Genomic DNA, 72,089 nt, shown 5'->3' with positions numbered 1-72,089 from the left:
TTAAGCTGTCATCTGTGAGGCGTGAGCGGTGTTTGTTTTAACATAGTTCATGGTGGAGCTGCTGACATAATGTGGATCCGAAGATCCATAGCTGGCCTACCTGGGGTCAAAAGTCTCGATAAATGCATGGCGTTTCGGCGGGTATACCGGCTTCCGCGAGTGTGACGCTTATTTTGAGCGGTGAAAAAATAATAAGATGTAATTTTATTTTTATATTTCAAAATCACAATAATCTTCCAATTTAGAACTACAAGTTATAAAAAGAACTAAACACAAATAAAATACACTTCAGCTAAATACTTCTAATTTATTTTCCCAAACCACCAGGAGCCGCAGTATAAGGACAAAAGAGCCGCATGCAGCTCCAGAGCCGCAGGTTGCCGACCCCTGCCATAGACTATAACTGTAGCTGCTGTGTAAAACTCTTCAGATCAACTTTAGAATAGGACTGCACAGGATGTAGTGTTGATCTCCAAATGCGCATTTGTATTGGGATTGGGAAATAAAGTGATACTTGGAAACATCTCAGCGTGATCTCTACCAGGACCAAAAGAATCGCAGAGACCGGCGTTGTCTCAACAACCTCCGTATATCATTAAGCATCACTGACAGCAATAGTTTAGTACAGACATCAGAGCAAAATGTTTGTATTAAATAAATTTTTCTTCAGTGGTTTAAATGACATCTATCTGATAAATTCCAATTTGTGTTCTTCATACATAAAATCTGGTCACAGCCAAAAGGCTGAGACCAATTATCTGTCTGCCAGAAGTTATCATTGGCATGCAGATAATAACCAGTTTTATTTATCGATGAAGCCAAATAATACAAATCAACTAGTTAAACTGCAGGCATGTCTTTAAGACCTAAAGTGCTGAATGACCTCTAATTTGACATTTAGAATGCAGGTTATTTTACTTGGTCCCAAAAATCTTAGAAACAGGTATCTAACCAGATATTCTCTTTAGAGAGTATTGGCCCTCCGGTAACATTGTAAAGTATCTTGAATCTTTTGATCAGGGCTATTCCTTCAGTAGTGTAAGGAAGAGGACGAGGACTCCCTTACTAGTATTATTTGTATTAGATCTTGTACAGCACCTTTTCACTTTATTAAAAGCACTTTAATTAGCACTTTATTTACCATTGCACTTTAATCATAGATTTGTACATCAATACCATTTGTACACAATAGATTTATTTATTAAATATTTATTGTGTATTTTAATAATTAACAGGTAGCCTTTTGTTCCATGTCCTGCACAGCCTCATCAAGAAGTGTGGTGGTTGTCTGTGAGGAGGAAAGAATTGTTAATGGGAGCAAATAAGGTCTACTATTAATGAAAATTTAGGCAAATGTGCGTGCAAAGTCTAGAGGTAAAGGTTGGTGCAAAGACGTTGCTGCTGAGATGTGATTACTCACCTGTCTTTTCTGTGTCCTCTCCATGGTGTTTGGGCAAATGACCTGGGAGGTCCAGACACCATTTAAAGATTCTGGGAGAGGCCATGGGTTAAGGGAGTGCGGGGAATCTCTGTGCATGTTTTTATAATAATTGTTTTTATAATAATTGTTAAGGTTTAAGGGTTGATTGTATAATATTTAATCATATGAAAATGGTAAAATGTATGTCTAGACTTATTAAAATGCTGTATTGTACAATGTAGGTGGAAGGTTAGAATTTGATAAACTCATCTGACAGTAAAATAATGGTTTAGTCCTTAACAGCTGAGAGTATTTAAGACTGCCAGTTGTAATTAGACAGGAGAGTGATTGTGCTGTGGGAAGACTTGACATGCGAGTGATTGTCAAGGCCTATATAGGCAAATACACCGCCTGTTGCTTCCATACTGTGTCCTAGTCTTCCTCATTGTAAATCGAGTCCAAAAGGCTACCTTGTTACAAGTGTGAATGTTAAATAAATATGTAGGACTGCCTTTGTGCCTCCCTGTCTGTTTGTGCAATATTGCTAAAAAAAGTTCTGTCTCAGAGTGATGCTAAAAAGCTAGTTCATGTGTTTATTACTTGTAGTAGCTAAATGTACATCTAAATAGTTTACTTACTTCGGCTTTCTAAATGATAAAATGAACATGTTATGTGTGTGCTTCTTAATCAAGAATACATTTTTATATCTGTATTCATAAATTACATAATAAGGACGAGTAATGCTTTATACATGAGAAATTCCGCACTTACTAATATCTTATTAATGCTTAATACAATGTCATTATTAAAGTATATTTTATGTCTTCTTTCTTCTAAAAACATGACATTACTTGGAATGACTTAAACAGTAATTAACATTACTTACAGAAAAAAACCTGAAGTGATGCAATAATTAAATACTAAATTACTCATGCACTGTTTGAAATTATTATCACATTCGTCCACAGTACAGTGGACAAAAAACGTGACTTGTTACCCCTTTAATCTGGTTTAACCACTTTGAAGTATTTTTAGGTAAATATAATTAGATTGTATAACGTCAAGTACAATGCATTGAAATTTAATGTAATTAGAGGGGAATTATGCCCTTAGTGGCAGGTGGTATATAAAGTGTTGGGAAATTAATACCTGAACTTCTACGTAATGTGCCTGAAATGGGGTTTTGCCATCATAATCCACTGCTTCCAAATGTTTTTTCAAGGGGTTCTTGCCTGGGCTTGCTTGTGTAATCCTGTGCAGATTAAAGATATGATCTCTTGATGATGGATTTAAAGGATAAGACTTTCTGGTTTCTGTGTGTTTGTGTATCGGCTTGGTATAAGTCAACTCAGTCTGACTCATTGACTGACTCACACAGAAACCTGATTTTAAAAATATGTTTTTTAGCCTCAGGTAGTGAAAGTGAAGGAGACTTCCTGGTTCAACATGTGCTCTGTCGCACTACAACTCTACAGCAAACAAAAGGGAAATGAGTGTGTTAACCCTAACGGCATGAAAGGCAAGGCTAAGAGAGATGAGCAAATACTACATTCAACTAAAATCTCCTACATATGATGTAAATTACTCTGGGACGCTTCAGATATTGCATGGATGTGTTGGAATAGAACATGTGTCGCTAAAAAAAAAATTAAAAAAAATGAGAATCCAAAGATCTCAAAGTGAGTTGAATTAAAAATCTGATGTTATTAAACCTTACAACATTCCCATTACATAAATCTGTCTTACCGGTGCATGGTGCTATACATTTCAATAGTTCTTAGGATTTGCAGCACCCATTTTTAACACTTTTTTTCTGTCAATTTCATTAAAGCCTATTTATAATTTAATTTTAAGAAATTTAAACAAACAAAGCAGTCCCTGGCTTTACTGTGTTAAATGTTCAGAAAATACAGACTGGCTCTTATGCTTCCATGTATCAGTTTAAAATACCAAGACCAAATAAAATACTAAAAATAAAGATCTTATTAGTCTCCTGTGCAAACCTTTAAGTGTTTTATTCTTAGGCTTTAACCTTACTGTGGAATACAGACCTCTTGCGTTTAAAAGGTGCACCTGAATGCATCATGAAATTCCTTGTTTTGACTGTTTATACTCTGAACTTTACACTGCACAATGGAGAGTGAGAGAGAGTGCTGAAAGAGTGGGTGCAAAGTTTGCACCGGCACTTTAAAGGGACACTACATTTTTAAGTGTTTATCTGTTTAAATAGAGAGAGCATCACCAGGTGTCTGTCGATAGGATGACACGAGTGCAGTGAAAAGAAAAGCAAAAGAAGGGAAGAAATTTTCCTTTTCTTCCCTTCTTTTGTGTTTTGAGAGAGGGCGTGTATGTCTCTACAGGTGGTCAAGTTGGTCAAGTTACTTGAAAATAGTAATTAGTTACTAAATACTGAATACTGACTAAATACTTCTCCAAGAAAGTAATCCTGTTGCCTTTACTATTTTGAAAACTAACTAGTCACTTTATTACTTAGTTACTTTTTAAAAACACGATATACAACCTGAATACGTTATAAAGCAAATCACCTTTAAGCCCAATTCTATTCATTCTGCATAATACATTATATAAAACCTTTCTAAAACTTGTTTTATTAGGTTTAATCTTTTAACTTTATGCACATTGCATCAAGCAAAAATGTAATTATATGCAACATTCTTTGATTTGAAGAAGTTTGTTTAAACCTATTTTCTACATATTCCAGCATATAAAAGTTATTTTTTTGTGTGTGTTTACACTCACTCTTTTACTCACTGACAATGCAGGTGTACCCTTGTCCCCCACTGGAAGCGCTGAGGCATGGCGCATGGTTCCAGGCTGATGCAATCATTTACATTAAAAGCCTACTCATCAGCACATCTTTATGCATCAGTTGAGGTGCTTGGCAATGAACATTAATAGTTGAATGAGAGTGCGTGGAGAGTGTGATTTAAGGCCAATCCACCCCCACATATTATCTGAATTACAAAGCGAACACTGTCTGCAAATGTGTACAAATTAGCTTTTGTGTGCATATACCAGGGGTCTGCAACCTTTAACACCCAAAGAGCCACTTGGACCCGGTTTCCATGCAAAAGAAAACACTGGGAGCCGCAAATACTTTTTGAAATCTAAAATGAAGATAACACTGCATATATTGTTTTTTTACCTTTATGCTTTGTGTGAACAACTAAAGTAAGTAAGTAAAGTTTATTTATTAAGCGTTTTTCACAGAGAGGGAGTCACAAAGCGCTGTACACAAAGATTAAAATAAACAATACAATCAATAGACATTATACACAATGTAAAAGATCAAATGTAAATAATGTAAAGAATCTAAAATACGTAGACCAACAAAAGGCTTGTTTGAACAGAAAAGTTTTTAACTGGTTTTTAAAAGAATCCACAGAGCAACTAAAGTGTGTTGATTATGAAATCCATGAAGTGCTACAGAGAAAATTACATTTTATTTATGTAATTAACACATTTTGAACTCTTAAAGAAATATAACAAAAGGAAAGACACCCAGCTGAACTAAAATGATCCAGCAAACAAAAACTGTTGTGAGCTACCACCCTTATATCGCCTTTGGGCTTTTGGAGCCTTGACCTGACTTTTAAAAAGTAATTGGAAAAAAAGCACTATGTTGCTAAAAAAGGAAAAATAGATATTTGCAAAATTCCGCCTAAATATGTATTTTACCTGTGTGTGTGGCGGGGCGTGGTCTGCAGCGCCGCTGGGAGGCGGACGCACCTAAGCTGCACCCGCAATCACGCCTCGCTGCCTTAAAGTCTGTGCTCTCTTTGCTGTTGTGCTGGTATGTGTCGGGCTGTGAGCTGAAAAGCTACAGCTGGCTGTATGCGTACAGCAACCGTGTGTGAAAAGTGGTCAGTAAAGAGATGCTGAAAAGCATGTTCATGGAAACATCGTCGGGTCGGCCGTGATATGTTTAGACTATGGTCCTGACCGCTGCGCACAGTATCTGCAAATCGGGGCTTTCATCTTTACGCAGGACTTTAAGCTGTCATCTGTGAGGCGTGAGCGGTGTTTGTTTTAACATAGTTCATGGTGGAGCTGCTGACATAATGTGGATCCGAAGATCCATAGCTGGCCTACCTGGGGTCAAAAGTCTCGATAAATGCATGGCGTTTCGGCGGGTATACCGGCTTCCGCGAGTGTGACGCTTATTTTGAGCGGTGAAAAAATAATAAGATGTAATTTTATTTTTATATTTCAAAATCACAATAATCTTCCAATTTAGAACTACAAGTTATAAAAAGAACTAAACACAAATAAAATACACTTCAGCTAAATACTTCTAATTTATTTTCCCAAACCACCAGGAGCCGCAGTATAAGGACAAAAGAGCCGCATGCGGCTCCAGAGCCGCAGGTTGCCGACCCCTGGCATATACATTTTTAGTGTTGCACCTAAATGCTGTTTTATAGAGTAAATTGCACTCCTTTAAATGTTTTATGACAAAGTTCAAGTGAGCTGCCATGTTTCTTTTACTCAGAGTGGTTTCTATTCTGCTCTGCTGAAACGACACTCTTTCTAGCAGGGTCTCCCATCTCTACTAAAACTTTTTTATCTTTACCGACCATTAGGCTCTTAGTCACTTGAGTGACAAAGCTCTAATGGAACAATTGAAGCTTTAATGGAGCTTTCTGAACATCAGTCATATTTTTCAGCTCAACACAGATGAGATACGGGGTTGAACAGTGTCACAGAAAATGGGTTACTGTTCATCAGGCATCTCTACAGGAATGTAAATTACACTGTTGATGTTTAATTTTTTTAAATCCTGAAAATAAGGTGAAGACAAAGTGAATGTCAAATACTAAATGCTACAGTTTAGAGGTAAAGCATATGAAACTACATGGCACAGTTTCCTCACAGGTTTGAACAACTAATTATTATTGCATCTATGCAATAATTGAATAGTTCAGTGCTATTAAATTTTTAATATTACACCTACACTGAATGAAGAGGCAAACAGAAAGGCAGACTTTGCAGTGTTTGGATACAATGTGATTGAGATTTCGTAAAACTCTGTAGACGGACATGTCATCTTCTTCCTTATGAAATAACTAAATCTGTTCTTATGAAAGATGCTTTCTAGTCTTTGTCAGCGTCCACTCTGCTTTTTAATAAATTGAGTTATCATTCTGCAGTTTGTCTTGTGTTTCTTTAGACAAGCAGGCCCATCAGAATGCTTTATTATTTTGGATCCCTGCATCCCTGGATCTGCCCTGATTAGGGCGTTTTCTACTTCATATTTTGTGAAAAAGCTTTCTTTGCCACAGTCTGTGTGCTTTATATGTCAGGCATGAAAATGTGTAAACATAGAAAATCTGAAGAATTTGTTAGGAGGAAACATGTCAAGAGGGCAAGCCTTTAAAAAAGTGCTTTTAATCAATTACTGATTTCAATCAGCCCTCCTTCCAGTATCAACATGTTGCACTATTGTACTGTGGAATTTTTTTTTTTATTATTTTCACTTCATTTTTTCATTTTTCATGTTCACAGCAGTAAGAACACAAGTAGTATTGCTGGTATTAAAAGGGTAGTTTCCCAGCATTTGTTTTTTGTCATGAATCCAGCTTTTCTCTGCAATTAAGTTAAAGTGTATTAAGTGTATGTTTTAAGATTGGACATGGATGACTGGCAGTGCTAGAAGCTGATCATTACTTGTAATGCATATGTTACAATAAATCCATAGCTTTGATATTATGTAAAAGCAGCAATGCCTGAAAGCTCCAGAAATTGCTCTGATCGCTGATGTGTGAAACAAATGTGCAATCAACAATGAATCTTTAAAGACACCTGCAATTTCTTTTTGAATTCCAGACTTTTCCCTTCACAAATTCTCATTAACTCCACACCTTGCTGAGCATTTTTGCTAAGGGTTGTGCAAAAACTTGTAAAAGCTGCAGATGCAAATACTAAAACATATACTGGACAAACAGAAGAGCACCAATCAGAGTGATGGAATACAATTAAATGTTTATATTATGCCCTATAACTTAAATACATTTTGGCATCAGTTCATTAGGGACCTGGCAACATAGAGCGGGTACTCATGTTTTGCCAGGATCCCACCAGCTTGTTTGAACTCTTTTATGCGGAATGCAGTGATGGATTCGCTCCAGTTTCCCGTTTTTGATTAATCTTTCCATAGAGCATTGTTCCAAAGCTCCAGAGAATCATCATGTGCTTTTTGGCCAACATTAGATAAGCACTGACATATTTTTATTTGGGAGCAGAAATTCCAGCCTTGATACTCTGGTATGAATACCAGTTTTCCCAGAAGTCCCTTTCTGATTGTAGAAAATCATTAGCACTTAAACACTTGAAAGCCTGCAAATCACAGGATAATGCTTTATGTAGATTTCTGTGCCCGCATGTCTTTCTCTGTCTGTGTTACACAGACCAAAAATAACAGAAATATATATAAACGAAGACCATGACTAGGGATTCTGGCCAATATATAAATCAATTTCTATTAATTTTTAAAGGTAGAGATTAAAAGTAGAGATGTGCAAACAATATTCCAGAAAAACAGGGGCAAAAATATTTCCACAGAATGATGGAGCAACTTTGAAATGTCATTTTTATTAATACTAAGTGACTCTGCACCTCGGGAATAAAACAATATGGTGCCTTTATGCAATAAACAGAAGATGAGAATGCAGACGATGTGTTGGTGTTGGACATGTACCATGCCTTCTTTTATGTGGTAAGGTTGGTTCCCATCACAGGGTTGCAGTTTTTCTTTTTCCTGATGCAATTGCTGCCTAATGATATTTCATGGTTTCACTTACCATGACCTTGCCAAAATTGCCCATTTTAGAATTACTGCCATTGGATAAAAAAAGAAAACAAAAAACAACGCCCACCCCCCAGTTTCGGTGTTCTTGTTTGCCTTTAGTGCTGAGTTAACCACAACAAGAGACCAAGAGGAATAACAGTCCTGCAGCTTCTGGGTTTGCTGGAGATTTCTTCTTGTAAACGAGGGTATTTTAATAGGATGATAGGCTGTTTTTCCACTAACATTTCACCAGAGGAATTTTATTGTTTAGTGTGCCCTTGGTTTAAGAACTTAACAAGTGGAGATTCATTCTTAAACAAGCGTGAGCATACATACTATTAGATTAAAACTGTATCTGAGGGAAACTTCTTGTTGAGTGGGATTTTTTTCCCAATGCCATCTGTGTTCTGGGACAAGATTTCAAGCACTTCAATAAAAATAATTATTGGAAAAAATAAACAATGGAGTAGGTAAGACATCAAGCAGCATTTTATGTCTTCTTATATTAAGAATAAGAGCTTTGAACTTTAACTGCATCCTGCATTTACACAAGATTAACTAACAAATTCTGCGGCCACAGTGCGACTTTAGAAAGCATCTCTACATGTGCACAGCAAACAATTCAGTTTTGAAGATCTCAAGAAATAGTTGTCACAGAACTGAAAGAAGGCTTTGTCAAACTCATTAATTGATAAACTCAAAAGTTGCCATTCAATAGCCTTATTGTACACAAACTTGTACCATTGGTGTTGGTGTTTTGTTTCCATCTGTACCACAAAACACATTTTGCGTGGGGGAAAAAAATGAACCTTTAGTTCAGGAAATGCCTGCAAAAAAATCTATTGCTAATTTACAACTTCAAAACAAATTAAAGCATAATTCGCAGCATATTTACCAAGAGGCTGTGACATGAGCTAAACTGATAAAGGGAACAAACAAGACATGAGGTCTGTGAACAGGGGCTTATATTTAACTGACTTTAGAATTATTTATTAGAGTGAGAACACTAATAATCAAATAGCTCGGATAGAAAAGCATATAGAATTTTTTTCTCATTTCTCTACATTTTTATCTGCTTGTCTTCTCTGTTCTTGTTATATTGTTAGAGAATAAATGTAGGACTCAGAGAGCAGTTTAACAGTTTATTTACAGTCTGATTCTCTGGTATCAGGTCCATCAGGTCAAAGACAAACAGACTCAAGAGAAGCTTCTACCCACAGGCTGTCAAACATGCCTCCACCCTGATTGAAGGTTAACTGTGCTGCTAACACTCATGGACACTTGCACTGTACTTATCTATAAACGGTATTCATTACAGTATTTATTTGTAAACAGTACTCATTACAGTATAATACAACCAACATTCCTACCTCTATTTATATAACTGTACAGTAGCAACCAGCATCCCTACCCCTTACATAATGTGCAGTACCAATCACATTGCACCTTATACTGCACTGCATCCTACTCCTTACACTGTACCTGTAGATATATTTATATATTTTGTTTCTGTATATAACAAGTGCATCACCATCTTAAACGTATTTTTATCTTTATTTATCTTATTCTCCTGTCCAAAGAATGTTGAATGTAAAAACCTACAGCTGCAAATGAAGAGATGCCAAACTGTGTTTCATTGTTCTAACAGTGACAATTGTCAGGATCTGGAGACTTGACTGGAAAATTCCATCAGGCACCTGAGTTCCTTGGTCTCCACCCCTGGGCGGAGCCATCAGCCCTGCTGCAGTCCTGCACACCTGAGACTGATTCAGGGCAATCAGGTTGAGGATTTAAGGCCCCCTCAGACTCTGCTTCACCGCCAGTTCGTCAACGACCTCACGTTGGTATTGACTCTATGGCTTTTTACGCTCTTGCCACTTTTTCCTTGTTAACTTTGGTTTCATGTGCTTCAGATTCCCTGGACCTTCTTTGCTATCACCCTCAACCTCAGCTCTCCGTGGATCATCTTCATATTCAGGAAAAATACAAGGACCCTCACCTGCCTGCCCTCCAGCCTCACTCACCACCTTGGACACAGCAGAACTCAGGTCTGCCAGCCTTTCCACTACTCCCCTGGACTATCGCTGCATCTCCCTCAAAGCGAGGTTCATGCCGGTCACCAGTAAGCGCTATCAGTCAGTTTCACCTCTGCTTGGATACCCTGCACCTGCCGCCTTCTTAACCCTGTTCTCTTTTCTTCCCAGACGCAACCGCTCCGTTCCCGTCGCAACCTGCTAGAGCCCCGTTCACCCCCACTGTCACACGGTTACATCATTAGCGACAACCTCCCACATATTCACTTGTTGACTAAATAATAAACACTGCAAAATGTTGAGCCGTCTCTGTTGTGGTTATCTGCAATCGAGTCCAATCTAGCTATCGGCCCGTGGCCATTTTGACAACAATAAAGAGCAATCTTATCTTATCTTATCTTATCTTCTACACTGAAAAGAAAACTGAAACAGGCAGGGTGGCAGGATAAGTGGGACTATTTGATAAGGTGGGCGATATGTAAAAATTTTCCAATCGTCAATCAAAACATATAAACTCTAAATGCGCAAATCTGCCCAAGCAGGATTACATTGCTCCGCCCATAAAAAATCCTGCACCTGCATGAATATATCACCTATTGTCAGCCATAGGTGACATTTGCGCAGGTGCACTCTGAGGAGGCTGCATTTGTTAACAGCTGGAAAAGGGGTGCAATTAAAATAGCACTATTATTATTCATTTGACTGCTTCGACCAACATTATTAGCAAATGTCTCATGGGCAAATAAATAAATGCATAAATAAATCACTCTTGTAAAAACAATCAGTGTAAGGCTCAGCCTATCATTGATAGTCGATATATTCATCCAACCGCCCAACCTTACTATTTGAGATCGTTTTGAGTGTTTGTTTGGTTCCTTACCCGTTTACTTTGTTTTATCAGGCTGTAGGGAGGAAGGCACACAAGCTGGAGAAATCAAGAGTGGAAGTTCAAGTAAAGAGTGGTTGGGTAGGTGAGCATTGGTGTTTCTTTACTTAAGCAGAAGTAGATTGGCTCAAGGGTATAGATGAGTTGGACTTAAGGAGTCAAACTGAGCCTTTTTCCACGAAAGCATTTGCAGCGAGGGAACACTCAAGAAATCAGAGTTAGAAGAGTTGAAAGATGAGTAGTAGCCTAATTATCACCACTGAGCAGGCCAAAATCTAGTGGAGTGTTGTGAGTCTCAAGCTGGTCTTTAACCCTTTAAGACATACCATAGAACCAAGTCCGCCAAAGCTTATCTTTATATTTCTACATGCTGTAGTGCCACTTTTGTGATATGTTCAAGTTGCTATACATCAATACAACCGTTATAGCCCAACTTTTAATAATATGTATGCATTAAGTCCATAGAAACTACATAAATTGCAAAAAAGTGCAATAAACTACAAAAAAATTGAAAATAGTTTTTTTGGGTTTTTTTTTTTTTTTTTTTTTTACATATATTTGTAGTTAGGGATTTAAGACCTTTATTCCTCAAAATTGTAAATATAAAAAAGTTGCACAAAATAGTTTCCAACCACCGGAAATTTATTTTGAGTGTCTTCATAGTTTCATTTTTGAGATACACCAATTTTTATATACTGCACGAAAAACAAAAATAAATATTATAATGCAAATTTGCCAAAAAACCCAGCATGTGCATCAAAATAAACTATTTCCAGCAGTGTAATTTGAGTTCTAAGCATCCTAGAAACAATACAGAAAAGCATAAAGCCAAATATGACTTTTAAAAACACCAGTATAGGCTTATAAGGCAAAAAAGGTTAAAAAAAACTACATTTTCTACATTTCCGCAAAAATGACATCAGTTCTGGTTCCGCCAGGTAATGGCGGACATACAATAGTTTGTGCTGACACTATTCCAATGTAGGAAGTGTTGCGAACTGATCGGATCGGCAAATTGTGTTTCTGGACTATAATGTTTTTGTTGCTGTAAGCGCTTTTTATGCAATTTTTGCAAAGCTTTATGTGGAAGGAAACCGTGACCTAGGACAAGCTAATGGCATAACATGTAAGTATAACTCCTCCGGTTTCATACGCAAAAAAAATTATTGCGCTATCTTACGTGGTTCCAGTTCTACAGAGATTTAAAAATAGTTACGCAAAACAGAGTGTACCCGCTCCGACCGGGTGGATATTTTGGTATCCCCTCGGCTTGCTGCTGGTATGTTGGGCTTTCTCTCAATGGACAAGAGGTTTGTTCCCTTCACCTCTGACTCGGGGAATGGGTCCTGACTGTCGTCTGTGCTAATGTGCCGAGCGGCAGTTCAGAGTACCCAGCCTTCTTGGAGTCCCTGGGTGGGGTACTGGAGGGTGCTCCTCCTGGGGACTCTGTTGTCCTACTCGGAGACTTCAATGCTCATGTGGGCAATGACAGCGAGACCTGGAGGGGCGTGATTGGGAGGAACGGCCTCCTGGATCTGAACTCAAGTGGTGTTTTGTTATTGGACTTCTGTGTGTAACGGAGTTAAAAATACATCTGAAAAACATGCACTTACCTAGTCTTAATTAATATTTTAAGTGTGAATTTTATCATTTTTGTTGTATTTTATTTTGAAAACCCAGAAACCGGATCTCACTCTAGCGTTTAGAAGCTGCTAAGGCTTCCACTCCTCACAAGGCGCGCTTGCACTGTGGGATAAGTTCTGTAATGAAAGGCTCTGGAATTTTTATGGTTTCTGGTGTGAATGTTGTTACATAAGTTGTACATGTCGATGTATATAGGTTTGTATTGATGTTAGAATGTTACTGTGTAACCGAAACAAAGGCTGGTTGCTGTTAAACAGTGTTTCTGCCATACTTATGCTCTTTGACAGTAAGCTTTTGTCGCCACCCTAGTGGTTGCTGCGCATAGCAGGAAATGTGTTTGGACTTACTGTTTTTCTGTGCTTTTTGTGACGTTGTTTTACATTGTAGGAGCTACAATTGCGGGTACCCCCAGAAGACACCTGTTGAGTGTGTTTTATGTCTTCTGCAGGTACGTGAGCTTGTTAACAGTCATTTTGTCTGTAAAGCACAAGCAAGTGAAAATGTAGTGCGTTTCAAAGGAGCATGCAAAGAAAAGCATCTGGACTTCTTTAAGTTATTTGAAGACGTTTCACCTCTCATCCAAGAAGCTTCTTCAGTTCTAAGGTCAAATGGTGGAGAGTCCCAGATATAAACCTAGTGGTAGTATCCCCCCACAGAGGGACAAAAGGACCCCCTGATGATCCTCTAATCACCTGAGCCAAGGTGTGAAACTGGGTGTGGGTCCCAATCAGCCAGAGTTTCGGGTGAGTTCATTGTGAAACCTGGCCCCACCTGCCACTTCACAAGCGCATGGCACAACACAGAAGAGCCACCTCCACAGGACAAGACTCAGCAGTCCATCTGCACCTTAAGGATAAAGGACACTCTTTCGAGGATGCCAATGTTCACATTTTGGACAGAGAGGACAGATGGTTTGAGAGAGGAGTGAAAGAAGCCATCTATGTCCACTGTGAGCGACCGTCTTTGAACAGAGGCTGTGGTTTACGACACCAACTCTCTGCCATCTATAATCCAGTTTTGAGTTCCCTTCCCAGACGCCTTAATGCCCACTCACATCCTGGTCCATCTGACCTCAGGAATTCGCATGATAAGGTGGGGCCAGGTTTCACAATGAACTCACCCGAAACTCTGGCTGTTTGGGACCCACACCCATTTTCACACCTTGGCTCAGGCGATTAGAGGATCATCAGGGGGTCCTTTTGTCCCTCTGTGGGGGGACACTCCCACTAGGTTTATATCTGGGACTCTCCACCATTTGACCTTAGAACTGAAGAAGCTTCTCGGATGAGAGGTGAAACGTCTTCAAGTAACTTAAAGAAGTCCAGACGCTTTTCTTTGCAAGCTCCTTTGACTACGATGACCTGGATGACTGAGAACCCTCACAGACATGTAGTGCGTTTCCGTTAATTTGTCCACTAGAGGGCAATGTTTAGCCGGTGATACTGTTTACTGAGACTTCTGTACCCTGTTATTTTGTTTTATACGGTTGTGAAATGTATTTTTATAAGTCATAAGATTTCTCTTTGTATACAAGTTCAGTATGACAGACTGTAAAATTGAACTAATGATTATTTTCCATCATTTCTTTATTAAGAAGTAGATTGTAAGTCTGTCAAGACAAGGCGCGCTTGCAATTTGAGAGAGCTACAATTGCGGGTACCACCAGAAAACACCTTCTGAAGAGTGTATTTTATGTCTTCTGCGGAATAAACCGTGAAAAGCCAACCTTTCTGAGCGTCTGTGATTTATGAAGAGCTGGAAGCGTTACATGTGCAAACCACAGTTTGGCCATAATGAACACCACGTTTGAACATAAGAGTGTCCATAAATGCACGTGGCACCAGGACACTCTAGGCCACAGGTCGATGATCGATTTTGTAATCATATCACCAGACCGAAGGCCATATGTTTTGGCCACTCGGGTAAAGAAAGGGGCTGAGCTGTCAATTGATCACCACCTGGGAGGACGCTGGACAGACCTGACCCACCTAAACATACAGTGAGGGTATGCTGGGGACGTCTAGCCGAGCCCCCGGTCCATGAGATCTTCAACTCACTCCTCTGGCAGAGCTTTCCCGAGGGAGACTGGGGACACTGAGTCTAAATGGACCATGTTCAGCATCTCCATTGCCAAAGCCGCTGCTCTGAGCTGTGGCCGCAAGGTAGTTGGTGCCTGTCGTGGTGGTGATCCCGAACCAAATGGTGGACACCAGAGGTGAGGGGAGCCACCAAGCTGAAGAAGGAGTCCTACCGGGCTTGGTTATCCTATGGGACTCCGGAGGCAGCTGATAGCTACCGACAGGCCAAGCGGAAGGCAGCGCGGCCGGTGGCTTAAGCAAAAACTCGGGTGTGGGAGGTGTTCGGAGGGGCCACGGTCACCGAGGCAGTAAACAGCTCCTTGGTGGCAGAGCCCCTGGGGTGGATGAGGTCCGCCCTGAGTTCCTGAAGGCTCTGGATGTTGTAGAGCTGTCTTGGTTGACACGCCTCTACAATGTTGCGTGGAGATCAGGGGCAGTACCCCTGGATTGGCAGACCGGGGGGGTGGTTCCCATCTTTAAGAAAGGGGACTGGAGGGTGTGTTCCAGGTACAGGGGAATCACACTCCTCAGCCTCCCTGGGAAAGTCTATGCCAGGGTGCTGGAGAGGAGAGTCCGTCCGTTAGTCGAAATTCGAATACAGGAGGAACAATTTGGTTTTCGTCCTGGTTGTGGAACACTGGATCAGCTCTTCATCCTCTCAAGGATACTCAAAGGTGCATGGGAGTTTGCCCAACCAGTCTACATGTGTTTTGTGGACTTGGAAAAGGCATTCGACTGTGTCCCTCAGGGGGTCCTGTCAGGGGTGCTCTTGGAGTATGAGGTGTCTGGCCCATTGCTACTGGTCATTCAGTCCCTATACAACCGTTGCAAGAGCTTGATCCGGATAGCCGGCAATAAGTTGGACTAGTTCCCGGTGGGTGATGGGAACAGGGCTGCCCTTTGTCACCGATTCTGTTCATAATTTTTATGGACAGAATTTCTAGGCCTAGCCAAGTGGTGGAAGGCTTTCACTTGGGGTCTTAGGATCTCATCTCTGCTTTTTGTGGATGATGTGGTTCTGTTGGCTTCATCGGGTGATGGCCTCCAGCTAACCTTGGAACAGTTTACAGCCGAGTGTGAAGCGGTGGGAATGAGAATCATCACCTCCTTCACCTCCATGGTCCTTAGCCGGAAAAGGGTGGAGTGCCCACTCTGGGTCAGGGACGAGTTCCTGCCCCAAGTGGAGGAGTTTAAGTCTCTGGAGGAGTGGAGGAATTTAAGTAAGGGTGGCTGGCCTCTCCCTTAGAGATAGGGTGAGAAGTACTGCCATTCGGGAGGGGCTCAGAGTAGAGCTGCTGCTCCTCCACATTGAAAGGAGCCAGTTGAGGTGGTTCGGGCATGTCCCACCGGGAGGAGGCCCTGGGACTGACCCAGGACACGCTGGAGAGATTATATGTCCCGGCTGGCCTGGGAACGCCTGGGTGTTACCCCGGACAAGCTGGAGGAGGTGGCTGGGGAAAGGGAGGTCTGGGCCTCTCTGCTTGGGCTGCTGCCCCCGCGACCCGGTACCGGGTAAGCGGAAGACTATAGATGGATGGAGGTTTGATGAGCTGATAAAAAACAGGTATGATGACTAGAGCCCACAGACTTGAACTGTCAAGCAGGATTTCATTCTAGGTAGCTTTAGGCTTAACCTGGGTTTTCCTGTACTAAAAAGGCGGTTGACCTCTTACCCTTGTAAAATTGTTAATGTAACTGGTAACTAAACCTGCGTCGGAGCAGATTAGATTTGAGATCTGCAAGTGTATAATCACCACTTATTGACCAATCAGTTCTCTGGAAAATCTCTCAGGCTACTAAACACCATGGAAGCTCAATCCATTATATTGTCCAGTGTCTTAATGACAGTGCTAAGTCACATTTACACAATCAGCAACTTTTTTGCAGCTTTTCTTCCTGCTCTTAAATAGGTTACACTTGATGTATATAGCTATTTTCATGTCTTACTGACCAAAATATTTACAGCGTACACATGTTCATATGGCACTTTTTAACATTAAACTACTATACAGAGCGTTTCCTGTTATATTACTAATTTACTTCCATTCTGTAGTATGTTGCTAAAATTTGCTAAAATTTGTTGCTCAGCTGCTGGTACACCCAGATGTTGCCAGTTTTAATGCAGTGGCTTATCCTGATTGTCAGTATTGGGGTAAGCGAATGCAGATAATGAAAAGATACCCCAGGTATGTTGAACCTGCTTTGTAGTACAGGGTTCAGGAAACTGGAGGGCCCATATGCAGGCAAGCATGCCTCAAGAACAAGTTCACTGCTCCACCTCAGAGGATAGAGCGAGAGACAGAAAAGAGAGAGGAAGAAAAACAAACCCACGCTGTGAGGACCATGTACTCCTGCCTCTGACCTAGAAATGTGCTCAGCATACTGTGCAGAAAGGATTTCTCAGTTCCGAAAATGCATAGAGGACAGACATGAGAAGAGACCTCAAGGAGTTGTAATCAAGTGCTCCTTTGCAGAAATGTTTTTACCTTAAATTTATAAAAGAGAATGTGACACAGCTGGAATATATGAATCGTGGCAAGTGGAGAACTCTTGAAATAACATTCTTTGCATTCATGTGTTGATCCACTTATTTAAGGTGTGCTGTAGGTCATTTAACTGACATTGCTTTAAAATGATGCTCCAATATGGAATTAAAAGTATGCAGCTTGGGACATGAGAAACAGACGAGGACCCACTCTTTATGTGGGTTAGAAAGGTTAAGTTGAATTGGTTGATAACAAATGTTGTATCGCCTTGGATCCTATAGAGGCTGAACGTTCTGTATTGTAGATGTTAACATGTCTACGTCCATCTGCCAGGAAACGTACCTATCTGGAGTATTCATTACATATTTTCTGTGCCACATCAGAGAAAGAACAGGTGTATTTCATGTCATAATACTAAAAGTGGGAGACAGCTTTTGTTTGCATTTAATGTCAGCTAGCTTTCAAAATTATCATGTTTCCCCTTTGAAATCAGTCAAAAGGAAGACTCAATAGGGAAGCGGTGCGTTATTCAGGTGTAGACAATAAGGCAACACCCATTCAACTTCTTTTGTTGATGCATTTGCAAATAAACAGCCTCAAGGGAGACTTGCCAGTATTAATTAATTACTCTTAGATATAGATAAATAGAGTTGTGCGTGTTTGTTTTTTTAAATAGACTGACATAACATACCAAAGATGCTTTTATAAGGGGAAACAGGAAAAAGCCAGCTCACAGCATATTGTAGCACAGCGTGGTTCATTTATCTGACTCTGATTAAAATAACTGCTCTCCAGATGGTCTGATGAAACCTACAGCAGCTCTCGTGTGGGGGTGAGATGCTGACCAATGTTCTCTGTGGAGTGGAAACATGGGTGCCTAGTAACGGGATCCTCTCCAGAAATAAAAGGCTGAAGTTAAGTGATTCATCATCAAGTGAGAGCTGGCCCTGAAAGCAGGCCTGAAAGAAGCATTCAGGAGCCACTGAGTCACAGTGTGTGGAGAGGTAATCTTAGATCAGATGACAGGGGTTTGAGTTGTTGCACACCCTCACTCTGCACTAAGGTGACACTGAACAAGTGCTCTCAAGGTCTCCGATTCATCTGCATGCACGCCCCCGTCTCTCCTCTGATGCTTCGTCCCACAGAGGTGATCCAGCTCCCTTCAGCACTGTCTGGCTCACCTTTTGCTCTTGCTCTCTCTGTCCTGTCATTAGATTCATTCAGCTTACATTTAACTGACATTTTTCTGGTATCACTGTACTCTTAGACATACAATGTGTTGCAAATCGCTCTCCACTGTTATGCAGTCTTCATACAACAATAACAAATAACTGAACAAATAATTCTGTCAGTTTTCAGACACATCCAGCTTAAATAAATCGTCAGGTCATAAAGAGTTGGGACAATCCAAACTACAGAAGACCTAGACTATGAATATACAATAACACCACAAAAACATCAACTGTTGGGGAACACTGGAACAACACAAAGAGGATGGCGTCAAATGTTTCTGACGCAAAACCAATAGACAGCCACAGATAGAAAGAACATCATGATCAGGCACTGCAGGCTAATTTTTGGACTTCTTGTTATCATGTGGTCAATATTAAAAACAAAAAAAAACTTTTTTGTACCCTTACCTACGGCTTTAAGACTAAAACTGCACGCTTATTCCATTAAATTTCAACATAAAGCTGTTTTTTTTTTTTTCTAAATTTAAGTTTTAAATTTCCATGTGAAATTGTGGCCCGCACTTTGTTTACCAGCCTCTCTTTCTGAATCAAATCTTAGGATTGAATGGCAGGTACCCCTATTTACAATAGAAACTTATATAAGAAACTTTATAACTTCCTTTATACCTTAATGAATAACACAGACACAGACAAAAACATTAAAGTCACATTTAATTAAAATTACCTTCCGCCAGTTCAGTTACGTCAAAGGGGTTTTCCAACAGAAGCTTACTTGGTCCGGTATAACCAATTTTGACGAAACTATATTTTAGCTTGTCAAATATAAATCTAACACAAGGGGATCACACACCAGTGTACTATGTGATGTCCGCAGAGGACATTGTGATCTGTTTATATGCTAGTCTGAATGTAGCAGGAATGAAAGGGAATGTTCACAAGATGGTGTGACTAACAAAAAGACAGGAGGCAGAGCTGGAGGTGGTAGAGGTCAAGATGTTAAGATTTTCATTGTAATTGACCTGGATGGACAAGAATAGAAATGAATATATCAAAGGGACAGTCATTTTTGGAGAAGTCAGAGAGGCACAGTTTAGAGGGTTTGGACATGCGAAGAGGATATACTGGGCAAGAGATGCTGAATATGGAGCTGCCTGACAGGAGGAAAGGGGAAGGAGAAGAAACTAGGATTAGATTCATGGTTGCACTGAAGGAGGAGATGCAGAGGCTTGGTGTGGCCGCTGTGTCTACCTCTAAAGGAACTAGCCAAAAAGAAGAAGATGACAGATAAATAAGACAAAGTGTGCGTGACCTGACCTACTGGCAAATATGTCGTTTCCTGCTTTTGAATTCATTACACTTACTCGAAACAAGTCACTAATGTTGGTTTGTGGTGTGTAGGCCATAGGGCAGTTAATCTGACTCGTCAATGTCACAGCTCACTGATTTGGGTGGGTTAGTGCTACATAAAAATATACTTTTTTCCTGACTGGTTGCAAAACACACAAAACTTTTTGAAAGAGTGGTTTGCAGCCCTTTTCAAAAAGTCTTTGGTGAAAAAAATCACGTTTTCCCTTTTTTCATTCATATGCAATTTATATATTTTCTATCTATTCATTGTATATATATTTCTATTTTCATATGTTTTTTCCAAATCACATTCCAGCTATAAAGAACTCCGTCTGAGGAAGTGAGGAAACACTTCAGTCTCGTTCATTTATGGGAACAATAAGATCCAGTTTCAGGACACTGAAGTTTAAAACGCAGCGGGTGTTGCCTGAACAAAAAAAAAAGACATAAAAAAATTCAGACCACACGAGTAGTAACTACTCAGTGTTTGTAAATCATGAAACTGATGACACTGTTTTTTAATCTGCCACCTGCAACTAGTCCACTAGTAGAACACAGTCTGTGGTGAAAAGGTTATGTAAGTACTTCCTTTATGTAAACAGATGTGAATGACACATTAGCATAGGAGATGCATGGGTGTGCTGACCCTGCCATTCCTAACCTTCTATCTCTACCTGTCTCCTCTTCCTCCTCCCCAGGTCCAGCGCGACTGAGGGGGGCCTTCTCAGTTTCCCTCCTGCCCAGAAAAAATCAATATTGGGAGGCGGTCTGAAAGACCTTTCACAGGAGTATTACAGCACAGCCCAGCACTCTGATAAGCCTCGTGTTACGTCCTCTCGGGACGGGGCTTGCCAGGCCTGTGCTTCCCACCTGGGGGGAAGGCATTCTGCTCTGGCCACAGGGAAGAGCGCCATAAAGGGCAAGATGTGAATCACAAGTCTATTGGTGTGGGTTATTAGTAACATTAGAGCGTCTGACTTGTGACTAGAGGCCTGTGCTGATTCCCACACACACACTCACAGGGAGAGGACATGCACAGAAAACATGCTTTATTTTGAAAAAATATGCTTTATTTTCACAAATATATGGAGAGCTAGGAGCATAGCATTCACAAAATTACCTTAATGACTACAGGGATTCAGTTGTGTCCTCCCACACATGCTCTTTCCTGTGCCTCCACACACCTGGACTCACACACATACCACCCTCACCAGAATGATTCATGGGGACAAAAATGTACATGTTGGAAAATAGAAAGAAAATGCCAGGAAGCCTACATGCAATCAGAATAAAAGAAAACCTTCCTAGCTCTTCACATATTTACTTTGCATTTTTTTATCGACTGAAGAACACATATGACAAATCACACTGTCTTACATCAAATAACCTTGAATAATCCTGTCAGGCAGATTTTGGTGAGGCTCGGTGGTTGGTATGCCTGATATTTACTCATATCAGATTTGTCTGCTTGGTGACCTTACACAGAAAGATTGATGATAATCGTGTTTGTTCCTAATCAAAAAGAAAACTATATCTCTGTTAGGTAGATAGGCAGTTCTTTTGTGTGACTTGTGAAAATGTGTTCCCAAAAGTGAACATGTTAAACCTGTAACCGCATCACAAGTTCCTTTTAGTGGCATGTCTTAGCCTGTCAAGCTTGTTTAAATATTTTTAACCTTACCTTGTCAAATGAATTTACTTTAGGTGGCAGATATCCAGAAAGATTTATACCAAGCCAGAACTATTTAGTGCTGTTACTTAGTAAGTTCGATTTGTTTTCTTTGGTAGAATTTAATGAACTTTTATACTGTTCAAAAGAAGCATAATAATTTGTAGGATTGTATTGTCACTGCATTGTGGCACATGTCATTGAATCGATGCTACATCAAATATTAAAGTCCTGGGGGAAAAAAATACTTGAAATATATAACTTTGTCCTCACATCATGGCTATTTCATGGCTAAATGGGAATAATTGCTCTTAAACAAAACATTTATTCACACTGAATGAATTCTTTGCTAAAACCATGTGGGTTTGTTTTGTTCAGTTTTGAATAATTACACATCCATCCAATTGTGCTAAACTCTGGATTTAAGTGACAAGTTTTCAAGTCTGAAAAAGACCCATGTGACTTTCATAGCCACTCAATATAAAAATCACACAGACAAATACTGACAGACTGTAACATATTATCCCAGATTTAGTCACTTTGTCATATAAATGTTGACCCAAATCCTTTTACTCAGTAATCACTTTGATATCATGTGAGTATTCCAGGAACACATCTACTGTGTATTTGAGCCGAAGCTGAACAGCATGATGTTTTTATTGTGTTTACTATGCACTGGCTCAGAGTGTTGGCCGTGAAAGGTTTCAAGCTGTTGCTACCACAGTACAGTTGCAAGTATTGTTGATTTTGGATAAGTCCCACAGTTATAGCCCTCTCCAAAGTGCATCCACTTAAACGCTGTTCGTCATAGTCATTTGCGGTCAGTTGTTTTTCAGAACTGTTTTTAAACCAGAACTTGTGGAGAAACACTGACTCACATCTATCTTTTCCTGAGACCAAACACAACCGAAGACAAATTTAAAAAAAAAAATTGAACATGTATCCAAGTCCCATTGAAGGGTGCATAAGGGACTGATCCATCAAGTGTGCTCACACAAAGAGCCAGCACACTGTGGTCCAAGTTCAGCTGGCTTACAGTCACAAAAGAAAAAAAAGAGAAAAGGTCTCATTGCTAAATGCACTTCCATCTTCAATTCGTGCATCTGGGAGTCATCTAAGGGGAAGGATGGGAAAGCGGAAGCTCCTGGCAGTGAGGCAGAAATCAGTGAGGTTATGAAAGCTAGTGTTGAGAAATGGGAAAACTATTTTCACAGGAGTCGTCTGTGGAATTAGTTTATTTTCTTCATGGAAGCAGTGGCCTCAGTCTTTACAAGTCGACCCAGAAATTCCAACAGTGACACAATTTTCATATACTGGGCTCTGTGAGCCACCACAATGGACTTCGGAAGGGAGAAAGTAAAAATGAAAGACTTTATTAGTAGGTGACCTGCTGTATCACCTAAGCTACAGCCACCCAGCCAAGTCCATTGATGGCAAAATAGTGTATGTTCACAGAACCCTTCCCATGTTAGAGAAAATCCTTTCACAATATCTAACCAAGTGCCGAACACTCTGCAGGAGGTAGACACTTCTTCTTTCAGCTGCTCCCTTTAAGTGGCTGCCACAGATCATCTGCCTGCGTCTCAGCCTATTCCTAGGAATCTCACACCAACCATCTGCATGTCCACTGTCACTATATCCAGGAATATTCTCTACTGTCTTCCTATTTTCCTCCTGCCTGGCAGCTCCGTATTCAATATTCGTTGTATAATATGCCCTCTGTACGGCTCAGTCTGCCTTTTTGTCAGACTCACCACTCCATACCATACATCACAGTAGCCGGTCTCACAACTATCTAGCAAACTTTCCCTTTTACTCTTCCATCTTGCTTATTAGTCATTACCTCTTCACCACTATCTCTTCCACGGTGTGTCTTTTGTCCCTGTCTTCCTCCCCTAACCCTATCCAGTCCTGGCAGATGGACACCCTCCCACCTGGCTGAGGGAGGGGTGACTCCTACTGTACACCTACCACTGTCTCGGTGCTCTTGTACATGTCCTGCACAAGCGTCACATACTTCTCTGCCACTCTTTGCTTCGTCATGCAGCATCACAGTTCTTCTCTTGGCACTCTATCGTATGCTTTCTCTCAATCTACAAAGACACAATGCAACTCCTTCTGTCCTTCTCTGTACTTCTCTATCAACACTCTCAAAACAAACATCCTGTAACCAGTCAGACTTGTGCAGGCCAAAGCAGCTTCACTAGTGAGTGTTGCAGAGGAGTCAGTAAATTGGATGATTGTTCAGAGGAAGTATATTCTGTAACAGAAGCCTGTGGTCCAGTTCAATTCAATTTATATAGCACTGATTTACAACAACAGCTGTCACAAGATGCTTTCAATTGTAATGAAAAGAAGCTACATTTTAGAAAGAAACAAATAACATAACCCCCTATGAGCTAGCATTTGATGACTCTGGGAAGGAAAATTTTGCTTTTCACAGTAAAAAACCTCCTAGAAGTAATAAATGCATAAACTCAGCAGCACTCTGAGACAGGATGTTTCTCATTTTAGTGATACTACGCAAATGACTAAAGGCAGTCCCACATATTTGTTTAATGTACTCACTGAATGACATACCCTGATCAAATATGACTTAAATATTCCTCACAGTGTTACTGTGAGGCCAGAGTAATGTAATATAGAGTAACTATCTAGTTAGACATCATGTTTCTACAATTTTAGGAACCTCCTTTTTTACTTAGAACTATGAAATTAGAGTTTATTTAGGCCTTAACATCTTTTCAAAATGCCTGCAGATTTCTGTCAATTGGATGAATAAAACTGGGCATCATCTGCAGAGTAATAAAAATGTATGCATTGCCCAAGGTCCCATAGTGCCACTTTTAAAATTCACATAGCCCACCAGCAAAGATTGCTTAATCTCATTTAAAAGTGAAGGATTCTTAGAATGGGGTTTAAAAGGCACATTGATGGTTTGGCGGAAGATGGTTTGGATGGATTCGATGCTGGCGTGACCACAGTGCACACGTCTAATGTTGCTCACAGTGGTCCAAGGGATTGCTCAGGGAGTCTGTGTGTTCGCTCAGACACATGAAAAATTAGAGGGAACATTGCTTGTCTGTACTTGAAAGTAGTTCAAATCCTGATCAGAATCAGCAATCAGACATGGGAAAAACTTGAAGTTTGCAAACAAAATGCAGTCACAGAAATCAAAGTATTATGTGAACAAGTCATTCGCTATAGTGGTAGACCTTAAACTCACATGGTACGATGGAGAAAACCTGCATAACACCAGGAAAATGTTGATTTGATGACGGCATCTACCTCTGAAGTTGGTAAAACACTCTAAGACTTGAATATTTCCATCATCATGTTTCACTGTGTGACAGATAATGATCACATGGTGTGATACACTGAATAATACCACTTTATATCAGACAGTAGAATCATTCTCTCTGAAGTTCTTTTCCTGATATGCACTCTTTTTATAATTAATTAATTGAGAAGTAATTTTGCAAATCACATGGCTTAAGTAGATTAGAAAAGCATTTTGACATTTGTACTTTTATGAATGGGCAAATAATCTCTCTTTAATAGCAAAAACAGATTATCAAAGGAAAGCTGTTATGTTTGTCTCTGTGGAGTGTGCTACAGTAAATGTTCTCAAGACCATGTTAAATCACGAGATATTGGCACACTGAAGCATATATATAGACAGAAGGCTGAAGGCCAAATACTCCCTCTTGTGTAATTGCGTTAATGAAATAAAATATGGTGAAAAGGAGCAGGAAAAAAATGTGTTTAACTATTTTATGCTTGTACTCTTCTGGGAGAAATGTCTTGCAAGACAAGAGAGGTGATTTACTAGGTTTTAAGTGAGGACATAGTTTGTTTTATCTTATCAGCTGGATTCATAACACATTATTGTAGGCTTTTTCTCAAGTTATCATTGGAATGCAGTTTAAATCAGACAATAACATTTTACAGGCTAATAACACAAATGCTATGGAAATATGGAAGTATAGAACATTGCCATAAAAATCAAATTTTTCTTCAAGAATATTTTAGAAATTTTAGAAAAATCTACTTTCTTCCAAAGTACCTAAAGCTCTTTCACCCAAGTACTCAAAATGTGATGTGTGTATTCACATGACATGTGGATTCCTAATCAAGCAGATTCTAAATTAAAATTCTTGAACAAACAACAGATAACAGCTGGGTACATGTACTTTATTCATATTTCATATATGTTTGTTTACAATTATACAAAAATACAGAATACAGTAGAGTTTTCACCCAGAATACCAACCAGGCATTAATAACATTTGCTTTTTGGCACCCAGACTTATTTCCTGCCTAGAGCCATTTGACTCACTCACTGAAGATAGATGGACTGAATGACTCGCACACTCAAAAGCACTGTTCAGGATGCATCAGAACACATTACGACTCACATAGGAACAGTATTAAATGGCAGTCATTCTCTTGACTAATGCAAGAAATTGCTTACTTTCTGGCTTCCCCGCATTAGACATACTGCTGCTTCTGGCTCTTGCATAGACAGGAAAATGGGAGACCATGTTTTTTTTTTTCCTATTTTTTTGTTCACAGCTTAGACCTCTTGCAGCTCATTATATTCAAAGACCATGTATAAAAGCAACTTTTGACATAGTATACCTTGTTTGCACATTTGTGGCTAGAGAAGCCCGTATCTCTGTCAGAATATTGGAAACTGCGTGTAATAGTCTTCATGTGGAGAAGCACAACCTAAAGGTAACTGTAGAGAAAGTCTCAGGTCTAAACTGCCATAGATATTATACTTCAATACGGTTCAAAAATGCATCCTTGAAAGGAAGCAACTGACTGAAAACTTTCAAATTGCAATACTTTGTCATACCACACGTTTAGATATTTCCTCTAAAAGTACTGTTGGTGTAGACTACACGGACACCAAAGTGTTATACTTTTTCCTAACACAGACTCGGCTCGCCATAAAGAACATGTCACAGGAAATTTGTCATGATCAAAAGTGTTCCTCAAAAATGCATTTTTGAACATTTTCTTGCAGTTCAACACTAAAAATAATACCACACGAAAAAATTCCAGCTATTGATGCTGAAAAGTAAAGTTGATCTGAACTATATGAACACCAATGTGGTATACATAAAAAAACAAAAAAAGCAAAACAAAACATATTTAATTTTGCACAATATACTCTTTACTCCTATATGAAAAAATTCCCAACATATAGTCCCAAATACACAGGAAACAAGCAGTTACCAGATTAAAAGTTTCCTATAAGATATAAAGGATAAAATGTAACGTGGACAGAAAAGTTAAAACCACTGCAGTTTGTTCAGCCATTTTAGTTTTCACATTCTGAAACACTGCTTTACTAGATCCAAATCTTTACTGGGCACAAGTCAAACAAACTTAATTCTCAGTTAAAAATAAAAGAAGAAGAGAGACTGGAACTCCTGTCTGTTATTTTTGTCTGCCCTGTAATGATCTCGCCACTCTGCTAAAACACGGAAACATGGATGGGCTTTTACATTTCCACACGAGTCACTCACACCAACCAAACAAGGCACAAAAACATAAATGGACATGGTACAATGTAAGACCACATATGTAAGAGAAACACTCAAACTAGATATAGATACTGATGTTTGTGTCCTGCCAGTTATGCCATCGTCAGGTATGTGTCTGATGGGAAAGGTCACAGTCAGTGTGTCCTAATCACACTGCTACCTCTTTATTGATTGTCATTAAAAATATTCATAATTACTTGACTACAACCCATCATAATTTATTGGATTCCCTACTTTGTCTTTGGGCAAGGCTGCGAAGATTAGTTTCCTTTTTAAATAGTTTAACCCTGCTGCCCATTTCCTCAATACTGTGATAAGTTGGCGCAACTTTAAGGCAAAAAAAAATTCAATATGTGGAGAACTTTGTGGATTATAAAGGTAAGGGGCATTTTTGTCAATTTTTAAAAACTCATATCATCTGTTGACCTTTATTAGCATTTTAATTTTGATAAATACACTTACTATTTCATCAGATTTTCTACGAGTGCTTTTCCTGTGCAACACTAACTCTGGCAGTATTGAAAGGCAAAGTAAGCAAGAACAGACGAAACCTTATGAGTGAACAGTCTACACTTGATGAGCCTCATTTACGATTACATTTGGTCTTTGAACGAACAGTTTAAAAGAAAGATAGTTTATCATAAAAATCTAAATGCTAAGGTCTTTGTTGAATATTTCTGTTTCTGTCTCAAACAATTTAGTGTTTTTTTCCTTTGAGGAATGGTCATCAAGAAATCTCTTATGTAACAGTTTTTGCCTTGCAAACATAGATGTGTGTAAAGTAAAAAATAAAGGCATTGTCGAACTAAAACATTTGCTAAGGGAGGCCGATTGCTGTCTTATATGTGCCTGTCTTCTATGTTCTGAAAAACTCACCTTTAAATTAAAAAAATAAAATAAAATTAATCCACAGACGTCATCCCTGATACTTGTTAGCAGAATGTCATTGCAGATTTTAACAGTCTAGATCTAAGTTAGTCAAAGCAGCATATTCTGTATACATGTGTTCTCACACATTCTAAATCACCCGAGTTATATATACGCACAACAACAACAACACCAATAAGAAAATGACACTTGTTTAAGAGGAATATGTTTTGGGGTTTGCGATGTGTTAGTATACAGAACCTTTTTTCTTCTTCTTTTTTTTTTTTTTTTAAATGGGTGGCCCTTTAGTAATGGTGCTGTTAAATGACTTAACTTCAGACATTATAGTTGCATGAACAGCAGCCACTGAGTGCTGCCACCAATAAATAAATACATCATATATCCCCATGGGTACATACTGTACTTAAAGCAGATAATGTGACTACATCTTAGAACAACAAAGATTACCATTATTAATCTTAAGGAAACCTTGGAGGCAGAGGAAACTGTGGAGCTGTTGAAGGTGTGGTTAACATGTCGGTCACCGGAGGTAGTAATTCAGGCTTAAGTTCATACAAGACATAACCAGGATAACACTGGTCACCTTGTGGTATGTTCCTTGAAAATGAAGTGGCAGGCCCAAAAACACAGCCAGACCGAATGACACGCTGGTAAAAAGACATAGCTTTCCCCCAAAGATCTGTCGATCCAGCAGATTCTGATGAATGATTAGTCAGAGTCATAGAGCCCATGGATGAGTGTGGAACAGGAGTTTATAACAGCAAATATCTCACTTTTTTTCTCAAAAGCATGCAGTCTTAGAAGAAAGGCAAGCTTATCCACATGATATAAGTGTGTGATTAAACCAGAACAGTCTTGGTGATGTAATATGCCATCGTGAATCTGGAGAGCAGTCATGAACAGGCCTTTCGCCTCTACGGTCTCACAATGGAATTCAGCTTCGTGTTTTCTTTTCACCCTTGGACACCAACAGGAGAAAAGGGTGAAACCCTGTGAGAAAGGAGAGTGAGATGAGGTTTTAGAGCTTTTTGAAATTCATTTGCTCTTATTTACAGCAATGTCAAAAATCTTACCAAATACACCGAAGAACACCAAATGCAGAAGCCTTACACTATTTCAATGACGTTCAGCATGTTCCTGCAGTTGAACAGACAGACATTATCTTTCAGTGAAAGAAAAAGAAGAAGCATAAGAACAAACAAGAAAAGACATCAAGAACAACAAGGATGGCTTTCACATGACAGGAGTCAAGGTTGGTACAGTAGGACAACGTGAGCAATGCAGTCAAGACGCTTGAAAAGTGTAGGAAAACTACTTTTGTGATTTTTTTTATTAGTCCTGGCAGTAAATATATATCTTCAAACCTTTTTCTATGATGTGAATATATACGCCTCCTAGCTACTTTATCAGGCAAAGTTAACTAATGGAAATTAATCAATCACATGGAAGCAAATTAATGCATTTAAGCATTTAGACACAGTCACGGTGACCTGCTGAAATTTAAACCAAGCATAAGAATAAAAGGTGATTTAAATGAGTTTGAAAGTGGAATGTTTGTTGGTGCCATGCTGGCTGGGATTTTCCCCACACAACCACCACTTCTAGGGTTTACAGAAAATGGTCCAAAAATAAGAGAAAAGAAAATATCCAGTGAGTGGCAGTCCTCTTGGTTAAAATGTTTTGTTGAAGTCAGAGGAGATTGGTCTGATTGCTTTCAGTTGCTTGGTGTGTTACAACAAAGAAGCATCATATTTGAAGAAGATGGCTACGGCAACAGAGGCCCGCAAAGATCGTATCTTCTATCAGATAAGAACAACAAACTGCTGCAATTCACACAGGCGGAAACTGGTAAGCGTAAGGAAAATTGTTTCCTTGTCTGATGGTCTGGCAATAAGACAATAAGATGGTAGAGTCAGAAGTTGGGTTCATCACCATGAAAGTGTGCATCCATCCGACTTTGTATGAGCGTTTCAGATGAGTGTCGGTGCAATGGTGTGGAGCAGTGAGCGGTCCCCAAACCCCAGGTCATGGACCCGTACCGGAGTCGTTTGAACCGGGCCACAAGAGTTGAGGCTTGGGTGTGAAATTTATGGTTTTTGGGGGGTTTATTAATTTTTATTGATTTTTTAAAATCATTTTTATCGTTAACTCTGTTTCCCTGGGTCTTTTCCTGTGTATTATGAATAAATCTTTATTTTGGTACCGGTACTGGTTTTATTTTGTTGTATTTATCCCTGATACCTTAAAGGCCGCCAAAATATTATAATAATAATAATAATGGATTGGATTTATATAGCGCTTTTCAAGGCACCCAAAGCGCTTTACAATACCACTATTCATTCACTCTCACATTCACACACTGGTGGAGGCAAGCTGCAGTTGTAGCCACAGCTGCCCTGGGGCAGACTGACAGAAGCCATATCGCGCCATCGGCCCCTCTGGCCAGCACCAGTAGGCGGTAGGGTAAAGTGTCTTGCCCAAGGACACAACGACCAGGACAGAGAGCCCAGGGATCAAATCGGCGACCTTCCGGTTACAAATGTGCTTCCCAACGGGTTCGTAGCGAAAAAAAGGTTGGGGACCGCTGGTGTGGAGCATATTTCCTTGTCACACTTTGCATTGTCAACTAAGCATTGTTTAAACACAACAGCCTAAATGAGTGTTGTTGGCGACCATGTTCAACCCTTTATAACCACAGTGTGTCCATCTTGTGATGCTTGTTTCCAACAGGATAATGCGCCATGTCACAAAGCTCAGATTGTCTCAAGCTGGTTGCATGAACATGAAACTGAGTTCAGTGCACTCAAATGGCCTCCATATCCACCAGATCTCAATCCAATAGAGCACCTTTGAGATGTGGAGATTTTCATCATGGGAATGCAATCAGGACATTTGCAGTAACAGTGCTGTGTCAGTCATGTCAGTGCTGTCATGAGCCAAAATCTCTGTGGAATGTTTAGTACATTGTTGTGATGGACTAGCACAGAGGTGTCTCCTAAACTTTTTAATATGGGTGGCAATATGGGGGCTATATATATGAGCACAAGAGAGAGGAAGACACCCTACAGTTAGGTGAAAAATTACCTTTTTTCTTATTTTTTTTATTTATTTTGTGCATATACTTTTTAATTTAAAATAATGACTTATTATTTTTTGTTTCTTGCATTGTGCAAAAGTTAGGCTATTGACCTTCTTTAAAGAGTCTTGACTGCACAATGATGATATTCTATGAAATATTTCTATGAAATCAGGCGACTTACAAAAGAGAGAATATGAAGGAAATGTAAAAAGTAAAGTTGCAGCAGAATTTGATATGAGTCTAAAGCCTAGGCCTAAAAATAGTGTAATAATAAACACACAAAACATTTTCTACTACTAAATTCACAATTTTAACAAAACCCACACGTCCAATATTTTACTGCAAATTTGCTATTTTAGAGTTTTCATGCCTGAAGTAATACCTTTGATCTCTGTTTATATTTTTTGTGAATACATAGTACATAATTAACAGACTGCTTGCTCAATCAGTTTTAAGCAACCAATCCAGCTGCAGTAAGAAGTCAGAGCATTATTTTACTGCTGCAAATTTGCATTGCCTGTAAATTAAAAACAAACAAACAAAAAAAGCTCACTTTTCTGATATTTCAGTATCTAGTGGAGGTGCAGTCCCTTCTGTTCCTGTGAGTCCTTCTTCTGCAGGATTCTGTTGAACATCGTCCTGGTTCCTCCGTGATCTGACCTGTGCCAGGTTAGAAAATTCCTCTTAATTCCAAAGTTCACCACAAGGATCAACGAGGTGTGTAGAACAATGGCACAAAGTTGAAAGGCTGCCGCCAGCTCTCATAAATTCAATGGAACAAAGCACGACTGTATCTCTCGACATTTTCATGGGCTCATATCTCTTAGGTACTTCAGCTTAGTGTTTGAGGTCAAAGGTTGGCTCACCTTCCATACAAGCAAGAACACGATGGCTAAAAGTGGAATGAAGAGTAAGGAGAGAAGGCTTCTCTCCACCACCTCAGGCAGGAGTCTTTGTTGCTGACCTAGGATTAAAAGGACAAATTCTCTTAAAAATGACTTAAACTATGATTAAAAATTAATAAATAAACTATGACTTTTTCTTCAGTGATTTCTGTTTTTTTAATAATTACATTTTCTTTGTTTTTACTGTGAAAAGTAAAGATCATCACCAAATAAATATTATACTGTACCTTATTTCTTAGTTCTTACTATGTTTAACATAAAGAGCATTTTGCGGCACAAACCACTGATAATGTGCAAAGATTTTCTTGCCATCTATTCAAATAAAATACTATAATTTAGTATCTCTGGAGGTTAATGTGGTTATCAGGAAAGCAACAGTAAACAAAAAGAAACTTATTATATCACCATGTTCTTGATTCCCGCCCCCCCCCCCCCCCCTTCAGTGTTTCTGTTGTGTTACTACAACCACTCTGCAATGCACTTACACTTCACACTGTAATGAATGTTTATGAATCAGTATTTAATGAAATGTACATTCTGTCTGCATTTCCACACGCAGTCAGTCAAAACACTGACAACTTGTGAAGATGCAAAGCCCTGCAGGGGTTTTAACTGAGTAGGCAGGTAAACACTTAAAAGGACAAGATGAGGCACATGATGAGGAATTTGCCCCGAAGAGCACTGCTCATCAGTGACAGCATTCTGTGGGCACTGGCTTACTTGATATCAAAAGTGGAAAAACACTGTTGCCCATTTGGCACACCAGCTGGACTGGTTTTGCAGCCCATTTTTTTTCTTGCAAATATCCACAGACTTACTTGTTTTGCAGTCATTTGGACACAGTGGGCTGGTAGTGGGGGACTCTGAAGGATAAACAGAAAAACACAAAAGAGATGGATTCAGAGTTACCAGAAAACACAACAAGACAAATGAAAAAGTGACATAAAGGGATGGGAATTAAGGGAAGAGAGGAGTGTCAACATTTTATTGTCAGGTGTTAAAAAGGCACCTCAACACCACTTTTTCTACTCTCCCCTCAAACACGCACAATAGAGCTCATCCGACCACTCCGCAAAAGAAAAGCCAAGCGCTTGGGAAGATTGCTCTGTATTCAACGTGTAGACAATCAGGTTTCGGCTCTTTTCTTCCTTTTCACATGTGCTACCTTGGGACATCTTCCCTCGGTCCTGTGACTCAGCCGTGTCTCTATGGGCCATCTGACCGCTGAGAACATTTTTCAGCTCTTATCTTGCAAAGTTCTTGTGAAGAAATAATGGTTTGTGGATTAAAAGCTTCTCCAAACAGCCACAAGAGGTCTGTCCTAAATAAAGCCTTTTCACTATATTCCTAAGAGGGTGGCTGTAGTTTTACAAGCAGGAATGAACTTGTGACGGAAATGTTCAGGGTTGAAATGTATTTTTTGGGAGGGCGTTTTCAAGAGTTAAGGTTAGTTTCTGAATGCTGCCTGCTTTCCCACACCTTTAACTTATGCCTCGGGTTTGTGTGTTTTATTGTTCTCAGTCCTTAGTTTAGATTATTTTGCAAATTTATATTCTTGTTAGTATAGTTATAACATTATTTTTTGGGAGGATTTTACATTTCTCAGAGTTTTAAAGTTTCCTTTCCAACTGTGGTTTTGACAAGGCTTAGTTTTAATTTTGTGTAAACTTCTCTGGGTAATCTGGTATTAGTTCTTCATAGTTTCCTAGTGTCTGTGTAGATTTAAGTGCTTGATTTTTGGTTTATCCCACTTCCCCTGTGTTCCCCATATCTGCCGTTAAGTCTCCTTCTCTGTGTTAGACGTTTCCTTGTTTTGTTACTTTGTATTTTATTTTGGCAGGGTTTTTTTTGTTTTGAATTTAGTTTTCCTTCCTGGCTATCCTTGACTAGACTTACCTGTGTACCAAGCTGTTCCCCATTTTCCTGATCAGCCCTAGTGTGCCATGCAGTATAAATAGCCCCAGTCTCCTCTTGTCCTCTGCTGTGATGTCTGTCATTCTTTCTTGTTTTCTCCTGGGCCCTATACTACAAAGCAACTTCAGCATACCCATGGTCTCTTTCCCTTATCTGGATTCATTTACTGTGACAGTGGTTAAATCATTAAACTGGCTGTGTAAATTTTTTTAAGTACTCTGCAGCTGTCAATTATTTAATTCACAGTTCTCTGCAGTAAAAAAAATTCTAAAAGTTTACTTTGATTATAAGAAATAGTAGACGTTACACAAGTCAGAGTACACGTTTTAAATTGTCTTCTTTGAACAACGTCCAAAGAAAATAACTTTGCAATAACAGCCAGACTATAAAACTTGAAGGGCTCGCTCATTCATTTAAACAGGTTGTCACTCGATTCCTGTCAGAATCGGCAGACTTGAAATTACTGCAGATGACTTTATAACCACTTCGCTGCTGCTCATATCTGTCTTCTTACTTTGACAGCTTTCTAGTAAGAACAAGGATCCACATTATAGAATTATATGTCCAAGAAACAGATTTACAATATAAGTAATTATAAAGTGGAACTGATTCCATCTTCTGACTGATTAATCTGCATATATTTTGAATTATCTGTAACGAATAAATGTCCAAATTTTCATTACTTATACACTGCTCTCTCTATATTAACATAGTACCATATATTACTAGATAATTATTCATTTTAAGTAATATGTATTTAACTAAAGTTTTGGAATAATTTGTATGAAGTACAAAGAATATTTCCAAAAAAATACAGTGACGTATAAGACAAACGGAGAATAACATAGACGTATTTTAATTGTACGCTTCTTTCAGCTGCTCTCTTATTCATAAGGAGTCATCACAGCGTGCAGCTCTGTATATTCGATTTGGCAAAATAAAGTACACTAAAGTAATACATAAGCACTTGATTAAATGTCAATTCCACCACTGGTCCTATTTAGTGGCAGTGCCCCCCCCTCTAGATGCGCTCGTGCTGTGTAGCTCTTTGGTTGCTAAGTATTAAACTGACTTCACAATATATCATGATATACCGTAATATATCACATATGAAAATGTGACTAAACAATATTTCTGCTTGTTACTGATCATCATTAAAAGCAATCCTATTCTGTTATTCTTTATTATTGTTATCTGACTTATGAGTACTAAACAGTGTTATTTACTTTCAAGTGATTATACCTTCTTCAGTTTTTCTCAACATTAATGAATGCAAATTGTTGAAACAGAGAAAGTGGTAACTTCATAAAATGAAAAATGTTGTGCAAATCTTAAATTCATATCTTTAAGGGTACATGTAGAATATCAGGTGCATTACAAAGTGATCTTAACTGTGAAACTAAAATGTGAAAAATATGATTATCCTCTCCTGACATTGTTTTTGGTTTTTGTTTCCTTGCTGACTCTTTTCATGCAGAATGCCAGTCCAAGAAAAGCTGGACTGACTGATAGATATTTCGCCAGTCTTGTCATTTATTGTAGTGTGCTTTGGCTTAAAGCATCACACTCCAGATGGAGTGAACACAAGTGTGCAACATGCAGCTTGTTGTGGAGGCGTTACAACTGAACTTTTGCAGAAACACCTGAGATATATTTGTTCAAATAGTTCGACCCAGTGCTTTTTTTTAAATCTTTTGTTTTATTTTAATCAATAAGAATCTATAAGAGGAAATGCTGACTTTGCATTTGACCACTGGCCTTATAGTAAATTTTCTGCAAAACCCAGTGCACAGTAGCTCCAAACATGCTGCAATCAATACAAACTTTGCACAAGAATCCAGCAATAAAGCAACAAATCTCACACATCTCACACCTCAATTAACCATTTAGTTTTTCTTCATTTAAACTAATGAAATTACACAAACATGTCTAACAACATAAAAGTGTTATATAGAGTACTCACCTTCTGAATACTCGTCTATTAATGGTGGGTATGGTGAGGTGGGACAGGGAGGAACATCACAGTCGTGTGCATCTTCTTTATTCTGTGCAGCTCTGAGTAAATCTTCGATGAAGTCAAAGTATTGGTTGGTGTCAAACCTCTCTTCCCTATAGTGGCACTCAAAATCAAGCATGATGTCATTCTGGAAATACAGAGACACAATTTTCATTAAATACATTTATTTCATTTCTTTTTTCCTTCCAAAAAAATCTCTAATTTTGCTACACACATGCAATCTTGCGCTTTTCTACATATTATCACATGAAAGTGCATGACTGTGCAAATGCTTCATGTATTTCAGACATTCAGTGTTCTTCAGCCTGTCATGTCTCGCTTGCAAAGCTGGTGTGAGAATAACTTGTGAATTAACAGAGTAAGCATCATGACTCCTACTTTCTGAACCTAAACCAGTAGCGACCATGTATTTGAAACAGACTATATGCTGTGTAATACCTGTGAGAATGGGTAACTTTTTCAAAATGTTGAAAACCCATTTCTACTCATATTAAATGAAAATCATGTGACTCAATGCATACCTGAAGCTTGCATGCTTTCGTTCTTTCTTTTTTTTTTTGCAGTCCAGAAAAACTTCATCCAAAATCATTCAGATTTAAATAATTAGGCCACTATATATTTTGATTAGGTGTTTTTCATATACATTATCCAATTATATATAATGCACATTTCAACACTGTTTGTCATGGATGCTGGATCTGTGATAAAAGTGGTAAAAGATAACCAGTAAACAATGAACTTACCAGATCCTGCATATGGACCCTTTGTTCTTGGAGTATCTGAATGAATATGCTAATGTTCTCTTTATTGGATGAAACGTTTCCAAACTTTTCTGATAACCTTACTAAGCTTTCCTCCAAATAGAAGATATTTAATTTCATCCAACACATCCCAGCCTGGAAAAAAAGGAACACATATGCAATTGAAATGCATGAACTGTGTGATACATACATGGTATAACATAGCAGCATAGCTGATGTGTTTACTGATAGTTTGACATGGGGATGTAGCTCAAAAAAGGTAATCATTGTCAGTGAGTTCATCGTCTTATGGCTCAGTCATACTAGAGTAAATGGCAGCCTTGGAACTAGAAAAAAGTGAGCATGCGTCACGTTCAATCTCTGAGTAACCAGTTTCAAAGGCAAGGTAATTACATAGGTAAGAAGCAACCAGTGTCAAAACATTTGTGGTCCAACTGACTCTAATCATTCTCAGACTGTTGAAGGTTTGCCAATAATTGCTGCCTAATTTATAAACACAGATCGTTAACGCACTGCAATTAATCTGAGTCAATGTGTGGCGTTGGGGACTTGACTTTGCACTTTTGTTCACCTACAAAAGTTAATTGCTGTATTATCACAACGGATTCTATGTTATTAACAATTTGAACCAATCCAATTGCAAATTGATAGCAGATTGGTTCCATCTTATTGCTGTTTTATTACCATCCTGACACACCCAAATCAATCCAAATATGCCAAATGACTCAGAGTGGCCATAAACCTGGTTCACCTCTTTGAAGTAACAATGTCAAATGCAAGGACAATTAAAGCATTTTTTTTGTGCTTATCAATTTGCTAGATTTGTCATAAATTTGGTTACTGCCTGTTCATTGAAAGATGTCACAATATCTTACCTCTTCTTTAGGAATGTACTCTAGAGGAATTAGGTAATCTTTAGGAATATTTTGTCTCTGTAAAAAAGAAAGTACATTAACATTAAACTGCAGGCAACATCATAAAAACATGAATTTTCATTCAGTTTGAAAATTTGTGAATTTACTATTATTGAAACCATGAACACAAAGTCTTGGTGAAACAACTACACAGCTTTCTTTTTTGTTCCTGTTAGACCTGTGTTCAGGTGCTAACTTTCTTTTTTCTCCTCTGTTGACGAGTAGTTATTTAAAATATATATTCTAGAAAGATAAACAGGTAGTTTTTACATTACACAGTTAAGTGATGGCAGTGATCAAATATGGCTCTGTGGAAAAATACAGTGTTTGCAGCTGTTTGACCTAAGACTTTCAAGATCTGCCACTGGTTTGAATACAGTTCTAATGCTTGTGCATTGTGCTTTGTGTGTTCATTTGACTATATTTTAATAGCTATAATAGCTTTAGATTGTTCAGTGGTAGCCTGCCATGTATGACATACCAGAATATACATTTAGTTTAGAATTTCTCAAATACAATTTAATTGCAGTGTTTCTCTTACCAAAGTGGAGAGTTTAGCGATGTCATTGGTCACTGGATTGACGTTAAGTCTATCTGAATGCACCCCAAGCGTAATGAACAGCAGGAAATGGACACAGACGTGTATCCAACTCTGCAGGTCAGAAGGGACAAACATGTTTTGGCAATTAGTTACATCTTCAACATAAAAAGCCATTTATGATCAGAATCTCATGCGAGACACTAGATTAGAGATTCACTGCACCTAAAAAGCAAAAGAAAAAAAAGTCACACTAAATCAAATTAAGAACAAAAAGAGTGGATTGTGCAGCTGTTCCTGCAACTTTCCAAGATTTAGAGTTGTTGGTGTTTCCATGCTTAACAACTCGGCCTCCCAAGCTTTCGGCCATTACTTGCACAAAGATGTGTTTTCTCTTATAGAAGTCACCAAGAAATACAATTGGCAATGAAATATGACAATTTTACAGCCATATAATAAATGTGTATTGCCAATGCTGTGTTGAGTACTATTCTTACTGGCTAGTCTTTATGGTGGAGACACATCAAAGCATTTTACAAGGACGTGTAATGTCATACCTGCAATGTTGGATAAATTATCAGTATTGTCTTTGTTCTGGAAAACCAATTCAAGTTATGTCTTAAATCTATGCAAAGGTCTTAAAGAATGCAATAAAGAGTCTGATAAGATGACTAACAGAATTCTTACTCAGAGGACTGCTTTCAATTTTCACTTGCCTTCTGTTTTAACTGGCAGTTGCTTTAGTTGTAAGAGTATTTTAGTGCCTGGCTCTGCTTTAACTTTTAGTGAAGTGAAAAAAGAAATAGATTCTCGGCCATGCTGGAACAGAGTTGGGTAATGACACAGTACTAGATGTTATTTTTATTTTTCAATGACAAGGGATTTTTGTTGTCATTGTCTTAGTACGTGTTTTAATGTTTTTATGGTCTTGTCAGGTCGGGGTAGATCATATGGGTAGCCAGAAAAGAGAGAAAGAGCTACTTTAAAAGTCTTGAAGTATTATTTTGAGGCTGTTTAAGACAAAGTTGTAAAAGATAACAGCTACATAACAAATAACACAATGAATTACTTCTGATTCCATGCAAGAAACAAGTAAATGTAAATATATTACATTTCCTGAATATCATACCCAGTATTGTGTTGTAACATTTGATCTGGTGTTATTAAAAACACACACACACACACGCACACGCACACACACACACACACACACACACACACACACACACACACACACACACACACACACACACACACCAAAAAACCCCATCAAGTATCAGCACTTATATCAGGTCTAACTGTGATTAATTATTTTAAATTTGTGTACTTAAATAGAAGATATCAGATGCCAAACGTTAACCTTTTAAAATTTACATCCTTTGGATAATATCCCAGAGTGCTGCCATTTCAAGGAGATATTTGTTCTTAAAAACATATGTCTGGCAGTAAGAACAATAATATAAACATAGCTTCTTAAAGTTACTCTCAGGCTCGTGAAGAGACAGCTTGCAGTCTTTTGGCTGACCTGCTTCTTATGCAATGGATCCCTAATTCTCCTCTCAGTAAAGATGGGGCCCAAAAGAAGGAGAGCCCAAAAACACATTAGTAACCTTCAATGTGAACTTGCTGTTTGGTGGATAAAATTTTAAGTGTTTCACAAAGGGAACCATGCCACGTCTAATCTGGCAACCTTTATAACAAGATTTTGTTCTATTGTTAATGATGATCATACTATTTTGAAACAACTAACTGGGGAACAGACCTGGACCATCTACATTTCTCTGCCAGCCTGGGGTTGAGATCAGTAATTTTCAAATCTTCAAAGCCACCAGTGTTCCTCCTGTTGCTATATGTAAGTCACAATAAGCCACAACAGGAAGCCAGTGGAACAATGATCCATCTACATCAGGAAATGCTAAAGGAAAAGATGGAATGTAATTCAATTCCTTGTAGCTTGTATCATCCAACTATTGTCTTTAAATGGAAGTCGGGGATGAAAAACAAGCAAGTTTGCTGGACACTTAAATTTCATGAGTTATGCCTCAATCTTTAACCTCTAACCATATTTGTATAACAAATGAGGGATAATAAAAACAGAGTTCCCTATCTACAACTAAAGTACAATGTCGGGATTTTTCAGCAAAGCAAAACCTGATGTTTATCACACAACATCTCAAACCACTCCAATACTCTTGTTTTTTGTCTTTAACATACTGTCTGTACAGAATGTGTGTGCAGTGATGCTCATGAACGAGAAACAAGTGTATCTGTTGTCTCCTTTAGGTTAATGTCCAGTGTCCAGGCTGCCCCTAATTTCTTTAGTATGGATTACATGCAGAAACTTGCTACAGTACCTGAGTGTATGGAGTTACAGGCTTACAGTGAATTCAGCAGGCCAGAATCCTTACAATTCCTCTTCAAGCCACCATATCCGTCTGTTTACATTTCTTACATAGCTTAAGCTTACATAGCTTAATGAACACGCTCACTATATAAAAACATTTTTTTAAAAGATGATTCAGTGTGTCAAGTGTGCAGTTGTTGCTCATGCTGTAATTAAAAAAAAAAACTAAAACTTCACACAGACTAGAAAGCATCCCATCAAATTTAAGTCAGTGAAAAGATTATTAAGAAAAATGTGCTAATTATGTTTGGTCATTAAGGACATTCAGAAGACGTGTTATCATTTCACTATCAACCTAGTAAACAGCTAACTGTTGTGCACATGTGGACCTCCTGTGGCTGGTTTGCTATTATCAACATTATAATTTCTGAATGTTTGCAGATGCAAATATACTAACAAATAAAACTAAATAATAATAAATAAATACAACAACAAAAAAGAAAACAAACAAACAAAACATCAGCAAACACATCAGGTTGGGATGTAGTCACCATTCCAGGATCCTTATGAGACAGATTCATAACCCATAAAATAAATTAGCTAAGCACAACCAATCAACGAATGTCAGACTGGGTATAACATGTTAAAGAACTCGATTAACCTCTTGGTGCTGGTAAGTTAAGTGTCTTTCTGAAACAAATCTTCATAAGATTTATCGTTAGATTGAGCTGATGAGGGGAATAGGACAACTGCTTCAATTTTGATGGTGGTAGAGACCTGACATTTCTGTATAATTAATGCAGATCCTATCACTATCCAAGAGGTTTTTAGTTTTACATCATATTATTCTATGAAAAGGTTTACTTAAAATAGAAATTGAATACTTGAAATAGAATATGATGATGGCCTTTTGAGAGTGGCCAGAAAATACAGAATTTAAGTATTAAAAAAAACAAACATAATTTAACGTTTTCTTTTATTGTCTGAGTCACTAAAATCAGATTATGTAATTGGTTAAAATGAAAAAATAAAAAAAAGAAGAAGAAAAAAATCAAATGGCAGGAGTCCTAGATTTGGATTACTACCAAAGTATAATTAATTGTTTCTTTGCTCCAAGGCTGAGCTATCTTCCTGGATTAGGAAAACCATTCATATGTTACTTCTGTGCTGACAGAAGAAAAAAAGAACCCAAACTGTAGTTTACAATTCCCATTCATATTTATAGTACAACTCTCTATCACTTTGATTTTTATTCAGCAGAGGTTTAAGCAGACCTACCATTAAACATTTCAAACAAAAAATAACAACGGACGCAAACCTGCTTAAATTTCTGCTTTTGGATCAAAACAGCTGTTGACTTACTTTTGTGTGTTGGCAACACAGGAAGGAGGTACAGACTTACGCAAGGACACAATGTTAGAAAAAAAAACACTGTTGAAGAAATGCTGTGCAACAAGAACGACACTGAGATTTAGCTTCACTTTTCAACAATTTTCACTGTTAAAACCTTGTTTTGTAAAACATATAAATAATTTATTTCACCAAGTAGCAACTGTGTGGGACAACATTGCAACAAGTATTGCTACTATGTGGCTACTTTGAAGAAAATAATATAAAGATACTGGGAATTTGTAAAACTGTGTGTAGAAATCAGTTGGTGCACAATACTGCTGCAATAAGTTCTATTTTACTTGAAGACGGTACAGTCATGAAAATCTAAGTCCTCTAAATGTACAATTTGCAAAGAGAATGACTGTAATTTATGCACTCTGACCAAAAGTTATTTTTACAGTGCATGATAGTGGAAACATTCCTAAGACTATCAGTGTAATTTGACATCCATGTAAAATGTAATAGTATCATATTGTCACGTAGTCCATAGCATATACACCATATTTTTACACAACCGTATCTTATCGTGAGCAGTCTAATTTCAACAATAAAAATATATGGGAATTATCTTGTTAAGATAATACACATCGAAAAAACAAACAGATCTTGTTTCTAAAAGTTCCAGAAAGGCTCCGGAATTCCCAACACAGCTCAGGCCAAACATATCAATAAACAACATGGCTTCAGTACCGACAGCACTTTGACTTACTTGAACTCGGTCATCTGAACATTTCCCTGATGCTTTCTGAGTGACTTTCAGACAGAAGACACAGCTGCACTAACACTTTACAACCGCTTTTTGTTTTAACAGTATCAGAGGTAGTAGTAGTAATAGTAGTATTATCAGAACCAAAATCATTGAATATTAATTCACAAGCCTCCAAACTAAAGCCCTGTTCTCCATCATCAGGTGCATCACAGTTCTTGAGGCCTGCTGAAAGCCTGTTTTCTGTTTTCATTATAATGATGCAGATAATGATTATCCCGTCTGATTTTCCATCACCACTTTGAACCCGATGCCTAATTAGCTGAACAGGCTCTCCAGACTGCCGGGCTCGTGGCCCTGTTATCCACATAATCTCATAAAAGCAGAGCACAGTACCTTGCATGACATTAGTCTACCATGGCAACATGCAGCCTGTTGTGTCAGATAGATGGACATTTCTCATAATCTTTTGCCTACATCACTGTTTTGAATTTTGCCATTAGTCATTAGTTCCCATGTTTTGAAATGAGGATTAAAACAGACCAGATGATGAAGGATGGGGAGGGAAAACATCAGGCTGCTGTTTCTGTCTAGATGTTCTTGAGTTGATCCAGGCTCAAGTTAACCGAGGGTTTCCAATGAAGACCCTGGAATTTTTTAAAACCTTTAAATGTGTTTTGTGTTTTTTTCTTTTCTTTTTGTCAAAGAATATGTTAATTACTGCCAGCTTGTTCTCTTCCTGATTCAACTCATCAGGAAGTAGTGTAGTCAAATTTCCATGTTAATAGTTAACATCTTAGTGCACAAAAGAGAGAGTTCATTATTCTGGAGCTCTGTTTTTTTTTTTACCTCAAAAAACAGATAAGACTTTAGAGACTGATTGAGAAATTCTAACTGCTGTACAAATGGAACTAATAATTTTATAAATTTACCTTAAGGTATAAACCGTAAAACCCATTTCCTCAACTATGTCTGACACATTTACAAGCGGCATTTGTCTTGAGATGATAACTGTCAGACATCTGGGTTTCGGGGAATATTTTCCTTCCTGTTCAACTTGACAGCCCAAAGTACTCTACATTTTTGTCTCAGTACCCATTCAGATAAACTCTTTCCCTATAATTAAATATCAGCTACACTGTTGAAATGAGAAGCAGAACAATTTAAAGATTAAATTAAAAAAGATAAAGAGAAAAAGAAAATATATCAAATAAATAAATAAAGTATAGCTATTTTGTCACAAAATGGAACTGTATCCTATACACGAAGAGACATAACTTGTTGAGTAAACAGTGAATTTCATTGAGGTTGATTTAATGTGGATCTATAACAAACCTAATTTGTTATATGGGGCTATTAACCCAGTTGGCTTGAACCGACTGGTGTAGCCCTACAAATAAACAGCTAACAGCTAAATACTTTGAATGGCTTAGAAGATAAAAATTACTCGATCTGTTAACTAGGTCTGATGGCTTACTTTTTAATTAAAAACATACAATAACATTACACAGAAAGGTGGTCTCCAGAGGCCAATTTATTACCAGCAGCTGAGATCAATTAAACTACTATGGCCACAACAAACAAGTAGCGATAGCTAATGACAGCTTTTCAGAGAAATGGCTCATTTAATAAAACATGAAAACAATTTGTTTTGTTGTGTGTGCCATTAAGCATATGTTGTTGAGAAAAACAGGAAACAAACAAACCTACTCAAATGTCTAATGAGATCAGACCTTGCCAACATTTAGGTAGAAATTAGACAACCCCTGCTGCGTTAAACAATAGGTTTCAGAGATGAGAGTGCACCAAATGTTTCAGTCCTTTTAACCAAATAGCATCAACGTATGATTGATCTGGAGCAGATTAAAGGCTTTAATGATGAAAACACAAATAATGATCTTGCTAGGAAATTAAAAGGTAACACAGAGGAAAAGCCAATCTGCAGGTGTCTTTTGGAGACAGTGAAGTGTCTGCTGTTAATGTCATTTTTAGGGCAAAAGTCTATCCAGACTTATTGCGATATGACACAACAGAGCAGTGGTCAAATCAGACTACTGTCCCTAAGACTTGTCCAAACATATGAGCATGTGCATGAAGAATTAAGGCACACTATTTATTTATTGTTTATTTATTTTACAGTCAAAGCTATAATTTTAAATGTCAAAACAGGCTTGTTATTTGACCAAATAGGACATCCCTTGAATGCTACATCCTTAATAGAGGAGATGCTGAACTAAACAATGCATACTTTTAATTGAACTTATAGTGCACCGTTTGTGTCCAGCAGGAAATCGCATCTTGCTACTGTGAAACAAATTTCAAAAAGGGAGGAAAAGGATAAAATGGTGCTGTGTACTCTACAATGTTTTTGTTGGAAAGGAAAAGAGTGGGAAAAAATGTGTTTTATGATACTCTTACAATCCCTTTATATAGCCGCTTATCAACAAACAAGGGGTTAGACAGATCTGGTTAATATGCACTTACTGAAGAAGGGGAATTTTTCCTGGCCAACAAGGAATCTTGAGTTGTGCAACGGTGCATTTTTTCAGATCATCTTACAGAGGTAGGTGATATATTTCGCACCTTCTCACCAAAAGCTTGGCTAAATTTGTACAACATTTTCCTCATAAAAAAAAACAATCATAATATTTTGAACTTGTGATTCATTCTCAAAAATGTGAATTGGTGGTCCATAGTTGTCAGTTTTATGGTAACCGGTTTATAGTAGATCAGTTTATCAGATTCATATACTTTCAGATACTTTCACGCAAGTAGATCAACAGCTTCGTTGAAGGGTGCCCTGTACTTGATGCTGTTAAAAAGCAGTCTAACAGGAACAAGGAAGTATAATTTGATTACTGTGTGAGAATTCAACCTTGACTGAGATAGAGGTACAGACATATTTTCCAGTGACTAAAAGATAACAAATGCTCTCTCCTCAGACATCAAAAATCATTTTCTGTTGCATACTGAACTGCACAGACAAAAATGTTCAGCTGACAGTATGAATTACAGAAAGTATACAATTCTTCAATTAAAAGAAATAGATTTTTAACAAAAGATTTAGGTTTCCAATTGTAGTTTATTCTTACTTTATTGTTTGGGAAAGTATGTTGCCTCCTTTTGTTTTTTAAAAACAATTCCAGTGTAGTTTAGCTTTTGGTTTTGTTGCTAACCACTGAACACAACGTGCCAAAAAATAATCTCCGTGTGGCTGGGCCCTAGTCTGCATTGGGCTGCTCATGCATCTTTCAGTGTTAATGCACTGGCAATCCCGTGGCAAATACCACAAACGCAAATGAGCTGGAGGCAAGGGTCTGTGTTGTACGAACATAGAATTTCCCGATAGTAGAGAAATTGCAGAAATAAATTTCGGCAAAAACTTGAAAAATTATAAACTTTCTTGGAGATTGCACAACTGAACAAAGATTGCACAACAAGTAAACAAGAGGTGAAGCCAGATATTTTTATTTACATGCGTAATGACCAGAAATGCAACTTAAAAGTTAAGATTAAAGTTAAAAATTGGACTTTAAAACAGAATATTTGCCATATCGATATCCTGTTGCTACTGTTATCCTTGGGGGCTGCTGAACCTGGTCCACACTGAATGTATTGGTAAATCACAACCCGTTGAGGGTATATTAAGTTTGGTTAAATTCATTTTATATAACCAAAATCACTACAACAGTTGCCTCAAGGCACCTTATATTGTAAGGAAAAGATCCTACAATAATACAGAGAAAGAACGAACAATCAGATTGCCCTCTATGAGCAAGCAGTCGGTGACAGTGAGAAGGAAAAACTCCTTTTTAACAGGAAAAACAGGCAGAATTAGGCTAAGGGAGGAGAATCCATCTCCCATGGGATGAGGAGAGAAGGACAGGACAAATTAATTCATTAAAGATTTAATGAATATCAGCATTTTTATACTTTATTTGTGTTAGATTACATTCAATAGAGTTGAAGTTGCAGATCTTTAGGGCAGGATCAGTAACAGTTGGTTTTTGACTCCAAAAGATTTCTTTATTCTCCAACTTACAGTATTTTATGGGAGAAGTATAAATGTTAGGTGTCGCTGTATATTTTCAAGGTTGTTAATTTTAGTCCTTAGAATAAAGAAACTGAGCTTTGTTAAGTGGGAATTTTACAAGTAGTTTGGGGTTTAAAAGGGTTCTGGATGTAATATTAAATTCATAAAACTAGTCACATTAAAGCTGACAGCAATTGAAAGTGACATTCCCTGAACCACAATTTAAGTTCACCACAGAACATGTCAGCCTTAAAGTAAAATGGATATGACAAAACCCACACACATTTCAATTATGTTTCTTAAACAGCCCAGATGACTAACACTGACTTTAAATTCTGTGTCAGTTGTCCTAACTGATCATGTGGAAACTTCAACTTGCAAGCTAATGGATTGGAAACACGAGGGAGGAAAAAAGCATCATCATCTTAATACCCCCCAGCAATTGTTCTGAATCAGATGTATACCACAGATGCTCAGTGATGGGATAATTTGCGCTCGTAAAAATATCTGAAGGGCCTGTATTCATAAGGGACACTGAATTATAAGAGTTCAAGGCAAGATGCCATTCTCTAATGAAGAAAGAAGGTCCTTAAAAGAGAATGGACACACATGTGCAACCACAGTATGAATAGTGTGTTAATCATATGAGATATTTCTTCAGAGAAAAGATGAACTAATCCACAAAACAGATGATGTGTTTTCACTTATTCTGCAAAAGCTTTTTCCAAAAAAAAAAACCAAACAACAAAAAACAAACAAAACAGAAAAAAAACAACTCAGAAACCATATTAACTAAAAATCCTGCTTTGACGCAGCAACAACTAAATCCACACACAAACTCTAGTTTAAAGGCAACAGATTATAAGCTTCACAATTGTGAGGTGTTGTGACCTGACAGCAGGAGAAGTTCACTACTTTCAAAAGAAATTGCACAAGAGTTAAATCCAAAGCTCATGGAGGTACTTAAAATGATGTTATAGATACTCTTTGAGAAACCTTAATCCCTAAATGTAAACCTTTAAAGCGCCAGCTCAACCAGATTTTGACTTTGCCTGACTGTAGACTGTAACAAGCAGATTAAAGAAGGTGAAGAAAGGAGAGGTTCCTTTATTAAGAAGCACTGTGGGTCCATAGCTGATTCACACTGTGCACGTATGTCTCTTGGCTAAAGCAGAAACCACTCTGAAACACTTTGCCCTGTGGGAACAGGCATGCATTTCAACAGAATTACAGAGTCAGTGGTGGTGAGAGCAGAAGCATTCATCATTTATTAATATTTCAAAAGAAATCGATTGCTGTTTTAAAAATTTGTGGAATACTTTCAAATTTCAATTGCAATTTCTCTGCTCCAAACACTCCAAAACCAAATCTTTGACATATTTAATGACATAAAGCACAGCAAAAGCCATAAAATCCTCTTTGGGAAGCTGCAACTGTTTACCTTTTGTCTTGCTCTTTATTGGTCGTGTTTATAAATTAGTCATGCAGTCATTAAAATAAGAAAATGAGATGCAGAAATGTCTCTCCAAGCAGTTGTTTAAACTCAACTTCTCGTTGAGAAATAAAGTTCTAAGACTAATAAATCCTGCAAGGCTACACATAGTGCATTGAGTCTACACTTACCAGTCCAGTACATTATACTAAACAGCAATTAAGGGATCATTTGAGACAGATTTTTGGACTTTTAAAGAGGGAAAATGAAAAAGGGCCATGTTAACTGCTACTAATTGCTTCTGACAAATAGATCCCTATGGTTTCTGCTCAAAATATTTTGCCAATCTACAGAACAGACCCATCTGCTTGGCTCTGGTCATGTACCCTCTTCCTTGTGACCCAATAATGTTTGCATTCACATGACATCAAGTCACGGCGCCTTTTGTATAGAGACCAAACCCAGGTTTGATAAATCGTTGAACTGATCCAACCAGTCATTTCAGGCTTGCACATCAGTTAGAAAAAAGCCTGCAGGAATTCCTAACTGACAGACCTCAGCATGAAGTGGTTAATGGATCAGAGTTCTATAAACATTGATTTTAAACTCTCAGGAATTGCTTCAATTGTGTTTTCTTTCTCTTTGCTGGCTTTATGAGCACGTTGTGAAAGGTCTTCTACACTCTTGCATAAAGACAAACATACTTAAGGTCATCTGACACATAAAAGATGACTGGAAGAGGTTCTGTATCCCAAACCTCACTGAAGTCAAGAATGATTTTCAAACAGGTATAGACACAGGCACCTTTCTAGCAAAATATTGCACTCAAAGACATGTACGCTTCATGGGAGCGTTAGGTTAGGCAGGGGATAAAAACAAGGCCTTTGGTGAATCTGGGACAGGACACTGAATGTCTTGTTCCTGCAGAAATAAGACATCAAACGCTCAGACACGAGGCCTGGGCTCTGTGACAGAAGAAAATCCTGTAATTCAATCCAGGTTTGCAGTGTTGCTTTTATGGTGTTGCTTTACAAATCTTTTTCAACAAGGGCAAAGTCACAGTTTAAGACCATAATTACACAGAGCTGTAGAGCAAAATATAGCACTTTGCAAACAAAGAAAAAACACACACACTCACACGCTAATAAAACATAGGTTTGGTAGTCATCTAATAGCTGTATGTTTAGCTCCTGTACATTCCCTTCAATGTTGCTGATGTTCTGAATGGTTTTTATCGGTGGAAAAAATCATTTTGAGAGAACAAGCATTTCTTTTTTGGCTCCAGCAGTTTTTGGTTCTTGAAAAAAGGCTTAAATTCTAGGAAGTACTGAATTCCTAATGTTTGGACCTGGATGGTGCATATGGGGTGAGCATTTTGCAACTGAACATCAGCTCTGTCTGCTTTAATTTTCACAGTTGCTGAACTGTGCAAGCTTTGTCTGCTAAAACATTGCTTTTGGCTATTTCATCTTCTTCACAAAAGACCTTGAAATTGGTCCTTCAGTTCTATGACTGTCCCCTGATTGAGGTTTCACTTCATTGGGCTATGATGAGATTAAACATGTTTCCAATATCAGTCTTTAACCACTAATACTCTGATATGAAGCAATTTCAGTTATACTCAGAGTCAATTATTCAAGCATTTCCCACAGGGCCTAAAAACAAAATAACAACCAAAGCGGATTCATTTTCATTTTCACCAATAACATGTGATCCTTAAGATAAATAAACCTCTCCAATCCCATGCAACCTCGAGTTAGGTGGCTCAATCATCACAAGTTACTGTAGAGACCAGCGTGCTCATAAACTAGTTAATTCTTGCTGTCAAATAAACCACAGCACACAGAACTTTATTCTAAACTTAAAGGCATTCAGATTGTGTTACAGAAGAGCAGGTGGGAAATGATCAACGATAAATCTAATCAATGTAATGGCACAACAGTTAAAAAATAAACCTGACAGGACGCCTATCTGAAAAACTATCCAAGCATTTAGATACGTTCAGTTAAAATGCCAAACAAAAGTTCAGCAGTGATGAGTGTCATTCACAACAAAGCAAATAATGTGTGGATAGATATGCAGTGATGCATGGGCTGTGATTAAAATGTGAGTCATAGGGTCGACTTGATATGCAGCACTGACAAACAGACACTCATCAGTAGCATGAGCTGCTCATGTGTTTAACAAGACATTAGCTAACATAACTGGCAGCCTACCTGGGAATTTCAGTGATTTAATGCTTTATCTTCATTGGTGGCATAAATTCCCTCGGGCTGCTGATGTTAATGAATGTGAAAGAGCCAGTGGAAACTAGTGTTGACTTTAATATAGTCGGGTGCGGTTTCTAAAAAGCCATAAGCATCTCAAAGCACTAAATATGTCATGCAACAGCAGCAACACCTCATTATGCATTGAATGGATTTCACACAGCCCAGCATGCGGGCTCTAATTTAATGCTTTGTGTTTCCTTTCCTGCTGTTAATATAATCTCATTGTTAACTAATTCATTCAGCTATGATTACTGGAGAGTGTAATTCTGACACATTAACACCCACTTTGCTGCAACGCCTACCTGCAACATGCCTTCTGGAACATGACACAGTAAATCTAATTATTCAGAGGCCTGTCATTCGATTTTGTCTTCAAGTCAGAACCTTCAAGTTTATATTTCCTGCACATCAAAAAAAAAAAAAAAGAGAGAGAGAGAAATTTAGTTTACTTGAGGGATTCGATTGCGTGCTGGTCCTCAGCAGGCCAGAGGCCACAACAATAAAGTAGAAGGAAACTGAGCCTGGATTATGTGAGCTGTGGGCCTTTGGATTTACAGCCTGTGCTGGACTTGGCTCCAAAAGCCAAACCATGTGTGCGTCTAAATTATCCTGGTGCTGAAATACTCCAGTGCCTCTTCACCTGCCTTGTGTCACTTTATTTGGATTGAAATGTTTAATCTGGGCAAACAACACAGTCAGTATACAGGAGGAGACTGTAAAACATCGCAGGGATCTTTGGAGGAGCAGGGAACTGACAAGATGACTTGTCAAAATGTTAGCTGTCTGAATGTTTGGCTTGAATCTTTCAATCTTTCTGCTGAATTAACAGTAAAAAGCTAAATTCCTTAGTGTGTCAGGAACGGCACAGGAGACCAGATACACAATGTCTCTCTAAACCTCACACAGCTCAAAGCCCTGCGTGGCTAGCATCAGAAAACTAGCGCTCCCTACTGGTGCCAAATGTTCTGTGGTGTGATGCAACAAGCCAGCACTCATGCTTGTTTCCCCACATTTGTGTGCCATAGCTTGTTTTTATGAATGCTCGAGTTTATTCAAAACTCTCTGACAAATGACACCTTTATTAGAGTGCATTTGAAACATATACTAATCTACTGCTACATGCCCTAACGTTCGTAAAAATTATGAGAGGAATAAACAAGGAGCTCTCCATCGCCAAGGAATACCAGAAATATTTCAGTTTTTTCAACAGATTTGATACATATAAATAAAATAATTAAAATAAATAAAATGTTTATTTTATTTTCTACTTCTGATAACAGAGGAGCACACCTCAAACTGCTGCAATATCAGTACATGAAGAAAAGATGGAAGGTGTCCAACCACACAGCACAACTTACTGTATAACTTCATTAAAAAAAAAAAAGAATAAAGAAAACTGCTCAGAATGAGATTAACTGTGGCAGACATGCCCAGCCTTAGTCTGCGAAACTTCAAAGACTTCCCTTATGCATGGACATACACGTACACACCCTGGTATATCCATATTGACGTGTTTCATGTCCTTTGATTTATTTATTTTTTAATCTGATTTAGTCATTAATATGGGCTTAAGCTGCCAAGCAGAGTGAGGCTGAGATTAGTCAAAAACCTGAAATGCACAGGGTTCAGTTACACAGCCTGGAGATGAGATTTAGTTTAAACCTTCCTATGTTTAGTTTAGCCAACAGGCGCAGCACGCAGATACCCAAACTAAATGCTTTCCATTTCATGCAGCAGACTTCCTAACATCAAGATATAGTCATGGTTTCTAACAATGTAAACGGGCTTCAATTTAGATAAAATGTTAAAATTTTGTCTATAGCAGTTGCTTGTGCTCAGATGAGGACCTGCCTATAGATTTGGAGGCTCAAATCTTTCATGGCGGGAATAAAAATGACAGATTGGTAAAACGCCGAAATTAAATAGAAATTCACTGATTTGCCAAAAGTAATAGTGATGTTAAACTGTGCATTTAGTCTTCTGCTTGTAGCCTACAGTTTTCAATCAGCCAGGTCATAGGTCAGAGATTACAGTGTCAAGGCTCACAGATGGAGCTTGAAGTGGCCCCGCAGCGCACATAAAGCAGGCTGATGAATAACCTGCAGTACATGGAAAAACGGCAGATAAAAGAGCATATCAATTACCAGAAAACAAACAAAGAGCCACTGACATATGCACACATAAAGAAATACAGTGACACGCTGTCCTACACTGCACCTTAATAACCTCGGCTTAATTTACCTACTAGTGATTTGTGTCAGCCTGGCGAGGTGGATAAAATATGGCCTCAACATCAAGCCGTGTAATTCTGCAAGCATTACCATTCTCACTGAGTAAAGTAGTTTTACTCTATAAACTACAACTCAAACGGAAACACCGTCCATTTACGAAGGTGTGCATGCAGCAATCATAAACTCTAACCTACAGGTTGAAAATTACTTAACCACCATGCGCTTCACACATAAGTGCAATCATTTTAACAATTAGCGCTGGATAGTTACGCACGGCGCAAACCGTTCTCAGAAGTGAGGGCTGAAGTGACAGGGCGGCGTGGTTAAACTTACTAATCGGGGTGCAGTGAGGACGCTGCTCCTCCAGCGAAATAAGGAAGACGGAAATGTGCCACAGTCATCATACAGTGTGCACAGGTGGAACATTTTTAGCAAACATAACTTTAAGGAGGAAATCAGGTTTGCCATTTGGCAACCAAATCAAGCCACATCACAGCGTCAAAGGAAGGAAGGAAGCGGGACCCAGACGACTTGATCCCGCTGTCACTTATATCCTGTAATTAGTCGGAAACACGTCCCCTCGGTTTATTCAAATACAACGCAAACTTGTTACAAATAAAAATCGTGCCAGATTTATACGCTTTTTTCCGGTTACTCGAGAGCAGGAGAAACAAGTCCCGCTGCGTAAGCCGCAGATTAAACTATTTATTCCGGAAAACCAACGAACAGACAAACAAAAAACATCTACTTACTTTTGACTTCTTCATATGGAATGACAGGAGCAAATCCAGTGTGTCCGAAAGCCTATTTTATTTTACTTCTACGGGGAGGAAAGGGGTTGTCATCATCCTGTGTGCACATATCCAATGCCTAAGTCAGCAGTATCCAAGTGGAGGAGAAAAGGAAAAGCCCAAAAGGAGAAGATCGGCAAAACAACGTGATATTTAACTTTTAAAATGTGCAGCCTCTAGGCTAATAATGTGTGGCATATAGCCCAGCTATCTACAACATAGATCCAGACACTGAGCGCTTGCAGCACAGGAGCGGGACAACGCGCAGAGGGAGGGAGTTAAGCCTTTATAATGATACGTAAAAAAACAGTCCAAGAGCCGCCCTCTGACGAGTTACAGTGTGAAGAGGTGCTCTCCAAACCACTACTGCCACTTTAAACATATCTGCTATGAAAACAGTCTCGGCGCTTCTGTAAGGTGTTTTCCTAATAGTGCGTTTCTTGAGTGCTAAATGGCAATTATTTTTACGCTTGAAGCCGTGCTTGGCTTGTTCAGTGTTGATAATATAATGGCAATAGTAATTATTATTGTAAAACTTTAATACGTTTTTTTCTATGCGGTTTTATTACTTAAGCCTACCTCCTGCTCTCGACTATGTCATATGCTATGCAGACGTTATATATATATAGACGTTATATATAGCAGACACACGTTTAAGCAATCAGACTGTTAGACTTTAAAGTGAAAGCATGGGCGTTGTAACAAAAAAAATCTCTTTGACATATTAATTCAGTCTTCTCCCTTCTGTGATGAGTGGAGTGAGTCAGTTCAAGAATGAGTCAAAGTGTTTGTCATGGGTTCTCTGGAATATTGTTACTGGACTGTGCCAAAAAAAGTATTTTTTTTTTTCAAGCAATCAACAGAGTGAGCAATTACAGCATGGCAGCTTTCACTTGGTTTTAGTATGACATTTATATGACACTGAGGATGGAATTCTAAATAGTCACTGCTGGTACTTTAAAGCAAAGCTTTGTTAGAGTATGTTTCTTTATCTGCCATGCCTATCAAAATGTCAATAGCCAAATGGCTGTGTAGAGATTTATCAGTGAGTCAAACTGAAAAGTCTACCTTTTGTTACATAGATTTTGTCTGATAAGAAACTTACGTGTAAGATTGGTTGTGTAATTAACAACTTTTGCAAAGTTATTTACATTGTTTTAAGTGGGATTTTAGAATGACCTATTGACATTTAATGCTATTTCCTGTTGGTGTCCTCTGTGATTATTTGAGGGGTTTTTTTTCCTGGTGGTCATTCAGGACGGTTTTAGTGCTGTGATATTTTTATCCATGACTTCCTTAGCAGTAAACATACAAACAATAACTGTGCTGTCCTATTTCAAAAGAGCATTCTTGTCCTGTATTAGGACTGTCTTCTTAAAGTCGGCCATTAATTTTCATTTTAGTTTATTTCAAACTGTTATTTTTTCAGTTGTTTTGACAGACTGACAAAAAAGCTTCATGAATCTTCATGAATGCTTTTCTGTCCTCATCTAACAATAAGTAAAATAAGGCTTTTTTCACGGTGGCTTCAGCGCAAACTGTCTTGGATGTCTACTTACTCCTTGCCAAAAGAAAAGTGCCAAAATCTTATTAAAAAAACACCAGAGTAATTTAAAAAATGGCAGCAAGCCTCGCACACTTTGTTTTTAAACTCCTCAAGACATGACAAAAGTTCAACATAGCACTATTTAATTAGACCTACATGGTGACAGCCAAGAAAGTACATAAAACAATAAGACACGGGTTGTTTTAAAAGTTGAAATCAGTTTCCTAATTAAAAATAAAAGTATTCTAAAAAAAAAAGACTGGACACATGTCTACTGTGGTGCCCTCTAGGACATCTCATTTCAGAGAAATTTACATAAGAAAATATCAGTTAAAAATATGTACTTCTTATTTTAAAATATTTTCCCAAAAGGAAAGGTATTTGGAGAGGTGAGGAAAACTGTGCTCTGGTAAATCAGTTCGAGCCTTCATTCTTAACATTTTGGCTAACACTAACAATCTGTTTAGGTTGCACTGCATTTTCCTTAAATACGTTCATCTAAATGTGTGCCAGAATGTCTATGTGGAGAGATGTTTCACGCATGACAAAGACAGGGAAGACCCTGGGGCAAATGCAGGCACAACGTTTTTCCAAAATAATTGTGATTTAAATGGGATGTAAAAAAGATACCCTGGGGAGATTATGTCTCCTGGTTGGCCTGGAAAATCCTTGCTAGCCCCATGGAAGGGCTCTGTTGAGGAAAGGGAGGCCTAGGCAGCTGTTTTAAGCCAGTGTGGACACTCTTCCTCTAATGGCCACTTAAGATGAGCCCAGAAAATGAATCAAGTCCCACAGACTCCTATGTTTAAAATGCCCTACTTCATACAATAAATGTTTGCAGTCTATAAAAGCTACCGTTGGTTATTCCTGGACCAAAAGAAAACAGAAGAAAACAAATCTAGTTTTAGTTGGAACTAACAAGTATCAGTGTTCATGTACTGCACTCTTACAGTATATAAACACATATACAAGCTCCAAAATTTAGCTTTTACCCTTTCATCCAAATATGGTCACTTCTGACGATAAGCAAAAGTTAAGACAATTTTATCTTTAAAAGAGCTGGTGTGACAAATTATATTTATTGTGCATAGTGAGAAAGGTCTAATTGAAGCACACAGACTTCTGTCAGTCTGTCAGAGGTGTGGTGACTGCCTTCAGGTATAAACAAACTGGTTTGACAGTTCTGGAGAATCTGACAGTTCTTGAGAATTGCATTTAAAGTTTTCAGCCCTTTCACTGCCTGTGTGAGACTTCTGTGCACTGAATGAATGCAGACATATTTCACAGTCAGCTTTCAAAATCTTTTTTAGATGCAGAATGTTAAGTAGCAGAGAGGATTAAAAGGATACGATGGGATCAGTAATCATTGTTGTTTGCTGAATAACCACAAACTCAGCCCGCCTACTTCTCGTGTTGAATGGCTGTCTGAGAGGCATAATTACATAAGGTGCTTATTTTGCTAATCTGTCTGTGAAATACCATGACTTCATGGATATTTGTCAATAAATGTAATCCACAGTTGCAAGAAACAGGATTTCCTGTATTTATGAAATACAGGAAGTCTTCTGTGGAATGGCTGGACAATCTGGAGACGGTACTAATTGATTTTTGGTTAATATTGATGAGGGAAAAAAGCACATAAACACACAGTCCTGCACTGTCATCATGTTGTAGAGTTAATGTACCTGAACCTGAGACTGAATCTTTGCATAAATGTGTCATACAAACCAAATTAATGTGCTAAATGAGGCTCATTTGCTAATTATTCTCTACAAACTTTCTTGAGTTCCATTTCATTTTTTATGATAATATGGTTTTATCTGAGCTAGTCTCATATCTAGTACCAAGTAACTAGTATCTAGTCAAGAGGTATACAGAATATGTCAGAAAGCAAAAGATCAGAAAAGATCCCAATTTTCATATAATCCTGATTTTGCTGCTACAAAAGTAAAATAATCCATTAATTTCCACTTTGAAAGTGAAAATTTAGGAGATTAATTTCACTTTTCACAGTAATCTTTTTAATTTTGATAGCAATACTTGTTTTGTTTTACTCAGGTAATGCCTCTAAATACCACTTACTCACAGTTCATTAGTTTTCAAAATTTGAACTCCATCAAATCAAAGATAAGCACTACCAGTGGCTACATTTTTGCGTTCACGCTGAATGAAGGAATTTACAAGGTGCACACACGCCACAGACAAATTGTTTGCTAGGAGAGCATTTAAAATGTCAGTGTAAATAACAAGCTTGAGTGCACAGCAAACATAAAACTGTTTCAGAAACAAAATGACATCTGTACCTCAGAAGTTTTCAACCATTCAAACTTCAAAACTCTGTATCGTTCATCAATTTTGACGTTGTTGTTGCAGAGGAAAATATGACCTGTAAGACTACCCGTGTTATTTCAAATAAATTTACAATGGGGGAAATAATTATTTGCTGAATAATTTGCACCTGCTGAATTTAAGTGTTCTCACTTACAAAAAAAAGAACAGTCTGGAGAGAAACAGAAAATATGAAAGTTGATTTGCATGTCATTGTATGAATTCAGAATTGCCTTAATTCTTTTTGGCGTTGATTGAACAAGCTACTTTTATATGCCGATACAAATCACCCTTCTTTTACAGCTGGTGATAAATTGCTTACATTTATCTGCTTGATTATGTTTATCATAGTGAACAAAAAGATATCATGTGGAAAGTTTCATACAAGTTTTGGCAGGTAATGTCTCATATCTTTTGCTTGTAAACTAGTTAGGAGGTGCAAAAAAATGCAGATGATAGCTCTGTACATTTTGCCCTTCACACCCTAGGCTGTTGTTTGATATTTCCAACAGACAACTCCTTTTCATGTGAATATAAAAACATAATGTTGTCGAGGTAGAGACAGTTAAGGTTACTGACCTCTTTGGGTCATGGTAAGCCATTAGTAAGTGGACCTTTGGGTTGAGCTTCTCCTTGCCATATTCTTAAATTTCAAGGATAAACATTTGTGCAGAATCACACTCACATTTTAACAATAATCTGAAGCCCATTAAAGAAGCCAAAAGGGAAAATAAGTTAATTCGAGAGACGTTAACCATTCATTATAAAGTTCTACCACACTAATGATTTGAATGAAACACTTCCTCCTTTCAGTCACTGCTCAGTGATGAAAGAAGTGAATAACACAAATCTCTTTGCCATTTGCAGCCAAAGTTTACCTTGCAAGTCTTTTTTTTTTTTAACAATGGCTCAGTAAATTATGTATAAACAGAAATATCAGCAATTCATTGACAAAATGGAAGGGAAAAATATTTTCCTTCATATAGAGAAGTGAGAACATGCAATCCAAAAAACACTTTCATGTAACATACTTCTGTGATAACAGTAACATGATACATTAAAGGCAGGTTTGTGGTTTATTGAAGCTTAATGTTGGATATTCTCTGGGTATTAACTGTGACATTAGCTAGTCATACGTTTCTCAACAGTCCAACGTAACTATATTTTCAGAAATAGTCGAGTAGTTTTCAGAAACCTACACTTTCCTGTCATCTGTTGGGTCGCCACACCTGAATGCATTGCTAAGACATTTTCTAACCCAACCCTGTGTATCCCACCTTCTTTCTTCCTCATACCAGAAGCATGAAATCAAAATATGCTCAAATGACTTCCTCATAGCATAAGCTTCAAATCAAAACATGCTCTACTGATTATTTTGTTACACAGATTACCAGTAGAATGTTTTGTGAGCGAGCACCCACATGAATACTATGTTTTCCTTGATTGCCTTGACTGAAAGTATTTCATAAACATTTGCTCTGCCCACTTCAAAGTTAGCAAAATTGCACATTGCTCAACAGAATAGAGACTTGGATGATTTGATCTCCTTTTACATCAAACATTCTTGTGCCTGGGAATAGCCACTGCTGCCTCTGTTGCCTTTGGTTGTGTATCTTTTAACCCATCTGTAACTTGTGCACATTTACTAGATTTAAGGTCCTCGAGACTGTAATACATCTGAACAAGATCTGCTTTCTCGTTCCTTCTTTTAATATGTAATCATTGGCTGTTAACATAAGCATTTTTAAACTTCTAGACTGAAAGTGCAGAGAGACAGCCGCCTGTTTTACAGACTTTCATTTGTTGAGCTACGTCTAATCATCCCAGACAAATTTTCAGTACTTTTCTCCTCTCCCCAACAAGCCTTTAAGACCTTCTTTGTAGGATGGCTTTCATTATGTCCCCTTAAACTGATCCAGTAATTTGCTGCAAGCTGCCTCCTTTGAATCCAAAGTGGCATTTCACCTACCTCCACTTGAAGAAGAGATCTCCCGAATGTACCTTCGTAGCACCTTTCTACTCTAAGTGAGCAATCAAAGCACTTTTTACTACAAGCCTCACTCACCCAATCACACACATAATCACACATATGCTGTGCAAATCATAAGAGCTAGGGATTGAATATTGTTCAGCTCTGTCAATAAAGATTTGGCTGCTGATTCATACACAAAACACTCATAAGTCAAAATCGACCTGATTAGGGCAACATATACAGTATTTGTCTCACTGAAGCCATATCAGTTCCTCACCCCATAGCTGTTTAACACCTGATAACACTGGTAGATGACTCACACCTTTTTCCTATAGTTTAGACATGATTGCTCCAAGCTACTCTACCGTCAAAGTGCAGTCCAAGAAAAAAAAAAGCTTTCAAGGTTATATCCATGTAGCTTTAGAACCATTCCTTCTCTAACTTTCTTATTCAAAAATGACATTGCCTTTTTTCTATTTAAAATGTAAAATCTCACTTTTCCCCTTCTTAGTTGATTCTGTCTTGCAACTCCTTTCTATATATTCACCACTTTTCCCCAATTTTAATCTGTTCTGTTCTTACACTCAGGAAGCTCTTAATTCCACTGACTTCAGTTTGATGCAGTTTTATCATCAAACCTTCTCTCCTAACCCTGACCCTGTTACTTCCAGTGTGTCTCTGCTCACCAACTCACGATCACTCACAATTCTTGAGACTTTTACTTTTACTATAAATGTAAGCTTTCTTGACGTTTCGACCTGCGTGTCCTTCATATGTCTAAGCATCAGGTCATCCTCCAACATCCAGGGATACTTAGCCTCACCAACTTTGGCTTTGATTTTTTTTTGTTTGGTGTTTTGTGTGTGTGTGAAATTTAGCAGCTCCATTATCTTTATTCCACCATCACCTTCCAACCTCACCACAACATGAAGGGATTCCACTTTAGACTTCATTTCACCTTCACAACTCTCACTGTCTAATCCTTCCAAGTTAGCCTCCTCATCCCACATCCCACTGCTGGCTGACTTCTGGCATGGTAAGTGGTATGTAGAGTTGGATGTCTCAGGACCACTTTTACGTGGTCTTGATCTTGTCGTGGTCTCGACGGACTTTGGTCTTGGTCTTGGATCCCTCGGTCTTGTCTTGGTCTCACTGTCTCGGCCTTGCTGTCTCAGATCAACATAGTGGTAGGGAGATTTGGAGTCAACAGTATCCGTGACACACAACGTAACGTTCGATAATGTGTCGTGTGCAAAAGCATCAGCTCTAAGAGCCGTGCTTAGAGATTGCTTTGTAGTGAATCAGAAGAGTCGACTCCCATTGAGCGAGAGCCGGCTCCTCACTTAATTTCCTTTCGCTGCTCAGCTCTCACATAGTGGCTCAGCTATGCTCCAATCCCTCCATATTATAGCCAATCACATGCGAGGATATAGGATAATATCATTATGTGAAAAACAGAGAGGGTGAGAGACGCGGCAGTCAAGTGGAGCGTGTGTCTGTCCTCTCAGTAAGTGAGTGAGACAGTAGACAGTGATGAGGAGGGCTATGCGATTGCATCTCATAAACACATAAATATGCCTGACACCCGTAAATGAAGCAGCATCTGGCTGCAGTTTAAAGACTTTTTTGTCTCGGTCTCGGTCTCGTCTCAACTTTGTCTTGGTCTTGACTCAGTCTGTCATGGTCTTGGTATTGGTCTGGTCTTGGTATTGTCTTGGTCTTGGTTTAGGCGGTCTTGACTACAAATCTAGTGGTATGTCATCCAGATATGGGTGTAGATGGCACTGTTTATGTGATGGCATGCCACATCTGGCCCGATTGTAGTTTGGTTTATGTGGCCCATGCTCATAGAAAACAGGAAGACCCAAATGCCATGTTGCAATACTATACTGCTATAGTAGCCAACATTTCAAATGCAGGTTTGACAGGTTTGTGAGTGTACACTTTATACAAAACCTAGTGAGGGTTTACTGTTTACCACTGAGTGGCTGTAGCTAAGGAGGTAGAGCAGGTCACCTACTGATCGGAAGATTAGTGGTTGTAACTCTGCATGTCAGGAGTGTGAATGTGTATGAATGCAGTGAGGAAGCATTTAGTTAAGAGAAAGTGTGTGATTGGGTGAGTATGAGATGTTGTATAGAGCTCTTTGAGTAATCCGGGAAAGCAGAAAAGCGCTATATAAGAATCAATCCATTCACTGTCTGAACAGAGTTTTGTCATGTTACTTTTGCACTATTATGTTCTGGCGCATGTTGTTATTACATGGCTTGATTAAGGTACATATTAGGCTGACATCTGGGGCCAGAGCTGCAACCGGCCTTGTGCTGGCCCATGTGTGGCCACCTCTGGCCAACCACATCTGGGCCACCAAAGGGCCGTCATTCTTTGCGGTATGTGGGCCATGTGTAAGCACACTGTGTGGGCCAGATTCGGGCGATACCAGTTTGGCTATGTGGGATGCTTCTTATTCTTCTGACCTCTCTCCGCCTGCTGCCGTTTACTTTCCTCTCTTTCCTTTTCACTACCTCCGTACTTACCTCCATGCTATTGCAGCTATCGGTGTTCCCACTATGGCCTTCATGAAAAAGCAATGAAGAGTATTGTTATTGGATTTATACAGGCACCTTCATTACTTGACCCAACTGTTGCCAAGTTCAAATATGGAAGTTTTTTTCTGTCAATAAAAAAAAGAATATCCCCCAACTATAAATATATAAGTAAATACATTTGCCAACCATAAGTCACAATTTCAGGTCATATAAATTTTGACTTAATTACCTAAAATTTCCTGTCAGTTTTGATTTAATTTCATAGGATTTTGAGTTAGTAAGTCTCAGGAACCCTAAAACCTTAACCCCTAATCTCAACCCTTATTTCAGGTTAGTAAGTCAAAATTGCAAGTCACTTCACTTGAAATTTGGTAAAAACTGAAAATTGAAAGACAATAACCAAAAACTGACTCATGGATGGTGAAAAAAAAAAAAAATCAGTGGCAGACAGAAGCTTCTGTATCCACAGTCTGCAATCCAAAGTCAAAGTCTGTTAATCCATTCAATCCATTTCAGACCAAAATGATCCTAATTACTTGAACCTGTACTTATAAAAGGAGAAAAAACATCTACTTAACAGTAACCAAGCCCTGCAAAGGGGTGGCGCTTATTCCTAGGTTCTACCACTCAAAAAATGACAACTTAACCTCCTAAGACCCGAAATCTTCCACGTCATGCATTTTTAATTTCTCTTTGATATTTGAGCATATTGGGACCCGATGAATGTAAAAACAAAGAATTACCTGATTTTTTTTTTTACCTGATTTTTGTTTCTAAGAAAAATGAGAGCCACATATGAGGATATTCGTTTAAAATTTCGATAGAAGAGTAGCAGTATAATGTCCTCGTAAGTGGATATCAGGCCCTTGTAGAGCAAAATTGAGTATTTTGGTCTAAATAACCCAAAATGTGATGTCCACATACTGTATGTGGACGCCAGGTCCTAGGAGGTTAAAGGTCTCTTCTGACTTCTGAAGAGAGTCTAGGTTAAGTTATTTTTCTCTCTCTCTTTTCTTTTTTTTGTCCTATCAACACATATGCTCGTGGTTAAGTAAATGCCACTTTTTTGCATCTATACATTATTACTTTTTGTCTACATACAAATGGTATTTTAGGTAAAAAGCAAAACAAAAACAAAACCCATAATTGTGGGTGTCTCCCAAATTCTGCAATTCTTTACACGTGGACAAGGAAGCAAAGTTTTTTATCTCTGAACTGCAAAGGTGCATGGCTTAATTTCTTTGGATAGAGATTTTTTTTAAAGTCTAAGAAGTAAAAAAAAAAAAATCCAGCTACTTGTGGATGTAGGCTTAATCTATGTAATGTAATTGTGTTTTCAAAAAGTTCTATTGATTAATAGTCAATAGTCAATTATTAATAGTCAAAACACATCAAAGCAAGATGATGTGTTATACTGAGTTTATATCTGCTGTAAGATGTGTAGAGTGAAGTTAGGTTGTAACTAAAAAGCTAGCACTCAAAATCCCAACATCCAGCTCTCTCGCTCTCTCTCTCTCTCTCACACACACACACACACACACACACACACACACACACACACACACACACACACACACACACCCAAAGCTAAACTGAAACTAGAGCTGCAGACTCCTGTCACAAAAGTCAATTAGGATTTTCTTAATCCTCAAAAAGAGCTGGTAATAAAGTATACAACACTGTAGGCTGTCTCAAGGAAGCAAAATCGTTGCAGAGCTTTTGCTTTTCAACAGAAGTTGTCCCTAATTTTGTTCCCTGTCTTAGACCCTTAAAAGTCAATAAGATTTGATACATTTTGTACATTTTAATATTGTGTTTAAAATGGTTACATTACACTCAAATACAGTTTACTTATGTTGGATTATAACCTACTTTCTCTTCTCAGCAGGAAGTGGAACTGCTCATGTGGTAGTAGAGCAACAGGATTAACTGCACAAAAATAAACCACACTATCTTAAGGCAACAACATGCAGGGTTGGCAAAAGTACACACATTTGTGACATAAATAATATTTGTTACACTACGTCTAACACTTCACTTGGACACATATGTTGTAAAAGAAAAAAACTCTTAATTTCTGAGTGAAGTTATCACACGTTCTTTTCTCTCCCTATGTAACACAGCAGCTTGCTACTGCTATGTTATGCTAGGCTATGGTGCTATATTAAGCTACAGCAGTTAAACTGTGTGACAAACTGCACAGAATTTTTGTGTGTTCGCTGATATTTAATGAGCTATTACGAACATTACAGTTGAAACTGCCTGCCACTTAAAAAAGCATTACTTTTAAAAATATAAACAATAGAAAGTGTTAGAAATAAAAAAATGTTATCATAAACATAAACATTTAAGGAAAGCATGCAAAATTCTACTAAAGTACAGTAATACAGTATTTGTACTTATTTCCTACTTCTTATATCAGGTCCAACTCGGGATCAGTGCCAAATCTTTATGTTATGTATTATTTGTGTATAACCAGCTACAGCCCAAACTCCACCTGAGAGCAAGAATAATAGCAGGATAGAGAGAGAAACGAGGAAACGGGAAAGAAAAGAAGAAAGAGGAAAGAGAAACTAAAGAGGGCCCAGTGGGACCATGACAGAATTAACCATAACCAGTTAGTTCTGAATAATCAGCATTATGGTATGCAAATTGAGCATATGGAGGTGAGAGTAAAGATTAGGGTTAGGTTAGTAAGGTTAGTGTTTCTGAATTTTTGGGTCGAAATGAAATGATTTTGTTTTGATTTTAAGAGGACTTTAAAGATAATCCAGGCCTGTTTGCTTATAATACATGTGTCAAGTTTTACTAGCTTACTTGTTTTTTTCTGGGTGGATGTTATGTACATAAATATAAACATATGTCTAATAGTATTGCCAGTGAAAAAAACGTAAAACAATGAAAAACATTTCTTTCTGTCAGAACTGTTTATTCTAGAGAGGACCCAAAATTCTGGAAGTGGGTATATATATATATATATATATATACAGTGGGGCAAAAAAGTATTTAGTCAGCCACCGATTGTGCAAGTTCCCCCACTTAAAATGATGACAGAGGTCAGTAATTTGCACCAGAGGTACACTTCAACTGTGAGAGACAGAATGTGAAAAAAAAATCCATGAATTCACATGGTAGGATTTGTAAAGAATTTATTCGTAAATCAGGGTGGAAAATAAGTATTTGGTCAATAACAAAAATACAACTCAATACTTTGTAACATAACCTTTGTTGGCAATAACAGAGGTCAAACGTTTACTATAGGTCTTTACCAGGTTTGCACACACAGTAGCTGGTATTTTGGCCCATTCCTCCATGCAGATCTTCTCAAGAGCAGTGATGTTTTGGGGCTGTCGCCGAGCAACACGGACTTTCAACTCCCGCCACAGATTTTCTATGGGGTTGAGGTCTGGAGACTGGCTAGGCCACTCCAGGACTTTCAAATGCTTCTTACGGAGCCACTCCTTTGTTGCCCGGGCGGTGTGTTTTGGATCATTGTCATGTTGGAAGACCCAGCCTCGTTTCATCTTCAAAGTTCTCACTGATGGAAGGAGGTTTTGGCTCAAAATCTCACGATACTTGGCCCCATTCATTCTGTCCTTAACACGGATCAGTCGTCCTGTCCCCTTGGCAGAAAAACAGCCCCATAGCATGATGTTTCCACCCCCATGCTTCACAGTAGGTATGGTGTTCTTGGGATGCAACTCAGTATTCTTCTTCCTCCAAACACGACGAGTTGAGTTTATACCAAAAAGTTCTACTTTGGTTTCATCTGACCACATGACATTCTCCCAATCCTCTGCTGTATCATCCATGTGCTCTCTGGCAAACTTCAGACGGGCCTGGACATGCACTGGCTTCAGCAGCGGAACACGTCTGGCACTGCGGGATTTGATTCCCTGCCGTTGTAGTGTGTTACTGATGGTGACCTTTGTTACTTTGGTCCCAGCTCTCTGCAGGTCATTCACCAGGTCCCCCCGTGTGGTTCTGGGATCTTTGCTCACCGTTCTCATGATCATTTTGACCCCACAGGATGAGATCTTGCGTGGAGCCCCAGATCGAGGGAGATTATCAGTGGTCTTGTATGTCTTCCATTTTCTGATGATTGCTCCCACAGTTGATTTTTTTCACACCAAGCTGCCTGCCTATTGTAGATTCACTCTTCCCAGTCTGGTGCAGGTCTACAATTCTTTTCCTGGTGTCCTTCGAAAGCTCTTTGGTCTTGGCCATGGCGGAGTTTGGAGTCTGACTGGTTGAGGCTGTGGACAGGTGTCTTTTATACAGATGATGAGGTCAAACAGGTGCCATTCATACAGGTAACGAGTGGGGGACAGAAAAGCTTCTTACAGAAGACGTTACAGGTCTGTGAGAGCCAGGGATTTTCCTTGTTTGAGGTGACCAAATACTTATTTTCCACCCTGATTTACGAATAAATTCTTTACAAATCCTACCATGTGAATTCATGGATTTTTTTTTCACATTCTGTCTCTCACAGTTGAAGTGTACCTCTGGTGCAAATTACTGACCTCTGTCATCATTTTAAGTCGGGGAACTTGCACAATCGGTGGCTGACTAAATACTTTTTTGCCCCACTGTATATATATATATATATATATATATATATATATATATACATACATATACATATATATATATATATATATATATATATATATATATATATTTAGGCCATGTATGAAACCACCATTTGACTGGGACACTCAGACATTAACCTTAGATCAGTTCTGCAGAGGGATTATGGTAAATGCAACAGTTTGTCGGAGGGCAGATGGGGTATGTTTCATCCACTGTGGCTAATTTATTGAGATCTTGAACCTTAAGGTCATGAACTTTTCAATTCCGATCCGTTTAAATGATGAGTCCATGCAGGTTAAAGTCACCACCTTTGGTTTTAGGTATTTAAAGTCTGAGCTGGGATTGCATACAGATTTGTTTTGTCTGATTTAAGTTATGACTTCTTTAAAAATAATTTTATAAAAAACATTTTGCATTGGATCGTGTTAGCATGAGTGTTCTGCAGTATTATCTTGTATTGTCTTTTACTGATAAAGTGAAAATAATCCTGATTTAGCTGTTTTGTCTAAATCCAACAAGGTTTTACCACTAAAAACCTACGTTGAGAGGAGGCATAATCACATTTCTAAGAAAATAGAAAATGTTAACTGGGTCTGACAGACAGCTGAGAGCTCAAGTGGGAGCTCTCAGCTGCTGGAGGTACTTAGGTATTTTGTTAAAGGATGTCAGACTTTATAGGATAGTAAACGTGTAGTTACAAAATGATATTTATTCTTACTGAAACCTTTATTTGATCTGCATAAGATGACCCTGTGTCCATGATCATATGGCGGAAATAGTTTAGGAAGATGAGGCAAAGAGTGAGAGAAAAGTAGCCAATATGTGCTCAGCATAAGGCGTTCTCTAAATCATCTTCATAAGGCCGTCAACTGGAAGGTTTTTAAACGGGAGTCCTAAAAAGTGTGACAATGAAAAAGGTTGATTTATTGAATTATTTGATTTTTTGTTAATTTATTTCAGTATGAGAAATCACCGTAGACTAAATCGTCAGTGCATTTGGTTGATTACTCTTATGTCATTAGGAATGGCCACGCTTCGGTCTGCGGTGACCATGGCTACCACACACCATCGCTGGCTCTGCCTCTATGCCCATAACTTCCTGAGAGTAACTTACTTCCCTAACAACAGGCTGCTGTAAAACACACACACACACACACACACACACACACACACACACACACACACACACACACACACACACACACACACACACACACACATTTCTGGAAGCTAAGACTGAATGCAGATAACTAATTGTAGTAACTGAGACTGTGAGAAAATCAGTTTTGTGGTGTTTACTTTCCCCAAAAGATTGTCATGATATGTTATTGGCTATGACCACATATCGTAACCACATTTCCCTTTTGGTGATTTATGCAGTGCAATGCATGAATCAGAATGCTGAATTTACATAACTTTAAATGACTAGTTGCCCCAAGGAATGAAACTAGTTTGGAAAATTGACTGTAGCCGTTCATATACAGTAAACAAATGCAAATTTGATATTGGGGTATCTGGGCAACAAGGGAAGTTAATTCACATAAAATAATTTTCAAATTAATTAACTGACCATAACAAAACGCTGTTCAGTCACTCTGAGTCAAAAGCTGGATTGGAAGCAATTGCGACTCGGGTTGTAGAGCACTTTTATTTTGGAAATAGTTTTTTTAATTTCTAGATAAGGTTGCTCCCAAGGACTGCTTTGGGCCCTGAATGCCACAAGTTCTGACACTTGTGTATAAGTCCATGTGTTAGAAACAAAGTGTTTTGTAGAACCTTGCTAAGACTCAGTAAGGACCATTTCCAGGATAAGCACCTGGAAGGAAGCTGTGATATCATGCTTTTGTGCATGACATCAATCAAATGCAGCTGAGCATTATTATTATTATTATTATCACTGTTATTATTATTATTATTATTATTATTGGTGGTGGTGCTTTTGCTGTTGTATTTGTACATTTTTGTATTTTTATTCTATATAATAATGTTTTGGGTCTGAAATTCTACTAGTGGCAAAGTGCATGCCATCATTATCACTTTCTACTTCCTAAGAGCTTCAAACTCGATGACCCAGAGTTGGACCATTTCCAAAAAGGGATCATCCGATTCTAACCGCCTGTCGCAGAGCTTGATTCTTGAGTGTGTGGTGATTAGACGGTCCACACTGTTAGAAGAATGATACGCCAGAAGGCATTTCTTTTGTTCGATGATCATTCTCACACTGTTGATAAGCCTTTTTAGTGTGTTATATTAAATGCAATGTTGTTATCCAGAGTGTTGCTAAATCTATGTGGAAATATCAGTGTGAGCAACAGAAAATGCCAGCAGGCTGGTCTCTGATATAAAAAAGAGAAATCTAAGTATTCTAAGTAACACAGTTTGATGAAACAAAAAGTTGTGTCTTGTGCCTTTGTGCTAATTGATGTTATTTGGAGTTCGCTGGATAAGTGGCCAGGAAAATTGATATATTGAGGAGTTGAACACTTGCTTACCAGTGACACTATAGTCATGATCCTGATTATGCATCATCAGTGATTGTATAGTTTCAGAATGTTGTTTTAATTAAGAAGGTGGACATATTCATACATATTCAGTGTGAAACATAGTTTCTATCATAAACATGGACGTCATAAAGGATCCCATTGGGAAAATCAATTACTACCACATTCCTTCCGAAGAATTAATTCAAATGTTCTCTCTCTCTCCCTTGTCAAGAATTCCACAACAAAAATAATTCCTTAGAAAAATTTCTTGGAACAGCATCCATATCTGATGCCTTGTAGTCAGTCTGCCAGACAGATCAGCATGTGATGCAGAGCAAAGTAGCGGTTAAATTGAAGGCATTATAGGCATTTCAGTTCTCTGGAGCCAGGAGTGATTAGATAAAGTAGATCACTTTATGAGGCCTAAAATTGGTTTAAATGATTAATGAATCTGGCCTTCATTTTTGATCCCTCCAAAAGCTAAAACATTTTCAGCCGTTTTCTGGTTATGATTGATAGTGATAGAATATGTTGACGATCAAAATGAGAAGAAAACTCAATCAAATTCAGAGACTGTGGATGATCAATGGAGAGTCTATAAATTTTTTGAAGTGTTCACTCACATCTTAGATGTGCTCACTTATCTGACTTTTTCAAGCTGATTTTGTGAGAATATTGCTCTGAATGTGAGACACACACACACACACACACACACACACACACACACACACACACACACACACACACACACACACACCATCCAAACTGCAGAAGGTGTGAAGCTGTAAAAACCCATCACAAATTCGCCTCAGGGGGCTGCACAGACTGTATATCATACAAAACTCTGCACTGTATGAATGTATGAATGTTTTGGTGTCCTTCAAAGTGCTCTAAGTAACTAAGAATTGAAAAGTGTGGTAAAAAGCTGTCTCTTTTGGTTTGTTTCAAATAATAATAATAATGGATTGCATTTAGCATAGCGCTTTTCAAGGCACCCAAAGCACTTCACAATTCCATTATTCATTCACTCTCACATTCACACACTGGTGGAGGCAGCTACAGTTGTAGCCACAGCTGCCCTGGGGCAGACTGACAGAAGCGAGGCTGCCATATCGCGCCATCTGGCCAAAACCAGAAGGTGATAGGTGAAGTGTCTTGCCCAAGGACACAATGACCAGGACGGGGATTGAACTGGCAACCTTCTGATTGCAAATAAGCCTCCCAACCCCCTGAGCCACGGTCACCCCAAGTAGTGGATAAAAAAGTTGTTGTTCGGTACACTAACACAGGGGGCTTTTAAATCAAACAATGAAGACTGATGACTGAAGGGCAGACTTTCAGTTTTAATTTAAGGAATTTGCTAAAACTAATGCATTAACTATTTACCAATTACAGCTATTTTTATACACAGCAGTGACCATGTCAACATTCCTGCTTAAGAAAAAGGATTGAACTGCTGGCCAGTTCAGCGAAACCAAAAGACCTGAAAGATCACAAAAGACAACTGATGAAAATCATCATAAATAAAAAATAAAATGCATTCACAACATGAAATCAAATCAAGAACACTCTGGAGGAAGTATCATTGTCAAATTCTGCAATGAAGACGCCTTCAATGATTTAAGAGAGAGGAAGAACAGGATCGAAGGATGAATTTATGTTCTTTGCTTAGATTCAGCCAGAGGTAAAACCGATTAGACAACACCTCACAGGAATAGGAAATGATCCAAAGCAAACTGACAAGTTAATGTCCATGGGTTTTAAACTTAAACTGACAACAAATCATTTTCTTCCCAGTATTGAAAATAACCCTTGTACTTCAGTTATGTTAGTCTGTCCAATTATATTTGTGACTCTGAAAATGGAGGACTGTGTATAAAAATGTCTGTAATTCTGAAACAGTTATTGCATTGTTTTTTATTAAAGCCTTGAATTAAACATAACAATCTGCCCCTCAATCACCACTGTGGTGTACCAATAAAAATTGCTGGTAAGTGCATACCATTGCCTTGCTGGTATCGGAAACAAAAAGACACAGACACACATGAATTAATTTTAACACAAGCATGTGTTAATAATAAAGTGCTCTAGCATGAACAGAAATTAGCAGAGACATAAAATATAAATAAGGGACTTAAAGTTCTATCAAAGCATTCTCAGTACTTCATCTTTTTTCACCCGGGGTGTTAATGTAGTAAATAACAAATCCGTGAAGGACTGTAGAGCAGGAAGCAGGGAAAACAGGCAGTTTTATAACAGTAGCAGACCTACAGGGATCAAGTACAAGAAAAAGAGAGACAGAGAGCCTCTTTATTTTGTGCATCCTCATTTGCTCTTTCTTCTGTCCTCCTTTCTGTTACCTATAAATCAATCTTGTTATGCCGTGTTGAAGGATATCTTGGTTCTTAAAATATATTTTAAAGAGGAGAGAGGCTTGCTGGATGAGGTATAATTCTTTGTATCTTTGAGACTTAAATGAGGAGGTCAAACCACGGTGAGAGAAACACCACAGAAACACCTTCTTTTTAGTCAAATGCTGTTTTCAGTTATTTAAAATGACCATGTATGAGATCAAACTTTCAATCCATCTCAAAAAAAGGAAGCTGCAATGTCTCATTTTCATCATTTATTGTTATCTTGACTCCTCTCTCCTTATGTCTCTTTTTCACCTCCTCCATTCTCAACCTCTTTCTGGAGGGACTAAGACTAAAAGAGAGAAAGTAAGGAGAGGATGTCTCCTCTGGCCTCCATTCTCCTGCATGTGGCCAATTTAAGGCAATCTTTACACTGCAGGTCTTAATGCTCAATTCCCATGTTTTGATCAAATCAGATTTTTTTTGCCACCACAAATAAATGTGACAGCAAACGCGCTCTAGTGTGAACGGTTCACGGCCCTCAAAGCGGCCCGCTTGAGCAAAAGAAGACGTCACACACAACGCGCTCTGTTTACGGAAGTAAAAATGGCAGCTACAGAGCCAGTAGGTGTTGCTGCAGCAGTCTATCAATGTCTGCACAGTCGTAACCGGCAGAATTTTGACAAATTTATTAGAGAAAGAAGGACACTGAGAAAATAGAGAGCCCGTGCTTTAACAATGGCCATCTTGTTTGTCTTTTCCAGCGCTGATAATTGCCGTCTGTCTTGTGTCAGTGAAGTAAAAGATGGATTTAATGCGACATGACCGTTTAAACAGCAGTTGCTTTCTAAAACATCAGATATGTATCGGATTCAGTACCACATAGGAAAGTGACCTAAGTTGGATTTGAAAATATCAGATTTGTGCTGT

The 72,089-nt window shown here is 38.3% G+C and overlaps 1 protein-coding gene across 1 annotated transcript; it reads right to left on the bottom strand.

The window, feature by feature from the left end:
- Window positions 1-25,737: 25,737 nt before the first annotated feature.
- Window positions 25,738-53,612, bottom strand: kitlga (kit ligand a). The gene is made up of 10 exons (XM_085167004.1): window positions 53,296-53,612; window positions 38,139-38,249; window positions 37,559-37,615; window positions 36,666-36,818; window positions 35,869-36,049; window positions 32,810-32,854; window positions 31,953-32,050; window positions 31,640-31,746; window positions 29,081-29,144; window positions 25,738-28,997 (listed from the first exon to the last, which is right to left on the bottom strand). The coding sequence occupies exons 1-9, from the start codon at window positions 53,308-53,310 to the stop codon at window positions 29,114-29,116; spliced, it is 798 nt and encodes a 265-aa protein (XP_085023130.1). The 5' UTR covers window positions 53,311-53,612; the 3' UTR covers window positions 25,738-28,997; window positions 29,081-29,113.
- Window positions 53,613-72,089: the final 18,477 nt, after the last annotated feature.

The sequence above is a fragment of the Neolamprologus multifasciatus genome, chromosome 7, assembly GCF_963576455.1.
Source record: "Neolamprologus multifasciatus chromosome 7, fNeoMul1.2, whole genome shotgun sequence".
Taxonomy (NCBI): domain Eukaryota; kingdom Metazoa; phylum Chordata; class Actinopteri; order Cichliformes; family Cichlidae; genus Neolamprologus; species Neolamprologus multifasciatus.
This window is presented reverse-complemented; position numbering and strand designations above follow the sequence as displayed.

Bases quoted from the DNA above. Each gene is read 5' to 3' on its own strand.
- kitlga (XM_085167004.1), bottom strand. The intron at 37,616-38,138 runs GTAAGAGAAACA...TCTTTTTTACAG, and splicing joins TCGCTAAACTCTCCACTTTG to AGACAAAATATTCCTAAAGA. The intron at 36,819-37,558 runs GTAAGATATTGT...CTTTTTTTCCAG, and splicing joins AGTACATTCCTAAAGAAGAG to GCTGGGATGTGTTGGATGAA.